Below are 72089 nucleotides of genomic sequence, written 5' to 3'. Positions count from 1 at the left end.
GAGTGGCATCTAGAATCCATACATGTTGTCCTGGTGAGTACTGTATTTTCCTAGAAGTGCTGTCTACGTACTTTTTCTGCTGTTCGTAACGCTTGTTCAAGTTGTCATGTGCTGTCTTACGTATGGAGGTCAGGAGTTCAAGTCTCTGTGCGTTCGTCTGGGAAACATTGTCGGGGTTCGAAGGAAGGACAGCGTCAGCTAAGATCCTTGGGTTGTAGCCAAATAAAGTAAAATACGGGCTCTGGAGGGATCCAGAATGGATTGTAACGTTGTGGCTGAACGCTGCGCTAGCTAAATAGTCACACCATGAAGCTTTCTTTTCTAACACAAAGACTCTCATAACTTTCTTTAAGTAACTAAATGAACTTTCAACTAATCCATTCGTGAAATGGGCACAAGTATCTACATATTTTAGTTGTACGCCTGTAATATTGGCTAACTCTCGTAAGAGTAAACTTGAATTGGGCGTTGAACGATCTAAATAGATCGTCTCTGGGATGCCATGGACTAAAAAGACTTTCTCAACTAAGGCTGTTGCTATGTTTTGTGCATCGTGATTAGCCAAAGGAGCTGTAATTACATACCTTGTACAACTATCGACTACTGATAGGAAATATTTGTATTTGTGCGTTTTTGAAGAGACTAAAGGACCACATACGTCAATATGAATTCGTTGGAAAGGAATTTGGGCTGGTTGAAATGTTTGCAGCGTATGCGGTTTAGAACCTTGTGGTTTCTTTGAGATCTGACAAGGGATGCAATGTCGAACCTTATCGTACACAAATTTCTTCATATTAGGGAAAAAGTAGCGCATAAGCATTAAATTATATGTCTTCTGAGCACCTTGGTGACTTCCGTTCATTTTGTGTACATGAATAAGATCGAAAACTTGATTTCTTAATGCATGAGGAATACAAAGTCTATCCCGATTACCAGTTTTGATTTTATTAGTCCTGTATAAGACTCCATTTTTGAGTACATAAGAATACGAAAGCTTTTCTAGTTTAGGGTCACTAGCTTTATCTTTGTTTTCTAATACGTCAATAATGTCTCTAAAATAGGGGTCTTTACGTTGTTCTGAATTAATATCAAAATCTGCTGCTTGTGCATGAAATACTTGATGAAAGAATAGGTCATCATCATCATCATCATCTTTCTTGTCATGATTAGTCTTGTCAAGCGGTAAACTTGCACGGGAGAGTGCATCCGCAAGTTCATTTTTACTAGCGCTGACATGCCTTATTTCGAAATCAAAATTCTGAAAATAAAGGGCTCTTCTTCCTAAAATAGAACTATGGTGTTTAGTTGAACGAAGATAGGATAAGGCTTTGTTGTCTGTGAGAACCACAAAATGTTGATTCATAAGAAAAAATTTGAAAGTTTTCAGTACGTAATATGCACCTGCAATTTCAAGTGAAAATGTGTCAGCTCTTTTCTCTGTGTCTGTTAAGGCTCGTGAACAATAGGCACATGGATGTAAATTTCCTTCTTCATCAGGCTGTAACAAGGCTCCTCCAATCCCAATTCCGCTCGCATCAATGTATACATATGAGGGGCGTTTAGGGTCATAAGGGCGGAGGATAGGGGCGGACGTGATCATTTCTTTCAGTGTTTCGAAGCTTTTCTGGTGTTCATCAGTCCATTGAAACTTAACATTCTTTTTAAGAAGCTTAAATAAACATTCTGTTGGTCCTGCAAAACCTTGCACAAATCGTCGAATGAAATTGACAAGTCCTAGAAAACTACGAAGCTTGCGTTTGGTGGTAGGGGTGGGATATTCCAAAATAGCTTTAAGAATGTGTTCTGAAATCTTAACTCCCTTTTGAGATACCAAGTTACCAAGGACTTTTACTTCGGTAAATGCTAGCCTACACTTAGAGGGTGATAATTTAAGGGATGCTGTTCGTAACTTTTGAAACACTCTGTCCAGAATGTTAAGCATGTGTGGGAGATTTGAACTGTAAATAATAATATCATCAGTGTAAACAGAAAGTTCTGAACTGTCTATTCCGCTAAGGGCAAGTTCGCTTACGCGATTCATTACACCGGGGGATGTTTTCAATCCCTGGCATAACCTAGCATATCTAAAACTACCAAGATTGTTAATAGAAAAGGCGGTAATGTCTTTAGAACGTTCTGTTAATGCAACCTGAAAAAATGCACCGGACATATCTGAAATTGAGTAATATTTCTTTCCAGCCATCTCTGTCATGATGGTTTTTATGTCTGGGGATTGTAAGGAAATCGGAGCTATTATTCTGTTAAGGTCGCGGAGGTCAGAGATAAAACGGTAAGTCCCATTGGGTTTCTTAACTAATAGGACTGGGTGTCGATAGGGACTCCCTTCACAGCGCTCTATAACACCTTGGTCTAGTAATTTCTGAACTTCCTGTTTCATGGGTTCTCGGTAATGAAAAGGAATAGGGTAGGTTTTGGCATACACTGGGGTGTCATCTGTCAGTTTGATATCATATTCCAATACATTGGTTTTAGTTAATTTATCCCCTGGCCAGAGAAAAATATCTGCATACGTGTATGCGAGCTTTAGGATTTTTTCTCTTTCTTCTCGGGGAATATCAGGGTTAACTGTGAGGAGGGAGGGGTCAAATTTCTTTTGACTTTCACTAAGTTGTTGCTTTACTGTAGTATTTTCATTACAAGAGTATGAAAATGCAACATCTTCACTTTTATGTTCCCAAACGGAAGTAACGTCAGTTAAAATTTCACATGTCGATATTTCGCCTAATATTGTGTCACTTTCCAAAGTGATTGTGGTTTCCGTAGGGTTGTGTATGTGAATGACAGGTGTCTGCGGGTTTACTGCAGCATTGGGAAGGACTACTGGATGCTGGCTCATAAGGGAAGCAGATGGTGTAAAAAGTACAGGCTTATGGGTATTAGGTGTCGTAGTGGTAATGTTCAAATTGATATAAGTCTTGGATCGTGGACTTAACTGAACTGTGTTTGAAAGGGTAGCTTTTCCCTCATACACATTTGCATTCTCAATTTGGGTAAATATGTCATGCGACAGCTGGTGAGTCTTGTACTTTGATCTTAAAATACTATAATTTGGAGTACGTCCTAAATGACAAAGAGTTATTGTGTTGTCTTTCAACGACATTTCACACCTCTGCGTTCGTAAAAAGTCATTTCCTAAAAGGGGAGGGACGTTAGTTGAATCTACTATTCTAAATGGGTGCGAATATTTACGCTTTCCAATTATGATTGGAAGAACTACAATTTCAGACACACTCAGTTTCGATCCGGACACACCTTGGATTGTGGATTGTACCTTGTATGTTTTTCTTTCAGTAGGGAGAAGGTGGGAAGGATAAATTGAGATTTGGGAACCCACGTCAATAAGTAAATCTACCTGTTTTCCTTGTATGCTACTATTAATAAAGTATAGGCCATTTCTCTCAATTATAGGAACTTTGTCTAATCTGCTATTATCTTCGATTTCGTTCCTGCAAGTCGAAGACGATTTTAGTTTAAAACACTGTCTCTTTGTGGCTTGTAAAAGCAGTTGTCGCTCTCGTGATTATAACGACCGCAAAACCTGCAGGCTGAGGTATTTGCATCGTCGCGATTAGCCTGATCTCGACGTTGAAACCTCTTGTTACTATCACCTCTGAACTGGCCTCGTGAGTTCGATCTATAATTACCTCTGTGATTAGCTCTATGATTATTATTATTTCTGTAGGAAGAGTTAGTATTCCCCTTGTTGAAACCTCTGTTATGTGCGTTTTGATTAGCCGTCTTCGCAAATTCCAGCACATTTGAGCAAAGATTGAAGAGAGAACTCGCGTTCATCTCTTCGGTTGAGTGCAGAGCTAAGGTCGAGATTTGTGACGAAAGTTTGTTTATTTCGTCACCAGAGGCGGTATTTTGAGCGTGTTCCACTGTTGCTACGGCTGGTGGCGCCGCGCAGCGGACACTATCAGAACTCGGTATATGATACATTCCTTGATACACTGTGTTGGAATTATTTACGAGAGCCGGATTGGACTGTAGACTTTGGACTTGATGTGTCAATGGTGGGAGAGAAGGAGATGGACACTGGTTGTATGACACAAACTGCTGAGCTGGGTTGTGAGAATTACTGGGGAGGGGGGAATAGACCTGTGCATGCGAACAGCTGTGAAGTGGTGTCGGGATGAATGTCTGGGGCAAGCTCGCCTGAGCGATTGCCTGATCAATTTCCAATTTCTCTTCCAACATACGGGAATTAATTAATGACTGCTGGCGTTCGAAATTCTGTAGGTAGGCAATTAATTCTTCTGTTCTGGCAAAATGCTTGTTGGTTAAACAGCCAATGTATTTGGCTCGCAGTCCCGTGATGATGTAAGAGAGAGTTTGTTCTTCAGTGGCGTTCGGGAAGTATTGCTGGACTAATGCCTTTTTAGCAATAACGTAGGTGTGAATGGGTTCGGTTACCACTTGTTTTCTTTGGAGTATTATCTGTACAGGATCTGCTGACAGGTATGATCCCTTGAATAGCGCACTTAGCTCGTCTTTGATATGGGTGTATGTCAAGTCTACAAAATTGGGTCGTTTCTGTATGTCATGAAAATAAGTTAAAGCGGTGTCCGTCAAAAATAAAGGTAACATCTCTTTACGCTTAGCTTCCGACCATCCTGCGGCGTGTGCTACATTTTGGAACTTGAGGAAAAATGAGTCAATGTGCTTAGGGTCATTTCCGCTAAATGGTGCCGGGTATAATGCAGTTGGAATTGAGGTGGCCATGTTAGTCGTGGGAATTACTACAGTTAAATGATCAGAGTTATTAGTACCTTTAGAGGGAGTTGAAACGGGAGCTGGGGTACTCGCTAAGGGTTGGGGTTGGTTTTTGTTGGGTGTTTGTAGTCCAAGGACAAATTGAGGGTAATTTCTATTAGCAGACCTAACCGTGTTAGTGGTGGGGAGGGAATTGGGGTTAAAGGTCGTGAATTTATTGGATTTCCCGTGATTGCAGTTGCTAACTCTATGATTTGGTCGAGGGAGGAATCTAGGTGTTCGTGCAACGCTATCTGTGACGTATTCATAAACGAAGGTTCGTCGTGCTGACCAAAGAACAAATGAAAGTATGGGTATACAGTTATTTATGTCATTAATATATCGCTGGTCAAAGAAGTATAAGCAAGTGTTCTCATTCCTGTGTGAATGATGCTTGAATACATGTTATGCAGAAGAACTAGATTTTGTTGAAAAAGGGGGGGGCTCGGCATAAAAGAAAAAGAGGGGTTGTTTTCCATAGGGTAATACACAAAATTCTCACTGGGTCTGACGCATCTTAAGCGTACTGTGGGAGTATGAATTGGAATTACTAAAAATTTACTTTAAAAATGCTCCCAAAGTGGGAGGGAGGGGGGAGAGAATAATTTAATGTAAAGCATTTCGTACAGGAGGGTACTTAATTGCAAAAAGGGCCTGAACCAACTCCACCATGTTGTAAGCCCGTTTTACCTGGGCTCTGAGGTACAGGGAAGTTTCATTTAAACATTTAGGTAGAGCTTAATAATGTTTGATGGCTGAACCTGCTCCGTAGGAGGGTAGAGATATGGAAAGTTGGTGTAAAAGGTTATTCACGCTTGTTCATACCTGGTAGATGTGTGTGGTGTCTTGTCCTAATGCTTCTCGCAGACCGAATCGTGATAGTTCCAAGGTTCTATCCAGCGACCCTCAGTTCACCAAGCCAAGTGATCCCTTGCGCCTTGTAGCATGCTAGGCAGCGGTAACTCCGTCTTCCATCGTCGTAGTTAGCAGTGTAACGTGTTGTTAAGTAATCGGACTAGTTATCCAGGTAGCGTCGATGAGTGTCAGAATCAAAAGAGCCCTAGCTCCGGGTAGGAGCTTGCTTTTATCATTCTAGGCGTCGAAAGGTTGTTAAACCTTTCAAACGCGGTAGATCCTGTTTAGATCCACGCGTTTGCCTTTCCAGTTCCTGGTTTTACGGAAGTTACAAGCTAGCGCATTCTTGGGATCACTCGCTGGTCGGACAAGTTCAGGAAATAAACAAGTGTGAATATTAACATGACGAGGTTTTCTCGGTTTAATGGTCTCCATATCTCTACACTATGTTTGATTGCACTTTATAACCAACCAGTCTCGTCCAAGTACCACAATGACAGATTCTTCGAGCGAGTAGCTGATTTTCTGCACCTTGTCGAAGATAAATATCCGCAGACGGACGTGCTGTTGCTGGGGGATTTTAATGCGAGAATTGGAGGGGAGGATTGCATGACGAACGGGGAAGAGGGGGGAGGGAGGGTCAGACGAAGCCTAGATCAACAAATAAATGCGGAAGGGAGAAAAGTTGCTCAACCTGGCGGAGAGTTTTGAACTAGAGGTCATGAATGGGAAATACGGGAGGGATTTCGAGGGAGATTTCACATTTGTGTGCGAAGCCGGGATGTCTGTGATTGATTATATTTTTTCAACTTGCGGATTGGCTAATAGGGTGGCGCAGTTCTATGTAGACGAGCGGACAGAAAGTCGGCACTTCCCGTTGGTGTTGGAAGTGGAGTGTCCTACCGTGGTTAATTTTAATGCAGTGGCGATTCCTTGGCAGAAAGAACAGGAAATCTCGATTCTGAGGCAATATAAGATTTCAGAGGAGGGGCTAGAGTGGTTCCAACAAGGGTTGCAAGATGATATAGCGGTTATGCTTACGAGGGAAATGGAAAGAGCGTTGGGCGAAGGCGAAGTGGAACGAGGGGTCTCTGTATACTACCACATCATAATGCGAGCAGCGAGGCACATGTTGCGGGACACACGTCAACAAGTTCCCAGCACGGCTGACACGTGGTATAATGACGTATGTAAGATGCACAAACGAATATTGGATCGGTCTCTAAGGCAATTCCGTGCTCGCAAAACTGAGCATTCTAGATTAAATTACTTAGAAGAACGCCGGCGTTACGCGCAAGTTTTGGAGAGGGAGAGGGAGAAGTGGGGGGGAGAGGAAAGTGAGGGATCTTCAGGAGGCCATCCAGGGCCGGGATACGAGGAACTTGTGGTGGATTATTCGCAACCTGCAAGGGAGTCGGTACACAATAGGCAGTATCTCTGCACGGAGCTGGGAGGATCATTTTCTCAAGCTGCTGGAAGGGGAGGGGGGGGGGGTTAGGGGCTATTCCAAACGAGGGCAGGTTTCTGGGTACCTTTGTTCCAATCCTTGACGAAAGTGTGTCGAGGCTGGAATATGATGCGGCTGTTCGCTCGCTGAGGACCGGCAAGGCGGCGGGTATTGATGGAATCGGGCCAGATCTCGTGAAGGTGCTGAATTGTAACGAGCGATTGGCAGAAACGGGAAGGTCTCTGCTCAACAACATATTCAATAGTGGAACCTTCCCCAAAATATGAAAAACGAGCGTTATTTGTCCTCTATACAAGGGGAAAGGGGATGTAAATGACACTAACAATTACAGAGGTATTTCTCTCCTGCCCGTGTTAGGGAAAGTATATTGTAGTATTCTATACAGCAGATTAAGAAAATGTGCCGATATTTTTGATAAACTGACCCCCTGCAGGCTGGTTTCAGGTCCAATTATAGCACTGTAGATAATGTTTTTGTCCTGAATACACTGATCCAAAGCAAATTAAACTAGAAAAGGGGGAAATTATATTGCTGTTTTGTTGACTTTGAAAAGGCGTTTGACTCTATTAATAGGCAAATGCTATGGGGGAAGTTATGGAACATGGGGGTTTCGGCTAGAATGATTAATACGCTAATGAATATGTACAGAGGGGTCAAATTTTGTGTCAAATGTGGGCAGGGGGTGGTGTCTGGGCAGCACGAGAGCACGGTAGGCGTCAAACAGGGATGCATACTTTCACCTTTACTTTTCATTCTTTTTATTAATGACGTTGCTAGCTTCGTGGGAGAAGAAGGAGCTGAAACACCGGAGATAGTCGGGACACCGATACCAATGCTTCTCTATGCTGATGATCTCGTTTTAATATCATACGAAGTACAGGGGTTACAGCGGGGATTGAACAGACTTAAACAATATTGCACAACATGGAAGTTGAAGGTAAATACACGAAAAACTAAAATAATGGCGTTCAAGAAAGGTTATGTTTTCGCAGCAAAGGAGCGGTGGGCCTATGGGGATTCCGAGCTTGAAAGGGTCACGTATCTAGGCATCACGCTGAGTATGGCAGGGGAGTGGACAAAGCACATCGAAGGCAGAAAGGGAAAAGGTTGTTATGGGCTGGGCAAGGTAGAGCGACTGCAACGGAATGTCCCTACAGTCAGTGTGAGATTGCTGAACCAAATTTATGAAGCAACAGTGAAAGCAACCCTATTTTACGGCGCGGAACTATGGGAGGGTAGGGGGGCGAGTAGCAAATCAGATACAAGCGCGGTTTTTAAAACAAATACTGGGAACCAGTACGAGTGCAAGCACGTGTGGCGTCCTGAGAGATATGGGAAAACATAGGGAGGATGTCGAAGCGAGGATGAGATGCTTCAAGTACTGGATGAAGCTGGAACAAGGGACCGGAGACTCACTGAAAGAACAGTGTCTGCGAGTTCAGATTGAGGAAGGGTTCGCACGCCACTGGGCAAGTGGGATTAAGGACGACTTGAATAGAATGGGTCTGGGGTAACTGTGGGAAGAGGTGAGGGACGGGAGGTGCGAAACTGGGATGTTGCAAATCATAAGGGAAAGATTGGTGGACAGGCAAGACATCATGGCAGAATGTAGGGAGAAGGTAACGCTCGCCGCCGCACAACCGCCAGGGGCGTGGGTGGAATGGGGTGAGAAAACGATACATTGATACGTGTACGTACCAGCAAAGAAGTGGATTCGCCTGGTTCCTGCTAGGGGGGTGGAGGCAACACAAACTCAAGGGGCTGGACGGTCGTGCCATCTGCACGTTATGCGGCGAAGAGGAGACGAGGGCTCACATCCTACATGAGTGTGTTTGGTCGGCACCCCTCAGACAACGCAAATGGGGGGGCAGTGCAAGGGACAGAATTGAACAGACCATCCAGGCTATATGTAGGGAGGAGAGGAGTGGTATAACGAATGTAAATATCAAAGCCCTGGGCTCCTATTTACATGCAGTTTGCAGGGAGCGCAGGAAAATGCTGCAAGGAGTCAGTGAAAGTGAAGGGTACGGAACAGCAGTGGCTCTGGCATAGGTGGAGAGTGTAGTGCAGTGTTGTGAAAATGAACAATCTCAAATGTAAGAAGAGGACCACATTGCTATTTATATATGTACATAGTATGTAATTATTTTCCAAATGTTTCTGTTCTTCAATGTTTCTGAATGTATGATAAATGGGGTGCACGTTTAAGGTCGGGGTGTTTATGTAACAATATTGTAAGATACGCACAGCCGAAGGGCTTGTACCAATATCAATAAATATCAAATATCAAAAAGTAAGTAAAAAAGAAAGCCCCCAAAGGAGCTCGCAGGGATGAGTGGTGCCCGACCTAGGTCAACCGGCAACCGTACCGAAAGGCGCAGACCTCGCCTGGGACACTAATGCACTCTCCAAGCACATTATAGCCTCATGTTTGGTCTTTTGCCTAGGTACAATCTTCCCCTCGGAATAGATCCAGTCAGGCCGGATTTCTCCCTTGGGGAAACCTCCATTCCATGCAGGCATGCACTAGTATGCAAATCTACCTACGTGGGACATTGAATATTAACTAAATCTGGTTTCAACCCTATGGAAAGAGGATTTCTACCAGACGGCGAAAATTAGACAGACAGAAAAAACTACAAGAGACAAAAAAGAGAAATGGAAGGGAAGCTCCCGAGGAAAAATTCTGCAAGCAGACAAAACCTCGGATGTCTTGGAATAGCTTCATCTAGATTCTGGCGTGTGAAAAGAAAACCCACGTTGAAGGGGGGGGGCAATAAACACACACCCTATAGGTTCCTATCCTTACTGGGGAGGTTGGAGTCGGGAATTGGAAGGGCAGGTAGGTAAAGCCCGAAGGCTATCTGCAAATCTGTATGTTAGTTGGACCTACTCATTCCGACTTACAACCTTGTTTGAAAAAAAATATCGAAAATGAATTTTGAAGTAAGGCCGAAAAAAAAAGCCGCTTTGGAAGTTAACTGCCAGAGACGTCTGTGTGAAAGGGAGGAGAAGTCGTTGCTTGGGATGTCTGTCCGTTTGAGAAAACTCGTCTGTTTCTCCGGGCATTGTTACTTTTGCTTCAGATCGGGATTAAGACAGCATTGGCTTTTCATTGCCTTAGGGGCGTTGCGGGGTATCGGAAATAACCACACCCAGCGCATAACGTCATTGCAGTGTGGGTGACTGCTGCTACGGGGGAACCACCTTTAATGCTCACGTGCCTGCCTATACACCTTAGGTTCATTTCCGAGTCGGGGTAATTATCACCGGCCACCCAAAAAAACCGATGACGCGACAGAACACATGGTCCCCTACGCCCGAAAGCGCACAGCAGTCGAGTGCTGCCGGGGTCCACAACTCCCCGACAGACTTTTGGGTGGAAAGGCCCTTGGAGGGCCACCAATCCGGTCGGTTTTGATCAGCCTTTGCTATCCGCTATCCCTTTCCTCAGCATCCGCTTCTTTGCCCAGGTCCACGCACTCCTTTCTCCCATGCTTGAGCTTTCGGCTGTCGGTTTTCGAGATACGCCTCCCCCCCGAGAAGGAGGGGGTGAAATCTGTATCGTCAGTTGCACTTGGTCCCATTTTTCTTTTTTCCCTAAGGAACATCGGAGATTTCTGCTTTTTGGTCCTTAAAAGGGCCGTTTTTGCCGTTGAGCGACGTGTGCTTTCTGTCCTAAGAAGGACATCCGGCACTTTAAGACAATTTCGATGGACAAATCGTTCTTTCGCTGAGTTTCTCGTTAACTTTGGCAATCCTGAAAAGGAAATACCTCAGTGTCGGAGAGTCGGAGTTTTTTGGGTACCAAGCTCGATGCAACCGCCTGTATCGGATCTTGTCGGTTTTTCTTCTTATTTATGAAGTTCCAGCTTTCACAGCTTTGCCTTCGGGCTTAAAGGTTGGTGTTTTTATTTGGCGTTTCTTATTAACATTGGGTTCTTCTTTTGTTAACGCCGTGCAACTGTCGCAGGCGAGGCATCGTTTTCTGGTTGTTTGGAAGTTGAGAGCTGTCGCTCTCGTTCTTGATGGTCACCCATCCGAGTGTTGTCCCAGCTTAACGCTGCTTTACATTTTGGTCCTGATGGTCACCCATCCATGTGTTGTCCCAGCGTAGCGCTGCTTTACATTTGTAGATTGCAAGATGGCGGTTGATTCATGATGGTCACCCATCCAAGTGCTGTCCCGGCGTGACGCTGCTTGACATTTAATGTCGCCGTCTAAGTGTTGTTTCTCACTGTAGACGGGGCATTTTGTGGGTTCTCCTGGCCGGTTGGACGTGTCCCAGCAGTTGAATGGTTGGGTTGTGGTGATGCTGCTGCTTATCCCAGAATTTGATTTTCTCGCGCATCATAAATTCGTAAAGTCTTTCCTGGTCCAGATCTTCGTGTATCTGCACAGTTGTTGTGAAGCGGTCTGCTCCGTAAATAATTCTCAGGGCTCTATTTTGGACCCGTTGAAGTGCTTCGAGATGTCCTTTAGCACTGTGTAGCCATATTGCACAGGCATAGGTGAGGAAGGAGCGGATGACTTGTTTGAAAACCCTGATCCGTATGCTGATAGGTAGGATCGGGCTGCGAAGAACTGGGAATAGTTGTCCGATGCGTTGTGTTCCTTTGTTTGCAGCTTCTTTCAGATGTTTTCCGAAGGTGAGGCCATGGTCCAGTGTGACGCCCAGATATTTGGCTGAGTCTGCAGGCGGTATGATACGTTGGTGAAGCCTCAGTTGTGGGTTGAATCGTGTCCTTTTCTTGGTGAAAACCACTACTGAACTCTTATCTGGGTTGACCTTTATTCTCCACTTCGTTGTCCATTTTTCATAGAGGCGTAGGTACCTTTGCATCAGGATTTCGCTGTATATCCTATTTACACTGGAGGAAAATATTGCCGTGTCATCTGCGAATACTGTAAGAGTGACAGAGGGTGATGCTGGCATGTCTGCAGTGTATAGAGCGTATAGCAGTGGCGAAATGCATGATCCCTGTGGGACACCTGCGGTGATCGGCTTCGGACTTGAGGTGGTTTCATTGAAGCGAACGACGAACTCTCTGCTGTCCAAGAAGGAACGGAGAAGATTGAGTAGGTGTGCAGGGAAGCCTAGGCGATCTAGTTTGAAGAGGAGTCCCTCGTGCCACACTCTGTCGAATGCCTTTTCGACGTCGAGGAACACCCCGAGTGTTGTAGCCTTCCTGTTGAAGTTGATTGTAGTCATATCAACAACCCTCATTAATTGAGTGACCGTGTTGTGGTTGGGTCGAAAGCCATGTTGAAAGTCAGGTAACAGCTGGTGAGCTCTTGTAAGCGATTTACTAGTAGTCTCTCGAATACTTTTGAAATGTGGCTGAGGAGACTAATTGGCCTGTAGCTGGCTCGAATAATGCATTTTTCCCATTTTTGAGGATGGGACAGATAGTGGCCATCTTCCATTGCTGCGGGAAGTATGCTTTTATTAACATTGCATTAAAGATGCGCGTTATGTAAACTGTCATCTTTCTTGTGCCCTTCCTCAAGTCTTCTGGTTGAATTTTGTCTATTCCGGGAGCACGATAAGGGTTGATGTGAGATAAGATCTGTGCAACTTGTCTTGGGTTGAATAGTTGCGGTGGCGGATCTTGCTGATTGATTTGTGGAAAGTGTGTTGTCCACTCTTCTACTGCTTCTATTGTGCGATCATCGTAAGGCCATGGATTAGGTGAAAGTTGTTCCTGGTAGTGGTTTGCTAATTCTTCAGTTTGCGTTTTAGGATCGAACTGTATCCCTGTTATTGTATGCAAGACAGGTGTGGGTTGTCTCTTCCTTTTTCTTGGAGAGCGCGTGCAATTTTCCAGAAGGAGAATGGCCTTCCCTGTGTGTCCCGCAGCGTTTTGTCCCACTTATCTTCTATCGCTCTGATGGTGTGGCGACGTATTTGTCGTTGCAGTTTGTTTAAGAGTCTCTTGTACTGTTGCTGCCGGGAGGTTTGATATTTCCGACGTGCCCATCGTTTGGCTCTGATGAGCAGGTGAAGTTGAGGGGTCATCTTTTTGATGACTTCTTCTGGACGTGTGTATGTGGAGGTCCTTTTTTTGCCTCTAAAATGGCTGCCGTTATCCTATGAACTGCTATTTCAATTTCTTCAGGTGAGTGTATAACATCATGTAGATTAATGTTGGAATTCAGTTCTTGTCTGTATTGATTCCAGTCAGTGGTGCAGATTTTTCTTTTTGTTTTCTCCCTCGTTAGTAAGTTGTGGGAGAGGGTGAAGAGAATCGGCTCGTGATCGGAATCAAGTGCGGAAATCACTGAGGGGTCGGCTAGAAGCTGTAGTCCTTTTGTTAATACTACATCCAATACATCAGGTCGGCCTTGGATCTTTGGGTAGTGAGTTGGTTCCTGTGGAGCTTGGACCACAAACCCGATGTTGCCTGCGAGCTGGTGGAGTGCTCTCCCTGCGTTGTAACCGGGAAGCCGACGACCTGCACATTCCCCGAGGGAGATTGGAGCTTCGGAGTTCTCTCGTCCGGCAGGCGAACGAGAACGTACGTCCGGGGTACGTGTAATTTTGAATTGGGCTGTGCGCTTACTTGTCACCGTTAGGATCCACGCACGGCCCCCACCCTTCCCGCCAAACAGTTATGAAAAGGGGCCGCCGAAGTTCGACGATGCTCGACTGCCGCCGATTTCCGCCGACTGCTACCTCCCATCCTGGAATCTCGGTGTTCTCGCTGCCTGCAAGTCTGGTACTGGATTCAGTCATGTTCTCTATGCATTTCTGCTGTGCCGAAAGATCCTTCCCCAAATTTAGATCAGAAGGCAGGCGCCAAACAAACATCACAATGATTTCCACCTATTTACTACTCATATTAAAAATGTAACATGCTATTTCATCATTTACAATTTTTCTACATTCAGTATTATCGATAAAATGTTAAAGTATCACTGAGTTTTACATAGTCCAATCAGTAAATGGTGTCTGTACAAAGTGAAAGTTGGAATATGGCTGCCAAGCGCAGGGTCACAGTGAGTTAAAGCGTGCATCTGTCGCGCCTCTCTGCTCTCCCCTCCGACTCCACGTCTGCCGCGGATTCGGACAACGGATGTTGGCTGAGTCCCCGGATGGAACGGTGCTCTGGGTGACATCTGCTCCGATTCGGACGCGGCCTATATCATGCGTTTACGCACTTAATGGACCGTGTTAAAAATGTAAACATAAACATTGGTGAGGTCTTGCCCGGTCCCCCCGGAACTTCCGGTTTAGGCCAGTCCCCGTTCTTTCCAGTACAGATTCATCGGCATACGAAGTAAGAAATGAGCGCTTGTTTTCATCAATTGTGCGACGATAGTCAAGAAAGGTATTTGTTACAGTTCTACTATGAAGGAGTGGACGTCAAGAATCCGTCAGATGATCAACTGCAGAGCAGATTATTAAAAGACGTGTCTTTGCGGCCGCCAGTTGTATAGCTCATGTACACGCACGACGAACTCAAAACGTACGAAAGTTTAGATATATTCAATTATTTTGCAAATGGAAAAGTGAGGGAAAGAGAATTCTATAAAACTAGTGATATTATTATATTATAAAGTATGCTTAAGTGAATCTTTGCCAACAAATCTGCAGAAGTAATGACACATGCAAATGCTAGTAAATATATGTGCTTTCAACTTCGCCTTTCCGCCTGAGGGATTTAGGGAGAACCTATGATGTAAAATGCCACTTTCACTTGCACGAATTTACTTCAAACAACAAGGGAGTTTTCAGACTGAAGCGATATCGAGATTTCGCACAGAAACATTCGATCTAAAGCAAACCATTCACCACGCTTGCGCAAATAACAGGCCGGGGCAACACAATGCACAGTATTGATAAAACGGCCCAGTCCGAGCGACATGAAAGCGAGAAGCGACACCTGCAATTTGTCGTGTCGCTTTAATTTGGAAGGTGTTGTTTATTTTTTAATGTTGGTTTCCAAGAAACACGTTTCGCTTCAGTCTGAAAGCTTCCTTTCGAACCAATTCACCACGAGAAAATACAGGTGTCGCTTGGACTGGTCTGTTTTCTCAGTACTATGCATCGTGTCGCCTCGGTCTGTTGTACTAGTATGCAAGGTGGATTGTTTCCTTTAGAATAAGGGACCGTTGCTTGTCGCTTCGGTGTGTAATCTCCGTGCCTCAGTAATCAGCGAAAGGTATCGAACCGAAGGGACGCGACAAGCTGCACGTATCGCTCAGATTCTCAATGGCGTGTATTGTGCCGCCTGAGACTTGATTTCCCATGCGCTGTAAATGCTTATTTATAGACCTGTGTCGCGTGTCGCTTCGTTGTGAAACTTTACTAAGAGCCGTTCATTTCACCACAATACAATACGCAAATAAGCGATCAACATGCTTGTAACAAAATGCAAGTCGTACAAATTCTTTCCGGGTACCAATCCTTTTTTTGTTCTGCTTGTATCCACAGGTTTCGTCTCTCTACGTCCTTCGGAAACCTACGAAGTGATACATGACTCAATAAATTTGTTCCCGATCGAACTGTGCAACCGTATGCTATGCAGCTGACACCCTATTTTCTTGTAAAAGAATCTCCACTTTGCCGTTTCATATTATCGTCAATAGCACCGTAAACGTAACCGGATGTTCCAGGGGAGCCAAAAGAGTGCGCATGCTCCGCCTTTAACACCGTCTACATTTTTTCTTTATAATTTTGGGAGTTTCTTCGATTCCTACCCACCGTTGAATTACATATGCTCGCAACCAGAAAAGAAGCAAAGCATAGTGTAAAAATCTAAATTTTTGTATTATCGACCCATGTCAGCTAGACCCAAATGACGTCAAGTTTAGTGTTCTTTGTGCATAAACGTACTATATTAGCTCGTTTTCGCAACCATTCCGTTGCGCTTTAATATATTAATTCTTAGGTTCAGGAGAATGTAATTTTCGGAAACTTATGACTGGCTACATAATCTTGAAACTTTGCTAGACCCATTTTTATTATCGATTTACGCGAGAAATTCTTACCTTCATTGAAAATAACGTTTGAATAGCCATCCCATCGCGCTCCAATGTAAAGCTTAGGGCAACCAAATGACGAACGACATTATTTAGGGACAAAACAGGGGGTGGGGGGCGCCGCCACCAGAAAAGTTTGGCAATGAACAGCCTCATCATTTCATGACGGAGCTCGTTGAAAGAAACGTATGGTGTGGGACATTTTGTTGAAGAAGAAGCCTGAAAGTTGGGGTGGTTAATCATCAAACACTTGTGTCCAGTGATGCCAAAAGCAGGGAAATTTCCCTTGGCACAGGGAAATTTGAGGGTGAAAAGGGAAAAGGGAAATTTAATGAAAAATAGCTAAAAAAACAGGGAAATTTAAACACACATTTTCGTTTCATTCTTTTAAAAAGTTCGAAAATATTTTTTTTTTCAGCGCGTACTTTTTCCAAATGAATAGTTAGCAACAGTGACACTTTTCAGTAAGCCTTCTTTCTCCCTGTTATAGATGACCTTGACCGGTCAGTCTTATATTTGTCGCGTTTCCTAGAAAGGCCTCAAGGCACGAGTCGCGCTGCACCTGGAAAGAATTTGGGACGCGATTTTCAATTTTTTCCTTGTTCCATCCATCATTTCAGAACGTGTCTTCGTGGCTGTGTGTGTGACTTTGTGTGTCCTGTGTTGTTGCAAGGAGATTGGAAGAGGTGACTGATAGGAAGCTACCTGCATCTCCCCAAAAGGTTAGAAAACGTCGTGGGGATTTATCTGCGGATGAAAAGATATCTGGAAACATGTGAAAAAAAATCGTGTTGAGTGGCTGTCCATTACTTCACACTTTTATGATTTTCATAAATATTTAATAATAATAATAATAATAATAATAGTAATAATAATAATAATAATAATAAAAAAGTTTGTTCCTCAGGCAAAACAGGCGTCAAAAGAAAAATATTAACAGCAGGCCCCTAGCTAAGCTTTGACAATGGGTGGGTTTCAAAGTCCGACAATCATTGCGCCGCAGACGAATTTTTTTTCTTGGTTTGGGGAATTTTTTCAATAGCTTAGTGTTTTATTTTAAAATTCAAATGTTTATTTTAGGATAATTATATTATGAAACTATGATCAGTTTCTAGTATTTTATTCAATGGGGGGTTTGAACCCACTAAACCGCCTTATATACGGTCCTGATTAACAGTTATAGTAATACAAAGATACAGCTTCAGAAATGTTTTGAAAACCGAGGGAAATTTAGGTCAAAAAAGGGAAATTTTACACTGGTAAAAGTGAAATTCTTCATTCGGAGATTGGCAACACTGCTTGTGTCCTGTGTGTTGGATCACTTCATTTGTTGTGTTTACGTGCAATGGAAAAAGGTTTACATTAAGTTTCTAATGTAGAAAAAAGTAACCAGAGGAATGAACTCTTGATAGTTAGTATTTTCAGTATTTATACAATAATGTTAGACATGAAACATATTATTAAATAATATGAAAATATTTACTATCGATCCAATTGACGGACTAAATGTAATGTAACTTTTGTAAGTTGTTTATTGCAAATTCATCGTACCAAAACGTACATTCCTTGCAGTAGGGATGTAGCAGTGGCGGCGATTGGGTCCCAAAATGGGGGGGGGGGGGGGGGCGGGACAAGGTGCCAGAACTAGGTAAAGACAGTGTATTTCCCTTTCTAGATAATTTTTAGGGTAAAATTTTCGTTTCCCCAAAACGTATTTCTTCACTTTTACAGGAGAAAGTACTTACCAAAATGAGGTTATTTATACTTTAGGAAGGTCTTGGAAGTGTATTTTCGGAGCGAATTTACAATATAGAGAAAGTCTCCAATTTTGTTAATTTTCGGTATACTAAGTAATTTTGACTTCCTAATCACGAATCTGTTGAAAAAAACAGGGGGTCACGTCTGAAAATTTGAAAAAAAGCCGGGCATGAGTTTACAATACCGGACCACTCTCCAATTTCTATAAAATTTCGCCTACTTACTAATTTCGATGTCCTGATGACGTATCTGTAGTTCATATTTGGCGGTCACTTGTTAATACTGTACATTTACGTGTACAACTTGTAAAATAACCTTGCGATTTACCACGGTGATTGTCCATACACAGCAATTCGGAACCATCTTTCTTTCGCAATTAATTACCTAATGGTCTTCCTTTACGCACAACAATCTTGTTGACGACAGACGAGGAATGCCTACGAGGTTAGGTTAGGCCTGTTAGGTTAGGTTCCATTAGCATAAATACAAAGAAAAATTAATATTTTAGCTAAGAGAACTATACCTTATCTTGCCTGTTGATTTCTTCATGTTGGGAAAATGGCGTCTTCCGTGGAGCTATTGTTCTTATGGTAGGGTTACGTTAAGAAAACATAGTTTATTTCATTTTTTTCTCGATTTCCATACTTGACCGCCAATTATTACATGCAGATTTGTGATTAGGAGTTCACAATTAGTGAGTAGGCGAAATTTCATAGAAATTGGAGAGTGGTCCGGTATTGTAAACTCGTTCCAAAAGCCGATTGAATCTCTTTTATATATAGGTGTATATGCATAGTTTTACGAACAAAAATGTAATCTCCTGTCATTGTGTCCAACCACGCCGTTTTACAAGAAAATGATTTATTATGTTCAATTCTAGTACGATCCCTATTTTTTCGATGAATTTAGGGGTGAAATGAGTGCTAATGGAACGTAACCTAACAGGCCTAACCTAACCTCGTGTGAATGGTTCATGGGGCTAACGTCAATGGTTTGTGGGGCTACCCATGGATGGTTTTTGGGACTAATGTCAATGGTTTGTGGGGCCAGCCGTGGATGGTTTTTGGCGCTGACGAACAATTTTTCATCAAAATGTACAATTTCCAGATGTGACCCCCGGTTTTTTACAACAGATTCTTGATTTGGAGGCTAAAATTAGTTAGTATGCCGAAAATTAATGAAATTGGAGACTTTCTCTATATTGTAAATTCTTGCTAGTGATTTTTTGGTATTGTTATGTGATATTGTTTGGATTGGGCATTACAGATATTTGAGATTCATTCTAACTCGTTTCAGATTTATGTTTGTAATATTTTTTATCTTACCTTGTTATTTTTGCAGAAGGCTCTCATCAGTAATGGCTGGAAGAGATGATGATTCATTTTGGAATGAGAGTAAAACCAAAGGTTTCTCATTTGATGACGATGTAAGTTGAATGAAGCAAATATTATAACCATACTCATAGGGGTAGGCAAATACAGTGTGTCCAGTCCCCAAGGCACCTGAATTTTTAAAGGAGCGAATGAAGAATGCAGAGAATGTCTCCAATTTCGTTAATAGTTGGTATACTAACTAAATTTGGCCTTCTAATCACGAATGCAGGGGTCATGTGTGGAAATCAGGAAAATAGCCGATATGATTGGATTTTTTTTAGAGCTGTAACACATTGTTTTACAAACAAAATTTTAACTAACCTTGCCTAACCTAACCTTACCTTACCGGAAATGGTTCGTGGGGCTGTCCGTGAATGGCTTGTGGGGCTATCTGTGCATAATGTACATTTTCTACATGTGACCCCCTTCGTGATTAGAAGGCTAAATTTAGTTAGTATACCAACTATTAACGAAATTGGGACATTCTCTGTATTCTTCATTCTTACCTTTTTAAATTCAGTTATTTATATATATATATATATATATATATATATATATATATATATATATATATATATATATATATATATATATATATTAAATATTTCAAGCTTCCTTACAGAAATGTTCCATTAACTTTTTTTAAATAACGAATACAGTATGCTTTTTTTAATGTTTGTGTGTTTTCTGTATCATGTGTATCATTGATTTAGAATAATAAATATGCCAGTATAAATTTTTGCAGCGTTGCTAACTCAATTTTAAAATCTGCAATGATATGGTAGGGTCGGCCATATATTATAATGTATTTCATAGTTATTCCTGTTTAGCCTTCTTTAGGAACGCAAGAGTTAATTACTTTTAATTAAAGCCAGCCACTTTGCGAGATGTCTTGACCCGAGGTTCATTACAAATATTCGTGAAAATATATGTTTTTAAATTGAATCCTACTGCTCAAACAATCATTGATGGTTGTTATGTTTGCCACAAATCTTACAACTAGTCCCATGTCAAAAACTTTCATTAATTAGTAGTATGTAGTAAGAGAATACTTCAATGCATTACACAAAATGGTGCATTTAGACTTGGTAGGTTTTACTACGACTAATTACTCTACCCTAAACTACAATGTTGTGTAACTTAACATTCATAATTGCAGGACAATGAGCACAGAGCAGCAAAGGAATTGCGAGCAGGAGTTTTGCAGAACACTTCAGTGTCTGACTGCAGATATGGTACAGACTCTCTGTCAGGTATGTGCTTATATTTTCACGGATAATATTTGTTACCCATAATTACTTGAATTTTGAAAATGTTGTATCAGTTGTTCTCTATTAGAAGCTGAAACCAGATAAATATGTAAAGAAAAGGCATAAAGAAAGCAAAATAAATTTTGTGTACCATGAACTTAGGAATAAACTAATACTGATACATTGGTATAGAGTGACCACAAGAAAAAAAACCTTAGACGAAAAGTCCGTTCGCAGCTTTGCCTTCTTCCGTTCAGCTCGGACCATAATAAAGCATGGTCCACTCTTCCCCTCCCCTCCACGTGGGAGTACGGTGTGCAGGTTTCATTGCTTGTGGTTCCACTCTATACATTGAAACCATTGGTATCCTATTTGAGGTATAAATAATTTACTTTGAAGTAACAAGTTAACTTATAATGTGGTTACAGTAAAAGTCACTTTTTAAGGTAACTAGTAACAAAAGTAAGTTTCTTCTCGTATAATATCTAAGAAACTAAAAGTTAAAATATGCAGAACAGTAATTTTCCCTGTATTATTATATGGATGTGAAACTTGGTCCCTTACATTAAAAGAGGAACATAAATTAAGAGTATTTGAAAATATTTGGACCTAAAAGGGATGAGAGACAGGTGAGTGAAGAATGTTACATTATTTAGACCTGCATAATTTGTATTCATGTCCAGATATTTTTAGAATAATTAAATCAAGACCATGGGCAGGCCATGTAGCACGAATGAAATAGGAAATTAGAGTTTACAGGATTCTTGTTGGGAAACCTGATGGTAAGAGACCTGTAGGAAAGCCAAAATGAAGATGTAGGGATAACATTGAGATGGGCCTAAAGGAATTCGGTAAAAATGGAAAAGATTAGATTGATCTTGCCCACGATAGGGACAGATCGAAGGCTTGTGTTGCTGCAGCCATAAACCTTTGGGTTTAACCTTTAAACTGTCGAGCAGGTTTACGAAAATACCCCTGTTCTCCCCCGGGCTTCTCGGCGGGAATTTTAAATTCGAACACTCTTTGGAGGAAAATTGTTATAACTCTGGCACTATGGGAGCAATCTACTTCAGATAACTTTTGTTTTGCAGCTAAAACAACATCAGCGCATGCAACCGTGTACAATTCAAAATGCCGGACCGAAGAAAGTGGCTTGCGGGGCACGACCCCCGAATTTCAATGAAAAACCCATAAAAATCTGGAGTTTCCCCTTCTTTCCCCGCTATTTTGGGGGAGAGGGCACGAACTTTGGTATTCTTTTCAAAGAATGGACATTTCTCAAGAGAATGAAACATGTTTCATGTTCTTGGGTTCCATACAAGTTGAACAATAAGCCAGAATGTGATTTTTTTTTACGTAAAATAGGTAATTTGCATTTTTGGAGGAAAATTGTTATATCTCGGGCACTATGGGAGCAATCTACTTCGGATAAGTTTTGTTTTGTGAATTTCCCATGCTTGCTCCAGACCTGTGTCAGAGTATCTATTTTGAGGAACAAGATACAGTATAATAGAGGTTATTTCTGTCATAAAGTGATAAATTAACGAATCTTGAATATATATCTTTTAATGCAACACAAATCTATTTGACACAAAAAAATCTAGACTGGAAATTAAAAAAAGATCGCTCTTGCACAGACTTCCCACTCAATATAACGACCTCCCTTCAAGTGCTGATGTATTTTCCACAGAGTACGTCTTTCGGTCAACCATCAGAACATATGTTGCTAAATAATATTTAATTGTGCTATCTTGACTTATTTATATTAATATTTTGTGTTATTTTGTTATATTTATTCTTGTTCTTTTCATTGTTACTGATTTCAGTGAAAAATGGCTATGTGCTCTATCTGAAATTTTCTCAATAAAGAAATAAATAAACATAAGAGTATGAAGGTCCAAAAAGCACATTCATTTCGAAATCACCACCATGATACCATATGATATCATCGGGGCAGTACGACCTTACTCTGATGATACCATATGGTATCATCAGGAGAGTAAAGGTTAAGAAGGCTAGTGAGTTGGTAAGTTTCTAATAGTAAAAAAAAATAAGCAAAACATTAATGTTCACATGTACATTTATTGTGAACAAATATGTAATGCTAACAGTCAAGAAAGTGTTAAACAGTGATGAAAATTGAGTGTTTATTGTAGACGGCTACAGTGAAAAAAGTACAACTAGCCTGTAGATCATATGTGTAGCACATTCTATGAGTTATAGATCTAGAATAATGTAACTGTACAAGTAACATCATCTTACTTTTTAGTGTAATGACAACTGTAAGTGAGTTTTGTTTACTTTTAAAGAGTAACGTTCTGAAGGCTGGTATTGATTCTTGTGATTACCTGGCTGAACCCTCTTGCCAGCTGGCAGACTCATCCACCTCCAAACCCACCACTGTTGACCTGCATACCTCACAAAAAAACAAGAATTGCATCGACACTCATTCCCAAAAACTCTCGTACCTCTATTTTTCACCTATTCCCTAAAATACACATATCCAATAACCAAGGTAGACCAATACCGTCAGTTACAACTCACACTCCCAGAAAGGAGATCTACCTTTTGTAGACTTCAATCTCCAACCTGTTGTGAAAGGTAATAAGTCCTTTCTTACTGCAGCAATCCCTTTCAGAAAATCTAAACCTGCTACCACTGTCTCCTAACACCCATCCTGGCCATGATTGACATCACTCTTCTCTTCAACAACATACCTTGTGCACATGGCCTCTGCTGTATAGAATTCTATCTAAAGAGCAGAGCTAATTTAATTTGAAACAAGTTTTATTTTATTGGAAGAATAGTTATGTTTCCTTTTGTTGTTCTAATCAATGATTGTGTCCTCTATCAGCACTATTTGTAGAAGCAGTTCTTACATTTTCATTTACTGCAGATCCCAGTCCCAATGTGCATGAAGTACAGAAGGTCGATCCGCGTATATGTATCAGATTTTGAACCGTCATGCTTGCGCACAGAAGCGACTGACTGATCCAAGTGGTTAAAAGCGCAGGAGGACGGTTAGTATTGTGGCACTATTGCAAGTGTGTGTTGTGTGCATCATGGCTCCTAAGGTGAACCGTTTTTGGGAGGGCTACGTAGTTGCACTTTTCCACGCGAAATATTCGGTGTCGAAAATTCAGAAACAGTGCAAAGAACATGGATGCACCTTGGGTTCGACGACTATCAAGAAAATAATCGAGCGGCACAAAAACAACGAGGTTCCAGCTATTCAGTCGCCCACCAGGGATACGAGGAAGCGAGCGTGCACTGCAGTGACGCCACCTGTGTCTTAGAAGTTGCGTCGAATGGTGCTACAGGAAAACCCCCCAACGCAACGTGTGATGGCCACACGACTCCACGTGACCCGGTCAACTGTGAACCACACCCTGCGTGAGAAATTAAATCTCCTCCTTTGCAAAGGACTGTGTGTCTTCAGATTTTAAGAACATCTGGTTGCCTTGGATAACTAAATGGCTGTGCTGGACCACAAGGATGCAAAAAAGACACCTGCACTTCATGTTCTACATCATCTTTCGAAAGTACACATCCCACCCACCAATTGGCATCATACGCACACGCTACAAAACCTGTGATATGTTCAAAGGGTACATTTTCAACATCTGCATTAACTTTAACACAATGTACCAAAGTTTCTTCAATTGCAGAAAACACTTTAGTCTCCACTTTTTCTGTCCTTACTGGTATGAATGCAAGAAACTTCTCAGTCCCTGTTACAGCTACAGCTTCACCAAACTGTGTCTGTAAAAGTCTCTCTTCCAAATATTTGTCATTTGTCACATAAAAGAACGTTATTGATGGAATGTTCTCCTTTCCCTGCTCAAATAGCTGGAGTGGTGTCATGATTTGGTTTGAAAGAAGATTCTGGAGACTAGCCTTGGCTGCCAGCCTCTTTACTGTCCCTCCCAACACCATCACACACTCCCTTACCATGTGCTGTTGCATAAAAATGCCACTCAGCCGCAATGCCATCGAAATCTCTATGATGGTTGCAGAAATTTGCAAAGTTTTTGCAGTTCTTATATTGTGCTGCTGAACCATCAGAGAAGTAATACGAGTATACTTTCTGTAAGTTTGGCAGACAATTAATTTTCAAGAAATCTAAAAGCTTTCTTTGGAAAACATGGACAGAGCTGTGTTGTGCATCAAGCAGTCTGAAATGAAGACATAACTCTTTATGTTTTAGAATATCTTCATTGTCCTTAAAATATATTACAAATGGATGAACTGTTGCCATTGAGTTGTTTCAGTGGAGCCCTTGTACTTCATCCTGCAAAATAAATGAGTAATTCTCAGCAAAATCACATGTCGCCACAGCTTCATCATGCACTAGAGAACTTTTCTTTTCAGAAAAATATATACTGGTTGCTGTTTGGCTATAAAATCGTCTCTTGAGGTTGATCAACTGATCTGAAAAATCTTGAACAAATTCCTCTGTGAATTTAGTAATTGTCTCAAAAGGTCAACGATCCACTGATATCCACTGCTTGTAGGTTATATTTTCAATCATCTCTTCCTCGAGGCTTGTTAGCAAGGCTTCCTTGAAATCAATTATGCTGGAACAGGAATCACACTCATCTAGAAAACACTTCTGTTGTGGTATCCTACACATTATTTTTGAATGACAATCTTGGTATGTTTTTAATGAATTTTCATGTCCTGGGAGAGTTATTTTATTTAAGTGAGCTCCAGCTATCATTAGTTCAACATTTTGATGAGGGGTACAAACACATACAGTGTGGATACCACTGGCTCCTGGTATTATGCAACTCTTAATTGTACAAATATTGAAAACCCAATCTTAAGTAGATCAAAAACTGTTTGACGTAGAGAGCTCAAATTGGTGTCATTCTCTTCAGCTTTTAATGAGCTTTAATTTGAGCGTGACTGTTGTGACGTGAATATTGCTTCTGTATTTATAATGTGATTAGGTATGTAAAATATGTTAATTTAAATCATCGCATGGTCTTGAAAGGAATTCACTTTTAATATGATACCAAAGAGATACCACCTTAAAATTTTGACTGAACCTTCAGTAGATGTGTTCCAATATGTGTAACATTTCTGAAAATTTTGTTTTTTGGAAATTGTAAAATAAAATTGTGAAAACACTTTCATTTTTTTTTATTTTTTTTTGCAGAAAACCAAGCATGTTGTATATCAAATGAAAGCCCTCTTCATAAGCTTTAAATTGAGACCATGCCCAGCCCTGTAGTTGAAACAGGTCTCTTGCAAATTGTATTTAAAGTTCCAGCGGTGAGCGGTTTTTGAGCAATTTTGTCAATTTCAAAATTCAATAACTCAAAAACCGGCAACATGAAAAATAAAAATAAATATTTTCTATATTTCAGATGATAAGAAACATGTATACCAAAATTTAGGCAAATCCATGACATCAAAGGTTTATGAACTGGTTGATTTGACATGGAATTACCCCAATGTTATCAAAATTCTTCTTGTGAACTTTTCATATCTGATCTTTGGTTATCTGGAAACTTGTATTTTATAGTAAAAGGTTTTGTGTTCTAAACAATCCGTAATATAAATAAAAACATTAAAAATATTGTCACATTTTATCTCTGGCAAGCCAGGGAATATACGTATTTACTTTTTACAACAATTACTGTATTAGTCTATTTTCTTTGAGGCTTTGCAATAATCCTTCAATTCTTTGTGGATTGTCTGGGACTGCATAATGTCTGCTTGGGAACCCATGGACCACAGGTTTAGACAGTGACGTGCGGTGACGTCGACACTTGGTGTAGCAATCAGTGGCATACTCAAGGGGGGTTGGTGTGGCTCATACCCCTCCCACCTTTAGGGCCCAGTATTCCTATAGAACATCAATAACAGGAAAAGATTGCAAAATGATGAATGAGTACTAAACAAGTACACGTAACCCCCACCCCCATTTGAAAATAAAAAAGATTTGATTGGACTACTAAGCGAGAGATCCTGGGTTCGAATCTCGGCTTGGCCATGGGTATTCTTTGAGTTTATCCCTTCATTAATTTATCGTATCATCTTCACAATTAACCAAATGTGAGAAAAAAGTGACGGTAAAGCTTTTTTCTCACATTTGGTTAATTGTGAAGATGACACGATAAATTAATGAAGGGATAAACACAAAGAACACCCATGCCCAAGTCGGAGTTCGAACCCGGAACTGCTGGTGTCCTAAAGTTGATGTCAAGGTAGGATCCGAGCACTTCGAGTTCTGTCGGTCGCGGGGCTTGTGGAGTCAGTTGTGAGCAGGGTGCCAATCAGAGCTCCTTCCTGCTAAGGTCATTCCTGCCTGTAAGTGTTGCAACCTGTGAACCGGAATTTTGTCCACGTCATCAGGCTCTTCAGCCTGAGTGGCAACAGACATGTTGCACCGAAAAATTACCATCTTAAATACGATGAAACCTGTAAAACATCTACAGATATTTTATCGGTTGTGGTCCCTCTGATAAAACATCCAATATTATCAAAATTCTTCGAAGGAATTGTGTAAAGCAGTGTAATACTGTAAAAACTGAACCTGTTCTGCAACACAAGAAAAATTCGTCATTAAGCAATCAATGTGCCTTTGTTAAGTGGTTAAGTTCAGCATGGCACAATATTTTCAACAATGCTGATAGAATAAATCAATAAAGTTTGTTAAATGACAAGGACTCCTTACCACAATAATATAATTATTCTTTAGATGCTTAAATATATGTACAACCACACATGTATGTCTTTCCAGTGATTCATTGCAAGAGTTGGCTATTGTACTTTATTCAATAAAATAAACTTATTGAGCGTGGCAGATTCATAATAATAAACAATAAAGATGATAATAATAATAACCCGTGGCTCGACAGCCCTTGAGGCCGTAAGCCCCTTGGCCTATCTCCCGACTGCCAGTCTCCCTCCTACAATCCAACCCAGAGGTGTGGAGATATTCAACCGGTAATGGGGTGACGTGGAGTGAGCACGTCGAATTCCCCCGTCGTTATAGGAGATTTTTATGACCGGTTAATGTTACTCAATTGTAGCTCCCCAATTTCCCCAAGATCGTGGGTTGCCACCGGCCCATATAGAGGCCGAGCAGGGTGGTTCGGACCCCTCCGAAAGATTTATCAAGTACTAAAATTATATAATAATAAATGTATTCGTTTGCCTTTGTTGTATAATTTTCTCTGAACTTATTGGAAGACAAGGGTTATATTGGGATCATACGGCTTTGAAGAACAGGAAGGACGTATTTAGGGGGTCTGGACCCCCTCCCCACCCAAAACATTTATTAAGTACGAAAATTAAACAATGAAAATATACTCTTTAGCATTTGTTGATAATTTCCTCTGAACTTTTAGAAGACAAGGATTATATTGGGATCATACGGCTTTGAATGACATTACAAATAAGATTTATGTACACTACTACTCAAAATAATATACATAAAATATTAAATAGAAATTACTTTCTCCAACTACATGTAACGTCATTTTTTGTTATTCTATAAATATTCAATCATTCATTTATTTGACATTAATTTCATTGCCACGGCATTTATGTAAATTATTCCGAACTTAAGTACAGGTAAGCTACGTAATGAATATGCTCTGTTATATCTCTATTCTTCTATTCGTGTAATAATATAATATTAATTTATGTATTTTAATTAGTATTAATTTGATTTAATATAATTATCTTAATTTAATTATTATAATTATTCCTGAGACACTTGGTTCGCCCTCCCCCCCGAAACATATTTCTAGATACGTGCCTGAGGCCGAGAACCCAGAGACAACCCAGGTGGACTCGAACCCATGCCGCCCCGCAGTCGAAGCCCATAGCACAGCACCTTAGACCGCGCACGGTCACGGAGGAGGACGAGGCAGATTCATATCAACCAAAAATACCCAAAAACGATAATTTTCCTCAAAATGACAAAAATGTATTTACCTGTTTAAATTTTTGATTCTTCGAAAGGTTTGTTAAGGATTTAAGTCTACTTTATGCACAGTAATGCTAATTGGGACTGGATCTACGGTTTAAAGTGGGATCCGAATCCCTTCACCGGTATCGAACTCGCCATCGCGGATGCATCGTTTGCTGAGAAGGATTCTCAAAATCAGTCTTCACGAAATCGAGAGAAATTATGTGCTACTCAAGAAATCGCACAGTTTGTGAAGATTTTTAACACGTTGCGTGTTTTAGGCTGTTTCAATAGTAGAATAGTTATTTGGTGCGAATACTACTACTACTATGATAATCTACATAGGCATCGTGCCACCATTATACTTATTTTAGCGTGTGTTGCCCTCTGATTCGAGACCACTTGTAACTGTTTGCACAAGCAGTCATTCTTCATTCTGGTCACCAACTACTCGATCTGGAAACATTGTTTGGACGCAACGGCGATACCCAACCCTGCCGGATGATGGCCTGCGAGGGGTGGAAAGGTCGCTCCCTCAAAATTCCGAGAAACATCGAAGTGCTCGGATCCTACACTGACACCCAGTTTAGTGTGCTGTTATAACCACTTCCCAACGGTTGATTGATTTGGTGTTTTAAGTCCACTTTATGCACAGAAACAAAACAGGTAACAAAACACACTTTTTTGTAGTTTCTTCAATATTATTCATTTGGCTTCTTGAGTTCTGAGATACATTTTTCATTTCAAATTATTTCATTATTCACTGCAGAGTACAACACAGGAACAAGAATGCGCGATCATCACGGGTTCGAATCCCGGCCTGGATTGTTCGAGGTCCCTTCATTAATTTCATCACATCACCACATCATCCTCATTTTCGCGATAACCAAATGTGGCAGAAAAGCGAAGTAAAATAAACCAAACCAACAACAATATGAATGTGCGTTCTCTTGCCCAAATAAATACATCCGTTGGATTAGTATATTTTTTAAAAAAAAAAACACTACAAAAACGAGAGCGAGAGAGAGATCCTGAGCAAATATTTGTAATTTAATCATTATGTACTCCATATTTGAAAAAAATAATAATAATAATAAAGAAAGCATAATATTATTGTCTGCACATAACACAATCCCATTTCATAAATAATAAAACTACATCCCATATTATACATACATATTGTACAACGTGAAAATGTTGTGTAAATACAGAGAACATAGTACTGCAGAAAATTTTCCCTTGAGTTCTTTAGAGGATTTACAAAGGAATCGAATGGAAACCAATCCCCTATCTGTCCTATAGGAGATACACTGAGGTACCTGAAAGCACGGGCTTTCAACCATTGCAGCGGGGGCGAGGGGCAAGGGAGGTAGAGGCAGAAATCTTCCCTTTTCCTTCGGAAACTCGTTTCTACCTGGTACTGCTAAGGCGGAAGAAGAGCGAGCTAGGCCAGTTTTGTCCGCGGATCACACCGAGGGACGAGAAGCACGTGAAAAAGAAAGTGTTGCATATGAACTGTGGCTTTAACAAGGCAATAAATATTGTGATTTGAAAATAATTAGAGATGTGAGATTGATTTATCTATCTCTGCTAGACTAGCTACTCCTCAGTGCACGTCACTGGGTTTAGAACCCCTGTTATAGACTCATCTGTGCTAACAAAATGGGTTAGGTTTCATAACTCTACCATTCTTGGTTTCCGAGATATTAAATGTTATGTAGTGTAATGACATTTGCTATATACATACAAGGCAAGTTTTATTAGAAAACAGTCTCGGGTTCGATACCCGGTGGAGGCACATGGTAGTTTGAATCCCACTTTAAACTGTAGGTCTAGTCCCAGTTAGCCTTACTGTGCATAAAGTGGACTTTAAACACAACTCAATCAATCATCAGAACGCAAAGTTGACAGGCATTCAGTTGTTTGTACTAGAGTGAAGCCAATATTTAGTTACTGCTTACAACTTTCAAGTGCTGGCCTAGTCTACAGAGTAGCAAGGCATGGCTCATTATTGTGAAAAAAATGTTTTACAGAAACATATGAACCCTTCATGAGCATGGCCTTATAGCCTTGTGTATGCTAAACAAAATAATGTATAATTCATAACTAGGGAGTGTATTTTTAAGTGCTTAATTTTTTATTACTCACGTGAAATTTTGTATTTCCGCGTTGCACAATTTAATGGTTATTTCCGATTAATTACGAAGACAATCTGTCTTTATTTGCTAAGGGTACGGCGTCTGCAGTGAAGATGGTACCGAGTCACTGCTTTGTTTGTTTCCGGGCAGCGGTAGTTGTATTTTCTCTCATTTGGCGGTGCTGGCATGTGTGTCCTGGCTTGCGTTGTCTGCTGTGCAATTGTGCAATGCGGAAATAAAAAATTAACGTGAGTAATTTTTAATCCACACTTCGCACATCCATCATTAATTTTTTATGTTCTAAAACAGTGGAAATATGTGGCTAAAAGTAACAAATATGCCATTGAAAAACTATCAAAGAACTAAATAGTGACGGCAGGACATTAGATGCTTGTTGCATTCTATTCCTTACAATTAACAAGACACATTTTCAAATTGTCCATTTAAAATGCATGGTGGTTATCTCTGAATTGTCTTCCGAAAACAACCTTTCCACATCACACATAGTCAGATGTGAACATTTAAAGTGAGGGATGCCATACACACTTACATCATCAATATCACCTACATGTTCACTCTCCAGAACCTGAGCAATGTTCACTCTCCAGAACCTGAGCAACTTTACAAATTTTTTTGGTAACCTGTTGTTTTTTTTCTGGACAGATTTTGGACTTTCTTTCTAAGCACTTGCATGAGTGTCCCTGATAGAGAGTTCAGTTTCTTTTCAACTGCACTAACGTCCTACAATGTTTTGCAAAGCAGTTGTGTGGAATTTTTCAGTTTTTTTAATCATGCCACACAAGAAACTTAGATTTGCCGATTGGAACCTCAAATCATTTTGTAAAAATCCATCTTTCAATAAATATTGAAGTATTGCAATGTATGACGTGTTAGCTTTGTCAGTGTTAGCTTTGTCAAACTCATTGACAACACTGGCAAAAGATTCAAAATTATTTGTTGTGGAGTCCAGAATAAGACAGTATTTTACTAATTTACCGTGTGTTTTATATATTTTATGTGTTAACTCTAAAACATGTGTTTACACAAAGAATTTGGAAATTTTATTTTGTCTGGAATGTCTAAAATTTGTACATTTTATGCTCTTTCGCCAGAAATATGTGCTAAAGGTATGCATTTTTATGTGAAATAAGACTTGCAGATTACATTGTAACCATATGATCAGCACTCCTACAGAGCTTGGCCAACTTCCGAAGCAACAGGAAAAGAAAATGTTTTTAGGAAAAAAGAAAGAAGAAAAGAAGGAATCTCTCTCTCTCTCTCTCTCTCTCTCTGTCTCTCTCTCTCTGTCTCTCTCTCTCTCTCTTTCTCTTTCTCACTCTCTCTCTCTCTCTCTTTCTCTTCCTCTCTCTCTCCGGTCTCTCTCTCTCTCTCAAGAAGAGAGAGAAAGAGAGAGAAAGAAGAAGCAAACTTTACCTAAAAAATCCACTCCCTATTTATAACATTACCATTATTAGTTTCCGAAATAATGGTTAGAGCAGTACATTGTACATAATTTTCAAAATTCGCACTGAAAAGACTGGTATTGAGGCTAATGCAACATCCATTGTATAACTGATTCTTTTTTGTTTAAAAAAAATTAACCATTGTTATAACTGTATCTTTAATCAAAGTAAAAATGAATGTCTGATGAAGGGAGTGTGTTCTCCGGAAACGTCACAATGAAAAACTGTGTTTTTATGCTTGTAATAACCGTAGACTACAAGAGAAATAATTGATACACTTATCCCATCGTTTTATTAGTCCCTCAAAACCTGCTGCATAAAAGTCTTTGGGTTGCTGTTCCAGCTACAGTTGCAACTCACGTTCATCTTCATCATCCGCTAAATGTTTGCCCCCACCACGTGCACACTTTTCGGAATTTCAAATGCATTTATGCTGTAGGCTAAACAATGAGAACACCCTAATGCAGTTGCTATGCTGTCTATCGTCACTTGCCTGTCACTTGAATCATCTCCTCCATCTGTACCATCTCCACGTACAGTCCTCGAGCACAGTCACAATTTTTAAGCTGAGCTGCCCATGCGTGCGTCTGCTATCGAGCGACTGCTAACTGAATATCATCAAGCTGGATTGTGCTGCCACCTAATGACACATTTAGAAACTACTCACTATTATTTTCAGCTATCCCACATCAGTTTGTGATCTATTCACTGACTTCCTCATGTAATATTACTAGAGTAAAATTTGACACTTTGAGAAACTAAGTTGCTGTTTGCATTTCCTTTCAGGGTCATTAGGAAGGTCCCCATACTCAGTAGAGGAGGTGAGATCGGATGATGGACAGGGAATCTCCAAACATTTGCATGCCATTATCTCAGAGGAAACTCTTCATCGCAGTAAGTGATAATTTGGATCATACTTTGTATGGTTGTTTTCAATGTCGATGCCAAGAAATACTATACTTTATCCATGGAACCTATGGAGCAAAGCTGCAGAGCAGGTGGGGGGGGGGGGATTGAGTCGGCAGAGCAAAGCAGTACATGCTGCTATGAAGGCTGGTAACCGCAGTCACTTTCCCCCCTCCATGCAATCCCATTCCCCTCTCCTGTTCATAGGTGGAGCCTACTGGTGCAGACTTGTTTTCACTTGCTTGCTCCAGTAATATCCAGGACAGAGTATAAGGCTACCAAACCTAGCTGACTTAACTTATACCAACCCAGCCAATAAAAACACTCAGAGGAAATACAAAATTGACCATCAGGAATCTTTCCTACCAACGTTAGGTGATTCTAATATTTTCTCATATTTTTGGTACTTCATGAAGTCCAGAATTCAGGGTAAGACCTCATCTATTTTTTTTTCAGTGTTGTGTGAGAGATTTCTTGTCCTCAATTCAGGAAGGAAAAAAGGAAATTTGTCCCATTCATAATTCCTTTCTGAATCATTCTAAATTTCATGAAACCATGAATCAGAATTGAGGATTGCACAGATGTTAGAATGTTTATTCATTTAGATACTTCTTTAGAAACAACTACACATGGGACAGTCAATTTGGTCTGAAAGCTCCCTAAGAATCTCAGACTTCATACTGTTTGACAGCGTAGTACAGTGGGATGCATAAGTATCATGAAGCAAATTGTCCATCACCATGCTTATGCTCTTTGTTTTGAGCCTCCCCAATGGCGCAGTGGTGGTGTCGTTGCCTTGTAATCAAGGGATACTCGGTGGAGGCACATAATGGTTCGGATCCAACTTTAAACTGTAGGTCCAGTCCCGATTAGTCTTACTGTGCATAAAGTGGACTTGAAAACCAAATCAACCAATCGATCAATCTCTCTGTTTTGAAACCCACAAGAATTGAAACAAAACTCCGAACAAGCTTACAACCTCTGCACCAGCATACTTAAAAATTTATTCCTTAAAAATGCACAGGATAAAAGAAAATATTTAAGAAAATTGTTGTGGCCAATTTGCTGAGTAATAGTTGTGCATTCCACTGTACAGTATGCAGATAATCTAGGTTTAAAATGAATTTTGGATATTGGGCTCCAAAAAGCTATTACAACATGAAAGAAGTCTTCGGCAATTCTCCTAACACATAGTGAAAAATGAGGAAATAAGTGAGAATACTTCATTTCTGTAGTTAAGCTTATACAAATGCATAATGTTTATTGATTCTCATCAGTATGTTTGGACATTTCCTAGCAAGATTAAATTTATATTCGTATGTAAAGAGGTCAATTTTCCCATTCCAAAGTTGACAGCAGAATTAATCATTGTCATGGGATTTTGCATAACGCACAGGATAATGGAGACTGTGGAAACTGTTATCTTATGATTTGACATGCACAGAAGTACTACGTTGAAATTTCAGCGAAAAATACAGGCTCGACCGGGACTCAAACTTAGGTGTCTGGCACATCCTGCCGTTGCTCTACTAACTGATGTACCGAGCCAATTCTAATTTTACCTGATAATAGGCAAAACAGCGAGAGCAAAAAATCAGACAAAACCAGAGCTGGCTTTGGAACACAGTTAATATGGCAATGGCACCATATGCCAGAGACCAGGGTTTGACTCCTGATCAAGTCTGCATTTTACACTGAAATATCTATGTCAAAACTTCTGTGTTAAATAAATTCTACAATTTTGTGCTTGAGTCTCACATTTTGCACTCGATTGTGCGTTGACAAAGAAAAAGAAGGAAAATCTATCTTTCTAACACCTTTGAAAAGAAAAGAAAAGCTTCAGTGTTTGTAATCTCACATTTCATGTTTCTATAACGAGTGAAATGAACATGTCCCAGCTCTGAATGAGCCAAATTGAAATTCCAGCTCTTATTCAACAACCAAGGGACTGTTTGAACTCATAAGGAAGATTGCACACCAAATGACAAGTGATGTATTTTTCATGTTACTTGAGGATTTCACCAATGAAATGCAGGCTTGTGTTACCTGTCATGCTGCTACTTTGCTGTTGATTGGTTCATTACCAAGTAACATGTCACATGCTGCTTGTAACTTTATGACTCCCCCCAGGTAATTTATCTCTGTGGAAGGCAAGATACGTGCAAAAGTCTTACCACGCAGTATGTAGCTGAACTGGACTCCCATTTTTCCTCAAGCTGTAAACTACACATGTAGTGAGAGCTACTTGACCAATAATATTCTTTGCTCAATTGGGCACACCAAAATCTATTCAGCTCTCAAGTTTTCTTTTACAACAAATGTATTATGTGGTTAACAATTGAAACTACAACCCACATTCAAAGATTTCATAAACATTCAATTAACAAGAATTCTAACAAATACCACACCAATGTTTAAATTAATAACCAATAAATAATAACATGGACATTGCCTACAATTTCAGTGTTCCCCCCATGTACATATTAAGTGGTTATAGCAGGAAACTAATTCTGTACTTTAATCGGATCGGAAGTAACACCTTTGACCATACCCAGTGTAAGCTAATGGAATTTTAGTTGACTGAGGAGCTCAATAACATAAATTAGATAGGCTAATGCCCTTAATTATTTCATAGTTTAGTTTTTAATACTTAACTGCTATGGAAATTTCCCCAAGTGTAAGTTGCTTCATGACTCCGAGACCAAGTGGTTGAGCAAATTTTCTTTCTCGGACACGAGGCCTTGAGATTATGTAGCGTGTCACGTCAGAACATGTGATGTGAGTGTTGCCAAGTTGTTTATAGCACAGCTATGAAATTGGAGCAGGGAAGGGATAACTTTTTCTGTGAAATCTCCCTAAGACCACTCATCTGTTATCAACTCTTATCCTAGCACATTTTCTTTCCTTCCAGTATTGACTGCAGAGGTGCCACAGCCTAAAGGTACTACAGACAAAGATGAACTCTTCAAGATATATAAACGTAAAGTGGAGGTAATGTTAATTGTTACAAGAGATAGTTTTAATTTGTGGATATTGCAATATGGATGACAATAAAATGTCACTTTCACTTTACCTTTTAATGCACATTTGTTCATTATTGTTTGGGTCTGAATTTTTATGTGGTTACATTTTTTCCCCTTTGTATGTGGCAGTGCACAAATTACAGGTGTTGATGTATGATGTGCACTCCTGTTCAAGTAAAGTGGCACATTTTATGGGGTTGAACAGTTGAAATATGTTCCACTTTATGTGAACAAGAGTGTACATGAATTTCGTATCACTTTTTTTTTTTTGCTTATTTTCAGGTACATTACACTTTTTTCTGTTTAGAGAACAATTTTTTTTACATAAAATGTGATATTTACGACATTTAGTAATGCACATTTATTTGTGGGATTGACACTTAAAACTAAAAAAATTGGTAATTTTTTATGTTTTCATGACAGACATATTTCCACTTAATCTTTTATAAACTGTGAAAGTCACACCACAGAAACCAAGGTTCCGTGTGTAGTTTGTTTTGTACTGCTGCCATATTTATAAAATAATCTCTGCAAGAAGAGGGCCAGTAGTCATCCAAATCCCGTCATACTGGAAATACTTGCCAGAAGGCAGAAGTCTTTAATTTTGTTATTAATCAATGTTAACTTCACAAAATAATACATTGTTGTTTTATTACTGTTGCCTATTTGTCATACACAACTGTCACTTTTTTCCTATGTTTATGAATGGTATTATTTAACATTCAAATTCAAGACTTTCATCTTCCCATAAGTGTTTCCTACATGGTGTTATTTGGGCAAATTTCTTCAATATTCACCCCATCTCTTGTAGATAATTGGAAAGTGACAGTTTTGGGCTCAATTTTGTTTTTTTGAACTTCCTTTGTTTCTATCTTTTTTTAGAATCATAAATTTTAATCATGTGATCAAGGCCAATAGTGACCTGGTTCTCAAGAGTTATTACAAAAGTACACAGGATATATAAATCTTTGCCAGTGTGTATCTAAATGCTGTAACAGCTTTCTGTTGTCACGAGGAACATCATAATCTGACCATTGTAAATATTTACCTCCAGGAAAGATGGATCCCACCACCTGTTGAAGACACAATTCATAGCATTCTTCTAGGGCAGTCATACTCCTTGGAACTGTATCGTACGTACAAGCATAAAGTGGACTTGCTAGATGCTGCCATTAAGGTTGGAGATGGAAATGCAATATTGATTGTAAGTACCCTTTGGCTGATTAAGTAAATTTGTGTATCAACATTGTAATTGTATTAGAAGAAACATTAGTGTTCCAAACAGGAGCATATATTCTAGGCTAGCGAGGCTAACTGCGAAGGCTGAAGCCTAGAGAGTAAAATACAGAACAAAAGATCGATTAGCGATTGTGGATAAACTTACTCATTTCAATAAGAGGATAATGGCGATTTTGAAGTTGGCAACCTGAACTCTTGGGAGTTGGCAATCTGAACTCTTGCAAGTTGGCAATCCGAACTCTTGGGAGTTGGCAACTCGAACTCTTGGAAGTTGGCAACCCAAACTCTTGTGAGTTGGCAACCCAAACTCCTGGGAGTTGGCAACCTGAACTCCTGGGAGTTGGCAATCTGAACTCTTGCAAGTTGGCAATCTGAACTCTTGCAAGTTGGCAACCCGAACTCTTGGGACTTGGCAACTCGAACTCTTGGAAGTTGGCAACCCAAACTTTTGGGAGTTGGCAACCCAAACTCTTGGGAGTTGGCAACCCAAACTCATGGGAGTTGGCAACCCAAACTCCTGGAAGTTGGCAACCCAAACTCTTGGGAGTTGTCAACCCGAACTCTTGGGATTTATCAACCTGAACTCCTGGGAGTTGGCAACCCAAGCTCCTGGGATTTGGCAACCTGAACTCCTGGGAGTTGGCAACCCAAACTCTTGCGAGTTGGCAACCTGAACTCTTGGGAGTTGGCAACCTGAATTCTTGGGAGTTGGCAACCTGAATTCTTGGGAGTTGGGAACCTGAATTCTTGGGAGTTGCCAAGCTGAATTCTTGGGAGTTGGCAAGCTGAATTCTTAAGAGTTGGCAAGCTGAATTCTTAAGAGTTGGCAACCTGAATTCTTAAGAGTTGGCAAACTGAATTCTTAGGAGTGGGCAACATGAATTCTTAGAAGATTGCAACCTGGCTGCTGTTGGGAAGGCAATGTGGCTTCCTTGAAGATGCTACGAACAAGCAAAATGGATGAGTCTAATCACTTAAAACGGGGGTTTAGGTGAGCCTAATCTTCTCCCTTCCTCCATAGCCTAGGACCATATGTCATAGTGAGGTAGTCCAGGTCTGGGACTCAGCATACACCACTGGTTCCAAAATAATGTTTACACTCTTTGAATGTTAATAAACAGAGAAACTCTTAAAGATGACTTGACTGGACTTTTTGTATTTGAAGCTGTAATGTGTACATTGAATGTGTGTGAGCACGTGCAGGCATTCTGTTGTTTTTACTTACATGAAATTTGGAATTTCGTATTTCCACGTTGCACAATTTAATGGTTATATCCTATTAATTTCGAAGAGACTCTGTCTTCATTCACTAAGGGTACGGCATCTGGAGCGGAGGTGGTATTGCGCCACTGCTTTGTTTGTTCCCGGGCAGCAGTGGTTGCACCTTCTCCCGTTTGGCAGCGCTGGCATCGTTGGCTGTGCTTTCTTCTTCCTGTAGTCAGGTGGCGCTGCCGGGCAGTGATTGGGGACTGGGTCGTGGTGCAGTTCCTGTTCCCCACGTGGCTGCATGAGGTTCGAGTATGCGCACCGCATCTTTTCTTTTCTGGTCTGGGAGCTTTTGGAGATTGGGGTGCCAAGTCGGGTGTGCCTGTCCATTGTCCAGGTTCAGCGCTGCTTTCTGTTTGATACTAGCATGGATTTCTTTGACAGTGTTTTCTATGTCAGAGCCGGTTTGGTGAAGTATGGATGTCGAGGAGATGGTGTGGTTTGTGGAGTGGAGGTGTTGCTTTTAGTTCCATCATGGCCCACCAGGTGGTAGGCATTAGTGTATACAAAAATGACAGAGGTGAGTAATTTTTCTTTCAAGAATTTGTAAGAAGTATCAAATATCCACCCAGATCTCTTAATTTAACAACACCATTAGATTTCTTCCTGTGATAAACTGTGAAGAGCGAAGTGTATGCCACAAAGCCACGGACACTGGATGGCATGAGACATGCGATTGAGGCTGCCTGTGCTTCTTTTCCCGTGGAAACCATATTTGTTGTTTGTCGATCTGTTCAGTGTTGCAGACAACGTATTGCTGCCTGTGCCAGTCATTTTGAACAAAGGCATGTGACACCATAAAGAGCTCATAGTTGTTATTAGTGTTCCTGTCATTAACGTTCAAAGAGTGTAAACATAATTTATGACACTCTATATGTTCTCTATGCCTATGTCTAAGAGATGAAAAAAGATGACCTTAGTGTAGATACGTGGGAAGTTACACCAGAGTATGAAAGACTCCAGTGGGTGGCATAAAGACCACAAAGTAGTACCCTTATTATCTATCTGATAATCTGATATTTGATAATCATTTCTTTTATTTGTATTTTGTTTCTGCCACCTTTGGCTAATTTCGAAAATAAGAATGAAAGCTGATTGGAAGAAATTGACGAAGACACACTCACAAGGAACACCCATGCTCGGGGTAGGACTCGAATGATAAACTTTAAAGATCATTTCTAGATAGCCAAATGACGTTATGTTGAACCATGACAGCCATTACACATTTTTTTACAGCTGTGGTATCTAGAATGGTTCTCCTTTTAGTACTGCTGTTCAAGACTCTGCACGCTGGCTCGTGAACAAACGTGAATTCGCAGGTTTCAGTCCCAGTCTGGTCATGAATGTTCCGTTTGAATGTCTCTTCATCAATTTCATCTAATCACCATTCACTCTCATCATCGTAGTTAGCTAAAAGTGGTAGACAAGGTATGTAAAATAATGCAAAATACAATACACACCATGCAGATATCAAGATAAACTGTTTTTATTTTGGCTGTTATATTAGGGTGGATCAAATGAAAAGGCAACAGTGGATGTATTGGGTTATATTTATGTAGTGTGTGGTGACAACCCTGTGTAGAGGTCGAGCAGGAGGTTAGGAAGGAAACCCCTACTGCATAATGGACTCGCCCTAGATAGTCCTCGTATGCCTATGCAGTCGGGCAGCAGTATCATCCGAGAAGTTGAGCATGGAGGCAGTCAGTCAGTACTTCACCTGTGGCAGTGGTTTTTTTCCCCAGCAAAGAAGAGCTTCGTATGGGATTGTCTATGCAGCATCTTCTGTGATACCATGCTGAGGACAATTTCCTGGAATGGCTTGTGGCAGGTGATGAATCCTGGACTTCCAACCCAAAAGCAAACGACAAAGCCAACAACAGTGGGGACATCCGAGCTCTCCACCGCCGAAGAAGTCCAAGATGGTGGAGAGTAGTGGCAAAGTGATGCTGACATATTTTTTCGATCATGAAGGACCCCTTCTCCTTGAGTTCCTGGACGATGGTCAAACGATCAACGTGCTGCTTGTTTCTTTAGTGCCCTCCTCCGCTTGCGCCCAGCAATCAAGGCCAAACGGCCCAGCCTGTCATCCTCTGGAGTTGTTTTGCTGCATGACAACGTGAAGCCACATAACGTCAGCTGTTACAAAGTACACAGTGACGTTTGGGTGGACAGTGTTGGAACACCCACCGTATTTCACTGATCTATCACCATGCAACATCCATGTCTTTGGTCTGTAGATAAAGGCATTGAAAGGTCAACGCTTCCACTCGGACAATGAAGTCATGAACAATGTTCGCAACTGGTTCCGATCTCGGCCAAAAGAGTTCTACGAGCAAGGTATTCACCACTTGGTGAAACACTGGGACAAGTGCTTGTGTAACTTTGGAGGTTACGTTTGAAATAAACCTTGTTGATTTCATTCTGTGGCCCCTGTTCCGTTTTCATTTGATCGACCCTCATACATTGCTTTTCTCGCTCTAGTGTAATTGCAACAACAATGATGATGAATAATGAAGATTGAGGCTCTGGCATTTGGACTTGCATCCAGAATAATCCTGTAAGGGGTTCTGTTGTTCTGTGTTTGACCTTATATGTGCTGACTGCTGAGTGCCCCTTTACAGGCTCAGCTCTTAACTAGTGTAGAAGATTTTATTCTTGGAAACAGTATAATTTTGGTTCTTGTGAAGGAATCTGTGATACTTAGTTTTAAAAATTGAGTGAGAAAGTTTTTAACATACATGTTTTATATTCTTGTTAGGACCCAGTTCTCAGTTTTGTTTTAGCTACGGGGCTTATCCCCATATTGTGTGACAGGCAAAAGAAGCCTGTTTTCTGATGTGCCTATAACATAAAAATCAAATCGAATCAAATATTTTTCTCAGGATTTGAACTTATTATCCGTACCAGCTAACTGTAGACCAGGTGAACGAGAACAAGACTCTGCCCAAGTAATGACACAAGACAGCTTCACCGTGAACAGTGACAGGAACGGGATTGTGTAATGGGCGATGGGAGTCTTCCTGATTCCCCCCTTCGATATGCAGCGTTGCAAACTTTTGAAAAGGATAATACCGAACGCACATGTCAAACGGACCGTATTTTTGTCTCCAGGTTCGTACGATTGGTTTAAGAATTTCTTAGGGAAATATTAGGGATAAAACTGGAAGAGCAAATTTTGACAAGCCATGCATTTAGCCTACGGACTAAGGTCTGGACCGTATGTTGGCAACACTGTGCTTTTACCACTCGATTTTCCTCCTCTGCCGATATGCGCAGCTCTACTCTACAGTTAGATGGGACAGGGTTCTCTGGCATCATAGCACTCAATACTAACTATTCTGCTCAGCAAGTTCAAGGTAAACAAATATGTGTGTATGAGTACACATTTATTGGACCCATTTAATAATCAGTGCATAAAATATACTAACTGGAGACTAGGACAGTCTTGTATGTACACTGTTTATTTTTGTAAGAAAATATGCAAGTTGAATGTATACTATATTGCTCATATATATATTTCTTTTTAGGTAGTCTTGTTCCTTTCCAAATCACTTAAGAAGCCATTATTCAACCAACTTCTGTTGGAGAGAGAAGTGGCTGCAGATCACTATGTCAGTTACCTAGATACTAGGTATCAAGTCTCTGAGCTTGTGGACCTGCTAGTGTAAGTTTTGCATATCACAGTTCCTTATTTAATGCCACACCCACAGAAATAGTATGTGTGTACTCAAAAATGTGTTGACATGAACATTCACAGTCTTAGACTAAAGTTACAAAACATGACACAAATATGAAATTTTTGTCAATCCTGATGCAGTACTAATATAAACTATAGATGTGATAAAACATTGAAAGTTCTCCATGAAAAGCCAAAATGAGCTTTAGTTTATCTCTCTAATGTAAATAACACTCTCGCCGATAAACTTAAAATACAATTTTTAGCATGTAATTTATATCACGACATAAGCAGGAGAGTTGCAAGAAAAGCCAGCGTTTTTGCATGGATGTTTTTCTCCTCAATATTTATATACATATTTTGTTAGTTCTATTTTTAAGACCACTTCATGCATGTATAGGGTAATCAGGACAGCATACAGTTTACATTGGGTTCCAAAACCACTATGTGTCTCCATTGGGCATTGGCATTCAATATGATGACATTACCACTACACCATTGGGGAAATCCTCACATTTCAGTAGGCTTATGAACTATATCTAATAGTATGGAGTAATTTTCAACACTTGAACTTGACTAAGCTCATAAAACAAAACATTAGAAAATAGTGCTACATCTTTTAACATATATATGAAATATATCTTCAATGAAACTATTCTTTGTAACATAGATGGGTCCAGAAATTTTTTTTCTGGGATGGGCACAAATCATTAGAATATGGGTTGTAACACTGGGGAAATTGGCCATGGCGTTTAAGGGTTAATGGCTGCTATACCTGGTCAGTGAGCAAGTCATGATGTATTTTGGCCATGTAACATAATACCATCACCTTATAATCAAGGAGTCCCAGATTCCTTCAATTCCTGAAGGAAGCCTGTGCACATTGGTTTTGGTCCAATCCAGATTAGCATAAAGTGAACTTAGAAATCAAATGGCCCATATGTAATATACGAGGTGCATTTCAAAAGAAAAGGCCAATTGATTATATCAAACAAGATATGAAGTGTAGCAACACTGTATTAGTTGTTACAAATGCGTACATATCTACTTCATTTTTAAGCATTAGTCAACATCACCGTGGAATAAGCTTTTTCACACCCTCTGCATAGAAGTTCCAGGGAGTTCCGCCAATGCAACACTACTGTTTTCAACACCTCAGTTGGTAACGCGTCTGACTACCATGCTAAAGGTCCTGGGTTCGATCCCTGGCCGGTTCAAATCTGGGAACTTTTCTAACGTTGGAAACGGCCGGCACCCACCCAGCGTCGAATGACATGGCTACCTGGGGGAAACCCTGGGGGATAACGGTGGTCAGGGGCGTGATGCTGATCACATCACCCCCACTCACGACCGGATCAAGAAAGTGTGGTGCTTTACCCCCACACCCCCTATACGCCTTCATGGCATGGTGCTAAGCACAGGGGAACACTTTACTTTTTTTACCAGTTTCTTAAAATTGTTCAGACACAAGTCACTTTTTGAGGTGCAAGAAGAGGTGATAGTCACCAGATGCAAGGTTTGGACTATATGGGGAGTGATAAAAAACTTCCCCTCCAAACATTTGAATTATCTACAGGGTGGGCACAAAGTCCCGTGACCCCCACTAATATATGATATGATGTATACCAATCCAGTATTTCACAGATCATGTGCCTACATCTTAACTGTCACTAACTGTCCAAAGGGTCCGTATGAACCCCATCATTTTCGTAACACAGAATTATCCGTCGACCATGTCCTGTGTGACATCTTCCTCAACATTGCTGGAGTAACGTGTGTGAATGCTCTCCGCACAGCATCTTTCAATTCTTCAACCGTGTCATAACGGTCCTTGGCAACAATTTCCTTGATAAAACCCCATAGTGCATTGTCACACATTGTGAGGTTAGGGCTGTGTGGTGGCCAGTCAAGTGGAACCGGTAAGGCAGGAGACCCATGACCAATCCAACGTTGTGGAAATACTTCATTGAGGTACTCGCGAACTCGAATGGCAAAATGAGCGGGTGCACCATTTTGCTGCAACCAGCATGTCTGCCTAACCCCCATGTCTGTCAATAGGGGTACAAACCAATTACGGAGCATGTTCAGATATTCATGCTGATTCACAACATTGTCCATAAAATAAGGACCATACAGGCATTTACTGTCCATGCCCGCCCATATCATGACATGAGGAGGGGTGTTCTCCAGTTCTTCGTAAAAATAAGTTTTTTCTGTGACCAGAACACTACGTTTTGTGCCCGGCACACTCATCACTAAAGATTACTCTCCCCCGCTTCGGTATCATGTCAAATGTCTGAAGCAGTGCGGCACATGCATCCTTCCTGTGCATCAAGTCATTGTCTGATAACTCATTAACACTCATTGGTCGATATGGTCGTACCTTTAAATCCAACTAAATGTGCTTATGCATTGTGGACCGGGTTATCCCCAGTTCCACGGATCTCTTCCGTGTCGACTTCATTGAGGATCTTACCACGGATTTGGCTACCTCTGCACTGTTTCTGTATGGTGGATGGTCTGCCACTTCATGGTTTGTCCTTCACGTTACCGGTGGTAAAAATCTTCTTTTCTCATCGCAACAATTTGAATTTCGGAGGAGGGGCTCGTCCAAACCGCTGTTGGAAGTCTGTTCGCACATTCTCCAATGTTCGTCGAGTTCGTTCCCTTTTGTGAACCCAACAGCTGGCAATCAGGTGTTGTTCAATGGTGTAGTCACTTGTGTCAGCCATGGTTTACACCTGCAACATGCAATATATACATGCATTAGCAACAAATAATAATTTAGCAATTGCAGTCATAATATGGAGGGGATCAAGCGGCTTTGTGCCCACCCTGTAGAGAGTGCCTGGTTTAGCATTGTCATGGGTAAGAACAGTTTCTGACTGCAGCATTCCACGTCGTTGATTTTGTATTGCACGTATTGATCTGATAGTATTTCACAGTAGTATGCCTACTATGTGATTGTTTTCTCAAACTCCATTAAATTCACCAAAGCACACTTTGTTGCTCCCAGAAAACAGTTGCCATGACTTTTCATGCAGATGGAGTTTGCTTCAACATTTTTACCTTGTGTGGGTGAGAACATATGACACCATTGCTGTACTTTTCTTTCACTCATTATACTCGCACTATACACTTCCCACAATTCTTGGTGAATTTCGGCTGCATTATCATCTTTGATGTTAAGAAATCAAATCACAGACCGTGCTTAAGATTGTATGTAATTTTGCTTTCCACTCCTCATTTGTTTTCTTCTTACTCCCGCTGGGAACATCTTGTGAGAAAGCTGAATTTTGGGAGCGTGAATTCATAGCGACATGGTGCATGTTGGCTCGCGACAGCGAGAAGTACATTTCAGTTAGCCTACTCAGATATGGGCTTTTGTGTAATTCATCAGTGTGTGTAAATGTGTTACTGGTAATTAGATGTATTCCCTGAAAGGGGTTAAAGTAGAGACAATTTGCAATAAATTTGACCATATGATACCCCGTCCGAAAATTAGTAGTTTTCGAGATAATCGAATTTCTATTGTTTTTTTTTAAAAAAATGTCAATTTTACACATAAAAAGATGAATTGAGAAAAAACTGCTCATTGTATGGAACTTATTTCAGCGTTTTCTGATAGCTAACAAATAAGTGGTTCGTTGAAAAAAAAAGTTTTTCCCAAATAACAATCACATGTAAGTAACGGGTGGGTCTAAACTTACAAGTGGTGATAAAAAATTGCACTCTTAGTTTACTTGGCAACGTATTAATAACAAAAATGGCATGACACGAAACGTACAAATTACTTAAATTACTTCCTTGTGTCATCTGCTATCCAACAAGGTACAAATGTTGCTAACATTCACATTTGTGTACAAGAAATAATACTTCATTCATCTTCATGTGAATGGAATCAATGAACAATACAATTAAAGAACATTACACGTCTTGCTCAAAGTGGGCACCTCCTTTACGAATGCAGGCACGCAGGTTTTTACAGACATTTGCTCTCTTAACTCGTGATGTGATGGTGTCCTTGATGTGTTGACCAGCTGTTAAGATCCTCTCCCTGAGCTCTTCTTGCGAGTTTAACGGTGTCTTGCAAACTATGTCTTTCATGTGGCTCCAAATGTAGGAGTTACGAGGCGTCAAATTGATTGGGGGATCGAGTTGGGCAACCATCATGCTGGTAAATCATGTCAAGTCTTGTAGCTAGAGGCAAATCCTCCAACAACATTGCCATCCCGTTCCTCAAAAAAAAGTTCACAAGTGATGCCATTTAAGATTTGGGGCAGGAAAAATGGCTCGATCAAATGATTGTTGATGACGCCCATCCATACTTTTGCCTGGGCGTGCTACAGTGGCTGGATGAAAATTACCCAAAGAAATGGATTGGCTGAGGCAGCCCGATTCCCTGGCCACCTCGATCCCCCGATTTGACACCTTGCGACTTTTACATTTGGAGCCACATGACAAGACACCGGTAAACTAGCAAGAAGAACTTAGGGAGACGATCTTAACGGCTGGTCAACACATCAAGGACACCATCACATCACGACACGAGTTAAGAGACCAAATGTCTGTAAAAACCTGCGTGCCTGCATTCGTAACGGAGGTGCCCACTTTGAGCAAGATGTGTAATGTTCTTTAATTGTATTGTTCATTGATTCCATTCACATGAAGATGAATGAAGTATTATTTCTTGTACACAAATGTGAATGTTAGCAACATTTGTACCTTGTTGGATAGCAGATGACACAAGGAATTAATTTAAGTAATTTGTACGCTTCGTGTCATACCATTTTTGTTATTAATACGTTGCCAAGTAAACTAAGAGTGCAATTTTTTATCATCACTTGTAAGTTTAGACCCACCCGTTACTTACATGTGATTGTTATTTGGGAAAAACTTTTTTTTTCAACGAGCCACTTATTTGTTAGCTATCAGAAAACGCTGAAATAAGTTCCATACAATGAGCAGTTTTTCTCAATTCATCTTTTTATGTGGAAAATTGTCATTTTTTTTTAAAAAAAACAATAGAAATTCGATTATCTCGAAAACTACTAATTTTTGGACGGGGTATCATATGGTCAAATTTATTGCAAATTGTCTCTACTTTAACCCCTTGCAGGGAATACATCTTAATTACCAGTTACCCTGTATAGTATGTCAACTGCATTAAAGGATGTGTATTAAAACACGATTGATACTGTGTCCATAGTTCCAACTCCATGGTAAAGCATCCAACATGGCACAAGCCCCAGAGGGAATCGCTACACTTTTTGGTCCTACTGGGAGGGATTCTACGAACAGACCGTATTTCTCAACTGGCGGGATTGTGTAATCGTGCAGCCATATTAACACACTCTAACTCACAGGTAACTAACAGCTGATTAGCGAAAATATTATTGTTGGGTCGCCAATGGACCAGTTGATGTTACTGCTCAGGTGAGAACCGATCACTGTTGCCAGTAACTTTTTATAAATAATTGACCCTTATTTTTGAAATGTGCCTCATATAATAAGGGAATGTTCATCACGTAGGCATTTTTGTTACAAATGGATGCACATACAGTGTTAGCACTTTAAGAAATCATTACATTTTTAATATTATTATATCACAGAATAATATTTACATAGTGAACTTTTCAAGTTGAGACTCTGAAGAAGGGATTTCCCCAAACAGTGGGTTTATAGTGTTTCAATTGTAATTTTTCCACATACGTATTAGGTAATATTAAAAACAAGTAAAAGTCTTGCCTGAGTTGTAATGTTACTTCTCCCCCTCTTTATTTCACACCTTATTACGTCACATTTTAAGATAAATGAACAAGGTTAGGAATTTAGAATGTAAATTTTGAAAATCCTACTTTCTTGTTGAAGATCAAATGTGTTCATCATAAAATATAGAGCAAGTAGCAAATACAATGTATTCATAACTAAAGCAAAGTAGAAATGGTTGCATTTCCTGTTTTTCCCTTCATTACAGGATGCTTGGACGAAGCAGAGATGCTGCTGTAAGTGAACATTCTCTAATTGCATGCTAATTGTCCTTTGTATTTTAATTGTACAATTATGTATTTTTTGCGGTCAAAATTAGCATATGTGGAGTGAGAATTACAGCATGTAAAGATGGATATGAACACATTTACAAATAGCTTTCAAAACATCTTCACGTGTGTTCAGATCTGTAGTTGAAGAGGGTAAAAAAGGCATGCAATAAAGTATCTATTTGTCTTTATTTTTTTGAGACAGTGTAATAAGAAGGGAATAAACTAACAGGAGAGGTTGTGACATACTGCCTCTGCACATTAAACAGTAATACAGAACATATCTACGAGGCTGATTGAAAAGTAATGTGACTGTGTTTCTCTTACCAGGAGGGAGATGTGCTAACATGGTGCTGGTATTTGTGAGAGTTATACATACATGTACGTATTTCAATTGCATTTGCTGTAAATAAAAACAGGTTGTTTAATTTTATTGTTGAATGTGTAATATTTTAATATGTATTTCTTATTTTATTTTATTTTGTAATTTTTTATATTAACATTTATATACTTATTATGACAAGGTCTATTGCAATCATGTTGTCTAATGAGCAATAATGTATTCTATTATGTTCTATTCTATCTGATCCTGCAGATATAATGATATAAATTATTTTTTTTAACTGCTGTTGCCTTCAGCATTCTGTAGCAGGAGTAGAATAAGTACTTATTGTCATGCCAGTTGAAGATAATGATCCTGTGAGAACATGGCATAGGTGTGTGGTTATTTTTTGCATGAAGCTTGGGAGGGGAGGTAATACAACTTTTGAAGTATGGCAATGAAACCAGGCTGTAATATTTCCGTAGTGGATGCGATTGAGGATGGCAACATGTGAATAAATGACTAGCCATGTTCACCACCCATATGCGACAGTGTTAAGGCTAAGAATCCTACAACACTGGGTTTTCCGTAGATGAAGCATCTACTGTGCAGATATCAGAAAACCGATTTGAATGGAGCCACCAGGAAGTAAACAATAGATCTCTCAAGAAACGGTGGTTCTTGCTCAGTGAGAATGCCTGGTTGCATTGGCAAGACTGAATAAGATTGTTAAGTCTGCACTGGAACACCTTCCATGTAGCCAAGACCTAGTACCATGTGATATCTGACACTGAATACATAGACAACTGCAGAGAAAGAAACCAACCAACCAACTTTAGATGATTTAAAAATTCCAATGCAATGCAATGCTATAAGTGATCTTGAATGAGCAATCTGTTGTGCATATTGAATTCTATTTGAAAAATTGTAGAAACTATTATTTGATGTGATGGATACTACTTTGTTTACTACTTTGAAAAACAAAAATGACATTGTATGGAGTCCTTTGATTCTGAAAGTTGAAAGTCAATCTTGTTACTTTTCAGTCAGCCCCTCTTTGCATAAAATTTTATACAGAGGCTGTTCAGTGTATGTTTGACCAAACACGATTCCTTCCCCCTGCACTCAGAATGAACTTGGCCAACCTTGGTCGCTTCTGGGAGCGTTATGTTGTAGCCCTTTACAACGCAGAGTTTAGTGTGTCAATAATCAGGAAGTAGTGTAAGAGCAAGGATTGTGATGTTAGTTTGACTTTATTCAAGAATGTGATCGGCAAGTATAAGGATTGCATGACCCCAACATTCGGTTCTGCAACAAAGGGGATGAGAACATAGCCGTGCACACAAGCCACCACCAGTATACAGGTGCAAGATGCGGTTAACTGTTTCCAAAGACATATTTAGACGATTCGCCATCTGTCTTTGGGTCGGTGGATTCTCTTGCATGGCCATTTTGCGAAGTTTCATATGCATACTGGTGGTGGCTTGTGTGCACGGCCATGTTCTCATCCCCTTTGTTGCAGAACCGAATGTTGGGGTCATGCAATCCTTATACTTGCCGATCACATTCTTGAATAAAGTCAAACTAACATCACAATCCTTGCTCTTACACTACTTCCTGATTATTGACACACTGAACTTTGCGTCATAAAGGGCTACAATATATCTTTTCCAAAAGCGACTCAATTTTGGTGGCATTTTCGGTCAAGTGAGAAAACACAAACATTTGGAAAAGTTATATAACGTACTCCTCCCAAAAGCAGCTCAGTTTGGGTGGGATTTTCGGCCCAGTGAGAAAACACAACCACTCTTTTACAGCTCACACACTACACTGACAAACATGTCTGACAAGGTTGGGCGAGTTCTTTCTGAGCACGGGGGGAAGGAATTGCGTTTGGTCCAACATATGCTGAACAGCCTGTGTATTACGTGACAAAATGTGGTGCAATTTCCACCTGAAAGCACCTGTAAAAATGAAATGTGCATGTCTAAACTAAATAGTATTCTACATGATTTTTACATGTTACAGAACTGTTTATTTATTGTTAACACTTTAATTTGCATGTGTTACAAGCTGGATTGTTATTACCATGTTTAAGATTTAAAACTTAGCGTCAGTTAAAATTCAAGAACATTGGAGAAAGGGGTATATTACAAGCATGTGAAACGAAGCTTTTTAATACCATATTTTACACATTATATAGGAACTAAATGAAGATTTATTGTGTGAATGTAGATGAAGCAGTTCCAACTGTCAGTTCAGGTGAAGCAGAATCCTCAGCGAAAGCTGCAGAGGCTTCGGTCGTGTGCGAGCAGTTACTTCTCATCCCCATCTGAGAAGGATAGCCATATGGTATCCAATTACCTTAGATTACTAGGTAAGTTGATACTACTTCCAACGTATGATGCAGAAAGATTATTTGACTACAAATTTTGTGATGCATATTGACAATTATATCATTTAATTTTGATCAGACTGTGATTTTCCTTGAAGATGTGGATATGAACAGCTGAAGTAGCTATACTATATCATCATGGATGAACCAGTATTCTTTCATAATTTTAATGACAAAATATGTAGCAATATTAAAGTAAATTCATGACATGAGCCATGAAAGATGTTCTATTTCACTTTGATTAGTAGGAACCTTGATTCTTCGCAAATGCAAAAGCACTGAAAATGTTAATGCTGCAATGTTTATGTATGTACAGTGAATGTTCTGAATGCATCTTTTAATCCATTTAAAATCGCGTGAATTTGCCATGAAATTCAAATTGTGGCCTTTTTCATGAATTTTTAACACATTTTGTGTAAGAAGTTAGAAATAGAAGTGAAATAAATCTTGAAGCTTTCCTGGAGACAAACGATGAACAAATTCTCTGGGGCTACTGGCGTGGTGACCTCTGGAAAGCTTTCCCAACTTTTGAGAGCTAACGTCGTGACACAGAAACCTTTCCAGGACTCACATAATGCGCATTCTCTTGTGAAAGCAATAATGTCTATGAACGGGTTCTCTAACTTTCTGTACTTACCTTCTTTCAGAGTGGCAGATGATGGTCCATGATGCAGATGTAAATCTGTTAGCCATTGCTCAGTCGGGAGACTCCGATACAAAGAGACTGAACTTGCCCCCACTCGTTGGTTCCTCTGTGATATCCTCTTTAACCTACACATGTGCATATCATTGGCATGAACAGAAGGGAGCGTCTGCAGCACCGGCCACACTGTGCCAACAGCAGGGGGTCACCGACAGACAATTCCAGTGGGCTGCGCTGAAAGTTAAGGCGTCACTTAAAGGTTGGGATGATATTGAAGGCCTTTTCATTACCAAGGTAACTGCAGTAGTATAATTAGTAGTGCATTGCGACTGTAATGTAAAACCATGCTCTGTGCTGGAACTGCTTCTTCAGGGAAGCAGCATTTGGGTGGATGATGTGCTTCAGCTCTTAGTGTTCCATAACTGCTGTTATTTAGTTTTTGAGACATAGGCATCATCAGAAGTGTTTGTAAAGGGTAGGCACTTAGTCTGTCCCAGGAATCTATGGAGCAATACCGGTACATCATGGTAGAGAAGTGTAGAAAGTGAGTGGGTGGAGCGAAGTACACACTGCTGCAAACGGCTGATAGCTGCAGTCATGCAATCCCATTCCCTCTCATGTGTTCATTGGTCAAACCCTCTTGGGTAACTACTTGCACACAGGACTTGGTTTTATTCACTTGTTGTACATATTCCTGGGACACTATATACCTACTGTCTGGCTGCCTTAGCTGAGACCATGTACGGAAGTGTGCATGCGCCAACTGGACGTGTTCATTGACAAAATAGGGGTGACGGCACTTGGGTCAGGAAGCGGGTTCCATGAAAATGGTCTGCTGTGGAAACAGCAATGAAGTTTCAAACGTAGTAACATCCGCCAAAATACGTAGAGATGTTTACGAATTATCTAAGGGTACAGAATGGAAAAAAATAGCCATCCATATACTATATAAGCAAACAGAATATATCAGGAAAGTATTCATCACGTCACATGAGTAGATAAACTTGTTTGTAAAATTGTAAACCAGTAGCTTTATTTTAGATCATTCAATTAAATTGATCTCCTTAGTAAATATTATAATTTGCACAAATGTACACAGCAGTAATCAGGATAGTATTCACTAATAATAGTATGTATTATACATAGTATTATAAATATAATAAAGAAAATGTAGTAACTGAATGCTTTGTGGCATTGTGTATTATATCAATGGTGTTTTGTAGAATGTGCAACAGGGACCTACGACACAGTTTTCTTTGTTCCACTTCGAAACGGTTTGTTACGAATTGTAAGAGATATCACAAACATAACACAGTAAGCAGTAATAAACACAACAAGCAAACCCATGCAAGCAAAATGACACGTTTGGTGAGTGTTCTACCTGCTTTTCCTCACGCATTTGGAATCGTACTTTCCAGCTAGTTTCGTTTCCCTTGGCCAGACTGTAGAGATATATATTTCAGGATGAATCCTTCCACACTAGCCTAACTGAGCACAAAGTGGGGTTAAAATAAACTCTAAAAGCAACATAAAACCACATATTTACCAGCTTTGCCACTGAAAAAATAACTTATTTTTAAGCTACATGTACTACCCCATATTGACCAAACCAGTTGAGTCTAGAAGTTCAGGTTTTTACTGAGTTAGGTACATTTAAAGCATAAAGCCTTTCCGATTTTTCACTAGGGTCCACCTGAGATATTTAACCCTAAAAATTGTCAATATTCCAAGAGTCCATGTTGAATGAAATGAATGAATTTCTAAGCAATTATTTTTTGCATTTGCAGACACCCGGTATGTAGGTCTACATATAATAAACCTTTCAAGCCTTAGATGAAACCCCTTGATTAAAAAAATCTTTCTTAAAAATTGAATCGATTAATAATTGTTGCCCAAATTTTCACCTACATTTTAGCAGTAAATAAGCAATTTTGAGCAAAACGTACTCAAATATCTTAGGGAGTACACTTCACTAGTTACAAAATTAATTTTAATTCAAATGTCTAGCACCAATGGTTTCTGAGATACTAAGGTTTCTGTAAACAGCTAAATGAGCAAGAAATGTCTTCTGGTATGTTGGGAAAATTGCCAATAAGGGAGAACTATAGTTGAGCCAAGCTATTTCCCAGCACGGAACCCACATTTGTGGCAGTGACCCCACTGTTGCCAGATGTACCTAAACAAAACACTTGCTATCAAACAGCCAATCAGGCCTACTGCTCCCCCCCCCCCCCCCCCCCCCGTTTGGGCAACAAGTGGCAACCTTAGAATTCCTCTTCCCTGAAGCAGCCAGCAGGGAAACAGGATTGTGTCAAATTAAACTAACTGAGCTGTGACTGGGTGCCAGAAGTTAGCGTTGCCTGGGTATCAATGCAGAAAAGAATACAGTGCTTTTCATGGCTGAGTCTTCTGCGGAGCGGCGGCTATTACACCAGGCAGCGAGAGCACGTCTGTCTGCAAACTGGATGCTACATCCACATAAATGGAACCACTAGCCATGTAATGAAATAAGCTCGTGCAATTACACGGACAGTTAAAATTAAAATAAGCACGTACCTTGTTGCAAGAGATGTTGGAAATGTCGTAAATGCACACATTTACGGCATTTTTTAAGGAAATTTTCGCTAACACGTATCAGTTCCTCTTCCAAAAGTGCTTCAATTACTTGCTTGATATTTTCTTTTAATTCTTCTTATGTATGGCTTCAGGTTTAAAAGGTTGGTAGCTCACCATGCAGACGTCATGCAAATGTCTGTTTCTTGTGCAAGGTGCCGGAGGGATTTTTTGAAAAGTGTGTTCCAATCGTGCTCCAACGTCGTCTAGTTTTTCCCCAGAAAGGACATGCCTTTTCACCTTCGCTTCTTATCAAGAACATACCCTGTTCTCCTAAATTTGCTCGTAAGTTCTCGAACATTGTCTCTGTGTGGAACAGGAACATCTGGGAATTCTGCTGCCGAACACCTTCTGACTTCTTTACAAGAATTCGTAACGACGTAAGAATTGTACATAAAAATGTGTTGTTTTAAATTGTATATGACATTATTAGACAGCAGAAAAGCACCAGTAATACGAGGGTGGTTTGAAAAGTTCTCGGAATGGAATAGAAAAAAACGACTTACAACAATGATTTTTTTTTATTTTTCAATGTAGTTTCCCTGTACACTAATGCACTTGGTCCAGCGATGTTCCAATGCCTTGATCCCATCTCGAAAATTAGATTCCTCCAGGCCTGTGAAATACGTGTCAACTTCGGCTATTAGTTCTTCCTTTCAAGAGAATCTCCGTCCACCAAGGAAACTTTTGAGTTTGGGGAAAAGATGGAAGTCTGAGGGAGCCAAATCAGGCGAATAAGGCGGATGTGGCAACAATTCGTAACCAAGTTCATGAATGTTTGCCATGGCAACGACACTTGTGTGAGGGCGCGCATTGTCCTGATGCAAGATGATTTTCTTTCTTGCCAAACCTGGCCTCTTTTCCCGTATCTTATGCTTTAGTTGGTCGAGGAGATTAGCGTAGTATTGTCCCGTAATTGTTTGACCAGTGGGAAGATAATCGATCAACAGAATCCCTTTCGCATCCCAAAACACTGACGCTATTACCTTTCCGGCCGACCGTATTGCCTTTGCTTTCTTTGGTGGTGGTGAATCAACATGTTTCCACTGCTTTGACTGTTGTTTTGTCTCTGGGGTATAGTAGTGGACCCACGTTTCATCTGTCGTCACAAACCGGCGCAAAAAATCTGTTTGGTTTCTCTTAAAACGAGTCAAACATTGTTCGGAAATGTCCACTCTGATGCGTTTATGGTCCTGTGTTAAAAGTCGCGGCACCCATCTTGCAGATAATTTTCTCATATCCAATTCAACTGTTAAAATGTGATACGCCCATTCGGATGACATTCCTATAGCTTCAGCAATTTCACGTACTTTCAGTCGGCGATCCTCCATGACCAATTTATGCACTTTTTCAATAATTTCTGGGGTAGTAGCACATTTTGGGCGACCACTGCGTGGATCATCTTCTAAGCTGTCCCGACCAAATTTAAACTCGTTTGTCCACTTTGCAACAGTTGAATATGAAGGAGCAGAGTCCCCCAGTGTGTTCAGAAAATCGGCATGAATTTCCTTTGCTTTCATACCTTTCTTTACGAAGTACTTAATCACCGCTCGAATCTCGATTTTTTCCATCTTCACAAAGCACTGCACTGGAACAACTACAAAGTGACGTCCGCAACACAGATCTCTACCCAGAACACTGACACGCCACGTGTTTATTAATAAAGGATGGCCTATTACTATGCGGGAACCTCGTTGTCCTAGCACTGACATCTGGTGGTGATTCCGAGAACTTTTCAAACCACCCTCGTACATAAACTAAAATAAAACAATCTAAAACACTTGTTAACACCTTAACACTTCAGAAACACATGCAAACTGAACACCAGCTATCTGGATACTGAAGCACTGATGCATCCAGTGTCAAGGTCAGCGTACAACTGTGATTGTTCCTTCATCTATTTTATCTTATCACCATTCATTCTCATCTTCACAATTAGCCTAAAGTGACAGAAACACAAAGTAAAATAAAAAAACAACACAAAGTTCTGACATGGTTTCTGCATTTTGTGTTCAATTTTTAAATGTGCATTTTATACCTTCATTTTTCTGTTGTCATACTAATTAAGTGAAGTTCATTTCAGTTAAAGAGTGTAGAAAAAGGGTCAGTATACGTGCAATCACCCAATTGAAAGACAAAATGTTGATTCCTTTATATTTTACTGATGGATACATGGTGCAATATGACAAATACGAGGTGTGGCTAGAAAAAAAACAGATTGATGTTGCTGTCGACAAACGACAAGCACGTCAAGGTCAAGCAGTGCATGAGTGTATAACGTGATATCCTGCCTATCCAGTGTGTGATTTTCCAGGTTGCGCGGTGCTCAGTTCCGCAGTAGCTTGTGGACGAGTTGAACCGTATGTCTGTGCTCTGTCGGAAAAATGTTAAGTGTGAAAGTGGAACAGCTAATCAATTTGAAGTTTCTTATGAAACTCGGAAAATCCGCCACAGAAACTTATGGTTTGTTGAAGGAAGTATACGGAGATGAGTGTTTATCATGCACGCAAGTGTTTGAGTGGTTTCAAAGATTTAAAGAGGGACGAGAAGTGGTCGCGGACGACTTGCATCCTGGACGGCCTTGCACGTCAAAAATGGAATCAAACATTGCAAATGTCGGTGAATTGATTCGAAAAGATCGTCGCTTGAGTATTCGAGCTATTGCAAAATAACAAACATTATTAAATTACGGTGCTGATGACCCTTCGTGAGCGAGTAAGAAGACGACGACCTGATTTGTGGAAAAGGAAGTCATGGATTCTTCATCAGGACAATGCTCCTGTCCACACGGCATTGTCAGTCAAGGCTTTTTTGGCCAAGCATGGGATCCCAGTGTTAGAACATCCAGCCTATTTGCCGGATATCACTCTGCGAGACTTTTTTTATTCCCAAAGATCAAATCAGCACTGAAAGGAACCAGATTTTCGACCATAGAATCTGTGAAAAACCAAAGTGACGGAGGTCATGAACATGGTTTCAGAAAATTATTTCCAGCATTGCTTCCAGCAATGGAAGATTCGTATGGAGCAGTGTATTGATAGTTCAGGGGAGTACTTTGAAGGGGATAATGTTTGTATTGTTCAAAATAACCAATAAAAGATTCTGTAGTAACAGTCTGTTTTTTTTCTAGCCACACCTCATATATAATATTAGGCAACAAAACTGTTGCAAGATATAAATGTTTGTAAAGAAATTGAAGATTTTCTGGATGTCTACAGAATGTAATTTTGAATTTGTTGTTTAGCAAAATGAAACTACTCGCAGAATGTGAAAGGGTTTCTCTAAACACTTAAAATTGCGAAATCCTCCTCTGCCATACCGGTCATAATGACCGACATTGGCACACACCAATCACACAATGTTGGCAATTATGACCGAAACTTGTGGCTTGCCCTTTGTTTTCCTATTTGTAGCATGCCTTTGGTCACTAGTATAACAATGATACGTATAAGGCATGGGGAGTCGAGTGCACATAAAGTGTTTTGGATGTTCTAGTTTTTATGGGGGGGGGGGGAATACAAAATTTGCGAATTTGAAAAATAATGTCCAATAACTGCTTTGGCGGAGGAGGAAGGAGTTGGTGAAACCACCCTTGCAATTTCAAGATACTTGTACAAAGGTCATTCAAGGTTCACCGAGACTTTTATTTCTGCAGAGGAAATAGGTAGCAGAAGAAACACCAAACTATGTCAGTTTTTCAAAGTATTCTCCGTGCGCGCCGAGGCACCGTTGCCATCGTTCTGGCAGCTCCCGAATTCCTTTGGCATAGAAAGAACTTGGTTGGTGTCGTAGCCACTGGAGGACATCGCTCCGCAGTGCTTTGTCTGTCGTGAAGTTCTTCCCACTCCATGCTGCGTCTTTTGGTCTCTGGGGTTGAATTGTGCAACCATGTTTCATCACACGTGATGATGGATTGCAACAATTCATCACCTTCTGCTCGAAACCGATTCAGAAGCTGTTCACAGACCGTCCTGCGTGTCCACTTCTGATCGAATGTCAGCTGGCGGGGAACCCACGTTGCACAGATTTTGCGGAAGCGTAAGTGGTCGTGAATGATTGTCTCAACACTCCCGACACTGATATTCACCTCGGCAGCAATATCCCGCACTGTTACTCGCCGGTTCTCAAGAATCATTTGCTCAACACGTGCGATATTCACTGGTGTGACTGCAGTCGGGCGAATGTGTCCATGCGCTTCATTTGTCACCAGCTCCCGTCCTTCGCGAAACTGCTCACACCATTCATACACTCTTGTCCGCGACATCGTTTGTTCACCATACTGTGCTTGCAATCGTCTGAAAATCTCAGCTGGTTTTACTTTCTCCTTCTCGAGAAATTTGATTACACACTGCTGCTCCACAGCCACAGACACACTGCTTGCCACCATGTTCGCTGCAACTGCTGCGCATGCGCAAAATACGTCATGCCGGGCGCTAGTTACTCGCGAAGGAATACATTACGTCACCCACACATTTCATCATGATCCGGCTATTCATCAATTTTTTACGTACGAAAATCCCGGTCAACCTTGAACAACCCTTGTAGTTAGGGACGCCAATTTATGGTAAATAAAAGATTGAGAAAAGCTGTAAAGAATAAAAGGTTGATTACAGGTGAAATTTTTGGACCATACAATAATGGCTCTAAATTGATGAATTTATTTAATTGTGTATGTAGATAGTTTGATTGAATTTAATTGTGCAAGGGAATCTGCTCTAGGGCACCCATTGATGAATATTGTGTCTACATGAAAAAGGTGTACAAAATATGACTTAAATATGTAAATATTTTTGTTATTTGTACTTGTAAAGAGTTCCTTAAAATACATGTAATTTTTTTCAGAGTTGGCTTGGAGGGAAGAAAGTGAAAGCTTCCATACCAATGGAGAAGGTGGTGGTGACCTTACATTCCAATGGTGCCCCTTCCTATGTTCTGTGTAAATATTTTGAACTCATCGACAACATTGACCGACGGATCGCCATAGCAAAGAAACTGCACTGTCACATGGCAGTAATAGATGTATGTACCAAATATACTGTTTTATTGATGTGGTTGTAATGTTCTTATAAAAGTTGGTTTTAGAAGAAAAGGTAAAGTTCCACGTGCACAATGCACAATGTCATGAAGGCACATAGGAGAATGTTAATGTAGGTCCCCCACACAGTTTTACTGTCTGCTATTTTTTGGAGGTGGTGTGATTAACACCTGGCTGCCTCCTCCCCAGGGTCGCCCTCAGAGTCACTTTATGCAAGGACAAAGATATATGAATTCTGACCTTAGATCAGGACCCAGGAATCTAAGCTGGATCTCCTGCATGGCAGTCACACCCTGGACCTTCATGGCTCCTAAAGGTTAGTTTGTTTTGTTGTTTTGAAGGGATTAAATAATCCTTCACAAATAACACATTTTTATGTGGATTATTTAATGTATAATATTTTAGGTATATCAATGGTCTCTGTGACTTATTTATTGAACTGATAAAGGAAAGAGGAATTTTTACGTATTTTATGTAGTACAGACAATTTATGCAGTAAATTACGAATTCTACTGGCAACATTGTTCATATGTTAGGCCAGTATCAGGTGTGTCTGACATGGACATGTGGCTATGTTATTTCAGTAATGCCAAAATGAAAAAAAAAAATATTTGAAATTTATTGAACACAAGATAGGTAGGTTAGTTTTTGTAGGATAAAGACCAGTGTTGCCAGTACACCTCGTAATTGTAAAAAATACATACTTTTTATCATATGCGATGATTTACCCCATGCTTGAAAATTTATTGTTATTTTATCAATTCGATAAATACCCACAGAGAATATCGATACACATCGAAAATTATTGCAAGGGTCTTCATAGCTGTGTTTTATCCTTGTTTCTTTTTGCTTCATACACGAACTTTTCTACAACTTCGTAACATTTTCCCCATGCTGCATATTCATGTAGAGAATTATTTTCTTGTTTAATGTTTCAAAAATGTCCACATAGGCAAAGGAAGTACCCAGTGCAAGTTTCATGTCTCTATTGCATTTTGCAAAGGGTGTCTCAGAAATATTTTTGTTTTTATAACTATTAAAATAAATACTTAAATTTTTTGTATAAAGATAAATTTATTACCAAAAGAAAGCTTAAACATTAAATTTTTATTTGTGGAAAAGAGTTTGGACAAATGATGACCGTCCAAGTTTTCACATTCAATTATTCTTGAAGTGCTCAGAAGTTACAGTTTGAGCATTACCTTGATAGGACAGCCCAGATGACTACTTTAGGTGAATGTGATGGCGTCTCATGAAGGTTTTGGGGGTTTCCTCTGCCCAGTATCAGCAGTTCTGTTTATTAACTGCCCATTTATGTGAAATTTGATTCATCAGAAAACGATCATGGTAATGCTCAAACTGTAACTTCTGAGTGCTTCAAGAATAATTGAATGTGAAAACATGAACGGTCACCATTTGTCCAATACTCTTTTCCACAAATAAAAATTTAATGTGTAAGCTTTCTTTTGGTAATAAATTTATCTTTATACAAAAAATGTAAGTATTTATTTTAATAGTTATAAAAACGAAAATATCTGAGACACCCCTTACAAAGGTTACGTATGTTCAGAGTTCCGGTTAAATGACTTTTCGAACACCCTGTAGATACATTTTATATTGGTTCTTAAAGAAAGATGCTAATACTTAAGGTCAGGGTCTGCCAAGCAGGTTTTTCATCGCATTCCACATGGTCAGCGCACGAAGTCCTGCACAACTTTTTAGCACGCACAACTTTTTAGATGCAAAATAATCTAACACAGTTATTTTTAGTGGTTTTTATTTTATTTTATCTGCGACGTTTCGTTCTGGGAAACCAGAACTTTTTCAAGCTACACCAAAATATACATACAACAAGACAACCTCACATGGCTAATCACTGTACACTTCTAAAGAATGAATAACTGAGAGAGGTAGAAGCGTCAACAAGAAAGTTAAACAACATAGGAGAGACATTAAAGAGAACAGCATTGAGTGAGCATGACATATGGACACAAGATTAAGAAAGTACAGATGAAGGAGAAGAGGGAAAATGAAATAGAGGGAAAAGTATCAGAAACAAAACACATATGCGTAAACAGGGGAGAGAAAATGAACAAAAACGAAGGGGAAATTTGAATGAAATGGGTGGAACTGATAAAGAAGCATGTGAAAAGTAAGTTGGTTAAGTTTCCTGAGCCACCTTCAATTTTCTGCGCAAAAATGAATGGAAGATTTCAACTTGCCAGATGAGTTAAAGGAGAAAGGAGAGGTCAGTGCCACCAGGAGGAGGGGAGGGAAGACAAGAAGAGTAGGTTACAGGACAGAGGGGAGGGGGAGAAACAGCCAGCTAGGACACCTGCAAGGTGAAAAAACCAGTTTACCTATAAGGACACACAGTTCTTCATTCCTCAGAAGTGTAAAGTGACAAGCCATATGAGGTTGTGTTTTCCTATGTATATTTTGGTGTAGCTTGAAAAGGTTCGGGGAAACCAGAACAAAACGTCACAGATAAAATTAAATAAAAACCGCTAAAAATAGCTGTGTTAGATTATTTTGCATCTATGAAGTCCATTGTCACCGTTTCACTTGCTTTTGAGATTCTTTTCAGGTAGCTACCCAATTGTCCTTACAATGCTGGGTCAACACAAATTATGGGGCTCTTACTGGAAAATTGGTTCTTTATATACATATCAGTAAGAATTTCATGTTGAACCATCCCTTAATTCAATTTTGGTTGTGTCATCACTTTGTAATCAAGGGGATCCCAAGATCGATACTTGTTGGAGATCTCACTTTAAACTGTAGGTTCAGTCCCCATTAGCCTTATTGTGCATAAAGTGGACTTAAAACACCAACTCGACAACAATAATTCTTAATTCGATTTGGTGTACCTCAGAAATTGTTCACACTAATAATATTGCAGGAAAATGTTTTAAATGCTATTTACACTTTAATAAGGTTGTTAAAAAAATATGTTGCACTGCAAATGATTAACACTTTTAAATATGATCATTCTATTCACATGCACTTTCCAAGTTAAGTGATTGATTGATTGAAATTAAAATGTATAATAACATCTACAGTTAGACTCGTTGATTGAGGATTGTATTTTGCTAAATTTGACAGTGTTTTTAAAAATGTTGTCTAATAGATTTAAATTATTTGAAAAAACTTTCAATAATTAACATTTATTATGTATTTTGTAGTAATTAAACACTGCAGCATGATTTTGAAATTTGTTTGGCAAAATGATTGGAAATCCTGTAATTTATTTGCCATGTTTTAATTGTACTTTAATTACAATCTTTATTTTGTTCTTATTTCAGGGTTACGTTGCACAGCGGGACAGGCAGTCTCTGATGAAGTACAAAGCTAACCTTCATACGCAGACAGAGGAGTTCTTCTATGCGGAAAATGCTCTCAGGGCATCGGTTAGTACTCTATTCTCTCTTATAATATTGTTAAATGCTATAGTTTACTTTTTAAGTAAGCACAGTTGAACCTGAGTAATACGTCTGTCAAGGTGAAGAGAAAATATTATGTATAACTGAGAATTGCTTAAAAATCAGATTTAGATACCATGCCATATCATTATTAAAATACTGTAATTGTATCTATTTTGAGGAACAAGATATAATACAGGTTATTTATGTCATAAATTGGTAAATTAACGAATCTAAAAGTTTGATTCTTAAATAAAGGTAAGAAACACTTTTTCCAAAATCTGCATATCTTCATGGCTGCGTTTTTTGATTTACTACCCAATTTTAAAAATTCATCTAAAGTAGCATTACTTTTACTAATGACTGTGCAGTGTGAGGTATAAGTGATGACTAAATCTGCAGTTATTTCAGTTTTATACGGATTAAAACAATAAATTTTATATCTCCCTTATAAATCAGTGGCGACTTGGCTTTTTTTAGGTGTAGGATGTTATGGCAAACAGACCGAGGGAGGACTTTGAAAATGCGTTCAAAAACAGGCACACATATCACTTGCATTTAGCTGCAACACTGTACCCATTTTGAGTGGACCAAGCTTATTGGTTCGACCACAGGTAAACGTATTACGTATAATACATTTATATGTGGTTCGATATTTGTAGAGTCCTCCCAAGCCTGTCATCGTGTGTTTTGCCAATCCTGTGATAAGAATATTGCTTCTTTAACTCTTAAATTCTGCTAAATGCAACTAATAATGTAGTTAGTTCAATTTATGTAGCTATTTTGGTGTTGTGAACTTGGTTCATCCGTTCATCCATTATTTACTATAGTTAAGAAACATTTGAGAATTTCACATATCAAATCAATTACAATGGCTCAACCATCCAATTAAATGGATTCAGTATAGTGCTTGAGAAAGTTGGAGAAAATTTGACGATTGGGAACGGCTGCTCGTGTTTCATTTGTGACCTCCAACTTTCTACGATTTATTTTCATAAAATGTTGATTTGCTAAATCGGGGAGGATAAAAAAAGATGAAAGCAAGATGTACCGGGATGTGATTGTAAACGCTTCTCCTTTGGTCAGCATACTTCTTTTTGTTCGAAACAAGTCTGTTGAAGAAGCACAAATAAGATATAACTTTAAAGATGATGCTAGATTTTAACCTTGTGCCAAACACAGGGTGCTAGGTGCCAACGAAGTTCAAATTATGTTAGGTTTAGAACCATAATGCTAAGGTTGGCATCACTGAATCAGGAAACTCTCGATGCTTCCTCGCTGCCCATTTAACGGGGCAACCCCCTTCCTTCAACACCCCTCGCCCATCCTGCTGTAGGTGGAAGATTGAGCTTCCTCAGCAGCAGGAAAGTGTGTATTTTAAATACATTTTCTATTAATTTTGGTAGCCACTGCCACCATCCTTGTTGGAATTTGTTGTGTCGTTGCTTGGCACATTTCTGCTGTTTCTTCCTAAATCGCTGATAGACACATCAGAAATGCACCAAGCAACGACACAACAAATTCCAACGAGGATGGAGGCAGTGGCTACCAAAATTAATAGAAAATTACTTAAAACAGCTTCGTGGAAAACGTATCTGTATTATCTATTACCACGTCTCTCATTCCCATAGTATGAAAGAAGTGGTGGTTGCAGATTTATAAGCCATTTACAAATTCTGTCTCATGATACTGAAAGGAAAGAAATTGACAATTTTGTCTGCATTTGTTAATAATGCTGAGAATAAATAAATCGCTTTTCTGATTTGAGTTATGTCATACCTTCTTGTGTATTCAAACGAACAAGAAAGACTGAACTGATATATCTTATGTAGCTTTGAAGTAGCTATGTTTATGGGGCAGGAATCTTCTTCTAAAGATTAAAAATTTCATTGCCACTCTTCCAATAGTCTGGTTTCCATAGGCACGTGAAGGAGCAATAGTGCAAGTGACGTGACAACATGGAACAAAAGGAAGTTCGTGTGGTCATTAAGTTTCTGGTGAAGAAGGGAATAAATGCGACAGCCATCAAAGCCGAATTGGATACAGTGTTGGGAGACTCTGCCCCATCATTTGCCACTGTTAGCAAGTGGACAACACTGTTCAAGCTTGGACGGAACAGCATTGAAGATGACCCCCGCAATGGTGTCTGCCAACCACCATCACACCAGAAACAATCGATGAAGTCCATGATATGGTGCTGGCTGACCAAAGATTGAAAGTGCAGGCGATAGCTCATGAAGTGGACATCTCAGTGGACCGAGTACTCCACATTCTCACTGAAGAGTTGGGCACGAGAAAGCTGTCGGCGAGATGGGTGCTGCTCCTGCTCACACCGGAGCAAAAACGTGTTCGTGTAGTGACTTCCACTGAATGTTTGGTGCTTTTCCAGAGGAATCCTCAAGAGTTTCTGCGACGTTACGTCACTATGGATGAAACTTGGGATCATTACTACATGCCTGAGACAAGAGAGCAGTCCAAGCAGTGGAAGCATGCAGATTCCCTGCCACCAAAGAAGGCAAAGGTGCTTGTGTCGGCAGGCAAGGTGATGGCGTCAGTTTTTTGGGACGCGAAAGGAGTCATCTTGATAGACTTCCTGGAAAAAGGCAAAACCATCAATGGAGACTACTATAGCAACCTCCTGGACCAATTGAAGGCGGCAATCCAAGAGAAGAGGCCTCACATGAAGAAAAAGTAAATGTTGTTCCACCAGGACAACGTGTCCGCACATACAGCCATGATCACAGGCCAGAAACTTGACGAACTCCACATCCAAGTGCTACCCCACCCCCCATACTCTCCTGATCTTGCCCCCAGTGACTCCCACCTGTTCCCAAACCTGAAGAAATTCTTGGGTGGTAAGAAATTTCAGTCCAATGAAGAAGTCATCTCCACAGTGACAGGCTATTTTGCAGACCTGGACGAATCCACATATTCTGCTGGTGTCAAGGCATTGGAAGGCTGTTGGCAGAAGTACATTAACCTTCGAGGAGATTACGTTGAAAAGTAAAACCTCAATTACTCTGATATTGTGTTTCTTTCTATCCGATTCTTAGAAATTTCCAAACAGCCCTCATAAAATTGCCAAAATTTATATAAAACAACTGTCAAGAAAATTAATGTCAAATAGATAAAGAATTTAATATTTATTGAATAAAAATATTTATTAGCTGTTATATCCAGTTGATAAAAAGTAAAATTCTTGATTAATGTTTTATGTATATTATCATTAGTAGTCTGCATAAATCTGCTTTGGCATTGTCCATATACCAATATAAACCTTGGCTTACAATAAGTTCGATGGAGATAATTAACCAATGATTACACAACAAATGCTAAAGTGCACATTTTCATTATGTAATATTAGTACTTTAAGTCTTTCCAGAGGTTGGGGGAACCCCCCTGGACATCCTCCATGAATAAGTTATGTCCTTGATAGCATACTATTACTTTTAGTGTATAAAAAAATGTAGGTGGTAAACATGAATCTGTGATGCATGGATGCAGGATAAGTTGCCAAAAAAAGTTGTTAGTGTTGGTATATTCTACAAGCTGTGAAATTTTGTCTTTTTTATGGTGACATCCTATATATTACACCTGAATTGAGAAATGCATGAATCCCCCAAACAGAATGTTTAATTTGCCCTAATTGAAATGCTGCATGTTTTTGAAACATGAACAATTTTCTCTGCTAACTCTTAATTTCTCATTTCAGACTGTGAAATGGAGGAACTAATCTATGAATTCATCAGAATGTTTGTGCAATGTCTTTCATACAGAGTTATTTATGGTGTATTTTTCATTATTGCCATCATCGTCTAGTGTTCATTGGATGAGTGTAACTTTAGGCTGTGCATTTAAGACTTTGCAGAAGGAAAGGATTAAGTTTTATATTCTTTGCTATTAAGAGACCGAGTAATATGAAATCATTTTTATTTCACATTCCTATCTTGCCATATTTATACTTATATGTCTTTATATGTACACTGGGCACTGCTTAATACTTGCAATTTTATTCACAAAAGTAATTAATTATACATGCTACAAAGGCTGTCGCAGAGAAGGTGAGATAGATTTTTTCCTGGCTTGGCAACACTGCCTATGGTTTCGGCACTAGTCGCATCGTGTAGGATGACTCATTCTGTTTCCGTAGCAAGTTGTCACATGTTGCGAAACCACTTTAGTGAGCAGCTGTGTTGATTTGCGTGGAACGTGTTTCGTTTACCCCTCCAGGTTTTTGTGTACAACATTGCTTTTTGCGATGAGTATTCAAGATGAACAGCGACATGCCATAAAATTTTGTTGGCCTTTAGGGAAAAGTGCTGCGAAAACATATGCAATGTTTCAACAGGCATATGCCGATCAAGACAGTCTGAGTAGAGCCACAGTATTACCAAGGAGTCATTGAGACTCTGCGTCAGCACGTAACAAAAAAGAGGCCGCATTTGAAGAACTCCTTCATATTGCACCACAATATCGCACGGACTTTTCAGGATTACGCGACGAAGAGAAAAATAGAAATTTTCCCTCATCCAGCATACAGCCTGGACCTTGCACCCTGCGACTTTTGGCTATTTCCACTTTTACGTGGTCGTCATTTCATGACGAACAAAGAAGTGATCACCGCAGCGCAAGTTTTCTTCAGTTCGCTACCTGCCGACGAATTTTCAAAGATATTCACAAAGTGGCAGGAGCGTATGGACGCTTGCTTAGCTGTCAATGGTGGCTACTTTGAAAAAAGATGTACGTCTACTCGATATGGCTGATTCTGAATAAAAATTTTGTGGTTTGTAATTTTTTTGTTTCATTTTAATGATTCTTGGAGGGGTCCATGTACATGCTTGTCTTTTAACTACTACTCAGTCACGACTTTTTAAACTATTGCTCTCATTTTGGTCTCAATCGGCAGCTAATGAACCAGATTTTCACCCTAGTACATTTGCTAGCCAATGGAGGTCGCAGTTTTCCTATACAGGAATTAGTCTCACCTTCTCTGCGACAGCCTTTGTATATATGCAAATAGCATATTTTGTAAATAAAACAACAATGAGTGTAAAATGGATTGTAAATATAAGACAAATATTATTGTTATTATATGTGTGTTGAACATTTCTTGGGATCCTGACTTTCTCTCAGGTATAAAGTATCTGCTGCCATCCAGTCAAGACAGGAGATCAGCAAAAACCAAAAATGTCAGTGAACAGGTTGCCCTGGATGCCAAAGCTTGCTGCACTCCTGTCAATAGGATCAGTGACCTCTACATGTTACTGCCTTTTTCATACTTGCACGACAGAGCTTTATTCAAAAGTGAAGCAGACAATGCAAGCACTGGCAACAGCATCCACACGACCTAGTACTAATTGGTGGGAAACTGGCAGAGTTTGGCCTAATGATGTATAAATGTTGTGATGGTACCTTAGACCCAGCAATGCTTGTAAATCAAAGGTCACATCCATAGATTTTATCCAACACATTACTTTTAAAACATGGTGTTGTTTTTGTACAAAAAATAGAAACATATATGCATGTTCTGGTGCCGTGCAATTGTAACATTCCCTCAAACTCCTGTTGATATTTCATTCCCTACTTTCTTTCCCATTTGTATTCACATAAACTGCAACAAGGATGTTGTATGTTTGTCAAGAGAGTTTTTTCCCAGAAATAAATTTGAATTGCTCAGATACGTACAAAAATCTTACGATGAGAAGTCTCTGTCACAGACAATTGCAGTTCGTTTTATTTGAGGGAAGGGGAGATGCTAAGGCTTTTATAAAAAAAAGGGTAAAGTGCTCCCCTGTGCTATGCACCACACCATGAAGGCGTATAGGGAGTGTGTGGTTAGGGCCCCACACTTTCTTGATCACGGCTGAAGGTGGGGGTGATGTGATCAGCACCTTTACCCCCCAGAGGTAGCCACTTTATACGATGCTGGGTGGGTGCCGGAACTGCTTGAACAGGTGAAAAAAATCCCAGTACTCCCCTGCTGGGATCGAACCTGGGTCTCTCGCATGGTAGTCGGATGCCCTAATGACCCAGCTACCACGGCTTTCATAGGCCGGGAAATTGTTACTACCAACATCTTAACAATCACAAATAGAAGATATCCCCTACTTGTAGGGTAACAGGCTTAACGTTGTTCCCACCACAACATGTAATGAACCTGTGTATTTATGATTTTTTATTCTAAATTCGTAATTTATTTTAAAAACTTTTCTTGCTTCAAATAATGTTAATTATATCATAGACAACCGTAATTAGAAGGTAAAGCCATTAATTGAACTCGGGGCTGTTCTAAAATGCATCATAACCTACCACCAATGACATCAGACTTATAATTCGCCAATCCAATTGAAAGGACCCACCTGGATATTGTACCTAATAACAAGCTCGGTAAGAAAAAGGGGGGTCAACAAGAACATGGTAACTGAATACAAAGTCCAAGATTAGTTTTTGTTTTTCTTTTTATGTTCTTGGCAATACGTAACTAATTACATACTTAAACTCTCTTCTTATTTGTGTCAATTCCACAACGTTGATTTTGAATGTTCTTGTGCTTAAGTTGATAGTGTTTGAAATGTTGAGAATTTATTTTTAATTCCATCTTAAATTGTGGCTAGCCTGAAGCAAAAAGATTATTATTCTGTATGTGGTTTGTAAACTCTTATCTGGAAATGGATATACGTTTGTGTTCATACATTGTTTAATTTTTTTAATCCGTGTTGTATTATTACCCAGCAAGCCTTGGGAGTTAAAATATACAACATTGTTTAATTTTTTAAATTCATGTTGTATTATTTATTTATTACCCAGCAAGCCTTGAGAGTTAAAATAGAATTTCTCATACAACATTGTTTAATTTTTTTAATTTGCGTTGTGTTATTACTAGACCTCGGATTTTTAGGTTCTAAAAAGTTTGCTTTTAGGTTCCTAAAAGAGGCTCTAACAATCGTAAAATAGGTTCTAAAAATCCTAAAATAGGTTCTAAAAATCTTAGTTATGCTAAAAAAATCCTGAAGTAGGTTCAAAAAAACTTTAAATAGTTCAAAATTCCTGAAAAATACTGATTAGGTGTAGTCACCGGCAATGAAAATGGGACATCTATGTCCTGAAATAAGCACTATCTTGTATAACGTTATATGTGTTGCCTAACCCTACGGCGATGGCAGAACTTACCATTGGAAATTTGCTATTAAAATCCACTCTTCGCCGTATGGTTAGGCAAGAATCTTCATCTCGTGTTATCCACAGTCAAATTCCGCAATTTCGTCTGTGAGGATCATCTTATATGCTGAAAATAATCTTTCAACAAGAACATAGTCAGTGGTGCAAACTTCAGTGTTGAAATGTTCGTTTGCAAGGTGTGAATGCCGTTTTTTAACGAAATGCTGGCATAACTTATTGTTTCTTACATACCTGTAAAGAAAAAAAATAGGTTAAAATCCTAAAATCCTAGGTCTAATTATTACCCAGCAAGCCTTGGGAGTTAAAATAGAGTTTCATGTTCCTGACGCAGGGAGTAACGCACTAACTTTGCGACAATTTGTGCCCGGTTAGACATTAAAGTGGAGGACGTTGCAAACAGCAGATGACAGTATTGGTGTGTGTTAGCAAAAACAACCATATCGATGAACCAGCCACCACCAATGCTGAAGTTTGCTCCAACCACGTACGTCAAAAATAGATGCATTCTTTCTTTGAAAAATCCCATGTTTTGCACATCTTGCTTCTCCATTTACTGTTATTTGGACATTCACTTGGAAATTAAAACTTAGCTTCAGTGGTCAGAAGTAGCATGCTACTTGTAGTGTTGCTAGTGTAGCCAGCCACAAAATTTGTAGCGGTAGCTGTAGCGGCGTTACATTTTGAAAATTGTAGCTGTAGCGAAGCTACAAAATTCCTGTAGTTGTAGCGAAATTTTCGCTACAACTACATTTTTTTCTCTGCATTTTAAATTTTGAAATTTTGACCACAGCATAAAAGAAAAATTTGACAATAACGCTTACTTTTGCAGGAGGTTCATAAAGACAAAGTCTATTACATGGAAATACGTATAATCTAGATTATAAATATCTTGATATCGCAGATTATAGATATCTGTGTAATTTATTTCATGAGTATGGAATAAATCTAATATCCAGATAATTAAACTGAACTGGTATATATGAATATATTCAGGCTAATGGCTACGTTTTTTGAGCTGCATCACTATTTTGGGGAGAAACTCCTCGTTTGCTGCACCCCTGGGGAAAAATGCCTTGTTTGCGCCACCCCAGGAACAAATCCTGTTGATATCCATGGTGTAAGAGACAAGTAATTGTCATTAATTACTGTGTAAAACACATCTTGCAGTGCAAAAACGAGTGATCAATGCATGGACAATGACAAAGCAATAGTGCCAGCATTCAGTGACTCAGTACGTTAACAGCATTGATCATTGTTAGTACATTAGAATTAGAATTAGAATTTCTTTATTCATGGGCGAAGTTCAGCCTGTGGCTGCTCTACCACTCGCCAGCAAGAAATTATTGTTACAAGAATGATAGACATACACTTTCTGGAATTACAACTATTTTCGTCATAATATTTGTTGACACATTTTAAACACACTGGTTTACACACCAGCTTCCTCAATATAATTTGATATTGTAAAAAGTATGTATGAGTTATTGACTTTTCTGCAGAAACGATAATTTTATTTAGTTAATATACAGTTTCCAAACGTATGTATTTCTTCTACTTTTGCATCGTTTTTCTGCAACTTTTGCTAATCATGACAATGAGGATGAATGGTTTATTTTGTTATTCTGCTATCTAGAGTCACCTTCTGCCACTTTTGGCTAATTGTGAGAATGAGGAAGAATGGACTAGCACAGGAAGAACGATGATGAGTAGTGTGTGGGGAATGGAGGAGCAGAAGGATCCTTTTCCCAACTAGACGTCTTTCTTAGTTTTTGTTTTGAGTCCACTTTATGCACAGATAAGCTAATTGAGACTGGATCCGAATCACTAGTGCCTCTGCCAGGTTGAACCTGGGGCCCTTTGATTACAAGGTGACAACATTTCCACTGTGTCTTCAGGGAAGCATTTCCAAAAGGAAACTTACGTAAAGCATTGCTCCACCTGTTGCTCATTTAGCTATTCCAAAGAAGCATCCCCCAACTATCCGCAACGTTAGAGCAAACATCTAACGAATTACGGGAATTATGATAATAAATAATGATCTATTTTCCATTAAGTACAACTATCATACTAGGGGCTTCTTTTGAATATCCATGTGGTTGTTTCAAGTTTTTTTTTAGTGCAGAAGTAGCACAAAAGTAGCAAGTAGCATGCATGAGTAGCGTAGCGATCTACTTTTTGGTAAATGCAGTTGTAGCATTTTCGAACGAGTAGTGGTAGTTGTAGAGAAGCTACTTTTAAAATGTAGCATTCTGATAACTGCTTAGCTTTGTGTGTTTGTTTTCTCGTGCATGTGTGTGAGAGAAGTGGTGTGCAGGGACGGCGACAGGAGTGGGCACGGG

General features: G+C 39.7%; 1 protein-coding gene across 1 annotated transcript; it reads left to right on the top strand.

Moving 5' to 3' along the window:
• The first annotated feature begins 17375 nt into the window (after nt 1-17375).
• Vps16B (Vacuolar protein sorting 16B) lies at nt 17376-67455 on the top strand. Its single transcript, XM_083125849.1, has 13 exons — nt 17376-17495; nt 19184-19268; nt 20375-20468; nt 32780-32887; nt 35811-35890; nt 36977-37126; nt 41955-42091; nt 48081-48108; nt 50699-50840; nt 51506-51795; nt 58957-59133; nt 62455-62559; nt 66284-67455. The coding sequence occupies exons 2-13, from the start codon at nt 19200-19202 to the stop codon at nt 66302-66304; spliced, it is 1401 nt and encodes a 466-aa protein (XP_082981975.1). The 5' UTR covers nt 17376-17495; nt 19184-19199; the 3' UTR covers nt 66305-67455.
• Nucleotides 67456-72089: the final 4634 nt, after the last annotated feature.

The sequence above is a fragment of the Lepisma saccharinum genome, chromosome 7 (genome assembly GCF_977018435.1).
Source record: "Lepisma saccharinum chromosome 7, izLepSacc3.1, whole genome shotgun sequence".
Lineage (NCBI taxonomy): Eukaryota > Metazoa > Arthropoda > Insecta > Zygentoma > Lepismatidae > Lepisma > Lepisma saccharinum.
This window is presented reverse-complemented; position numbering and strand designations above follow the sequence as displayed.

Excerpts from the sequence above, each read along its gene's own strand:
- Vps16B (XM_083125849.1), top strand. The coding sequence starts at position 19,200 with ATGGCTGGAAGAGATGATGATTCATTTTGGAATGAGAGTAAAACCAAA. Across the intron at positions 32,888-35,810 it reads AGAGGAAACTCTTCATCGCA|TATTGACTGCAGAGGTGCCA; the intron begins GTAAGTGATAAT and ends CTTTCCTTCCAG. Across the intron at positions 62,560-66,283 it reads AAAATGCTCTCAGGGCATCG|ACTGTGAAATGGAGGAACTA; the intron begins GTTAGTACTCTA and ends TTCTCATTTCAG.